This window comes from Solanum lycopersicum, chromosome 9, assembly GCF_036512215.1.
Source record: "Solanum lycopersicum chromosome 9, SLM_r2.1".
Taxonomy (NCBI): Eukaryota; Viridiplantae; Streptophyta; class Magnoliopsida; order Solanales; family Solanaceae; genus Solanum; species Solanum lycopersicum.
In genome coordinates this window covers 31,557,777-31,629,865 of record NC_090808.1, presented here as the reverse complement: position 1 = coordinate 31,629,865, position 72,089 = coordinate 31,557,777, and the positions used below count along the sequence as shown (strand labels likewise).

Here is a 72,089-nt window from a genome sequence, read left to right as displayed (position 1 = left end):
CACAAAGTGTAGGTTATGGATGCTCAAAGGATGTCTATGTGGTGAAGAGCTTGATATGTGATTTTCAAGCTCAAAGAAAGGAATCCTTATGTTCAAAAAATTTCCTATGTCAAGTTTATATTCAATGTATTGTAATAGCTTGAATATTACGTTATGATGTTAAATTTTCCCTAATCTATTCTATGATGTTGAGTCTAAGATGGCAAAAGAGACTTGGAGTCTATGAAGTAATATTTCTGCCATATGATGTGCTACGAAAAGTTTTAAATTTTCCACTAAATTTACTAAGACAATGCAATGAATGATAACTATGAGATTGTATAAGACCTCCGAGAGGTCAAGTACGCCATGTTACTTCTAGGGGGTGCTCCCCGGTCGAGACATAAATTTAGTGGAAAATTAAAAACTTTCATAGCACGTCATATGCTAGAACATCACTTCCAACATATATATAAAATATCATAATACATAGTTAAAGACTTTAAGTCTCTTTGCTATCTTAGACTCAATATCATTAGAGTAGAATAGAATAGTATAGTATAGGGACGCGACCCTTTAACCTAATAACATAATATCTAAGCTATTACATATACTTTGAATATAAGTTTGACATAGGAAATCCTTGGAAAATAAGTATCCCTTTTCTTGATCTTGGGAAATACATATGAAGCCCTTCACCTTAGAGATATCCTTAAAACATCCATAACCTACACTTTGGGTAAAAGGATGGAGAAGAATGGTTTTAGTATAAGAATGCACTAAGTATGACAACCATGCAAAAACATGCATTTAAAGAGGACATTTTTCATAGAAAACCATGCATCATGCCTTTTAGTATAACTTTGTACATTAAGCACAACATAGCTCATATACTTCACATAGGCATGAACACTGTTCATAACACCACATAAGGCCATATAATTCATTTAAGGCACATTTATCATATTCATAGTATTACCTTTATTTTACCCTACTTCACTTACCCCCAAGTAACCCTCTAGTAATACTCGGTGCAATGAATAAATAGTATCTCATTCTGCTATCCGCACTCAAACATCACCTTAAGGTCACCAAGGTGAACATTCATACAACCTTCATTAAGTCAACATAAACATTCATATAAGCATAGCGTATCCTTAGACACATACTCCACATGTAACCCAACATATATCATGCACCACATATAAGAGTCATTCCAAGACAACATACAAGTCAACATTACCAATAACATCATAACAAGGCAATGGTCAACTAATGTATACTTGGACCTCATTTCATAAAGACATCATAAGACCTTACTCATAATCCCAATACAAGCCTACTAGTTCAATGTACATGTGAAGAACCATAACCTCACAAATACTACATAAACTCACAAGGAGACCACAAGCATCATTTACATCCTACATCAACATGAAAAGTATATTCAACTACATACATGCCAATTAAGACCTTCTTCATATATTCAATAAGACCAAAATTATACATATAAGATGATACCACATCAAATAGACACCATAGGACTCATACTATGCATATTATTATAACAAGTAGGTTAATACCATAATGTCATGCATAAGAGACATATACATATACATATACATATACATATACATATACATATGCATATACATATACATATGCATATACATATACATATACATATACATATACATATACATATACATATAGAACACCTTCCTAGAACTCCCCTTAAGAGCTACTTGTTCAATGCATAGGTAAAGTCTCATACCTTCACCTATACTAAGCAACTTCCCTTAGGTCATCCTAGTAAGGGTTCATTATTTTACTTCCATTGTCCATTTTAATTTACGGAAACCCTGGCCTTAACCAACAATAAGACCATGTGAGATAAACATGGTATCCGGTGTTGTAGAACCTCACAACATAAGGAGGTGCTCTACTTGCCAAGGTAGAATACTAACATCATTCTAGCATATTCGGTGGATCCACTAGCTAGGTTCTATGGGGCAACATAGTTATGGAACTAAGAGATATGTTTGAACCTCTCCATTCCCATTAGCATTGGAGTCCTCATCTCATGATACACCATGGGTGAATTTCCCTTAAAGGGGAGTCAACACATCATGTGGAACCATAGGTGAATGTTCCCCCAAGGGAAGTCAACACGCTATGTGAAACCAATAATGAATCTTCCTCCAAGGGAATCCAACACCTCTCTTTGTCAAGTTCACTCGGTGCTAAGCTAAATTGCCTTTATTGAAAAGGCCTCATTAACTTAAGTTCATAAAAATAGGCTCTAGGAGGTTAACTCCTCATTTGCTTAGCTTATAGGTCATAGATGAGAGTGTCCTTTCATCAATCTAAATCATGTGATAAAAACCTTTCACATGGACATAACATATTCAACCAATATCTAGTTTAGAGTACCATTGAAAATACCTTTCAAGAGACCCTATTTTGCTAGATTATCATACATGCTTCATTATATGCATTAATGTGTGTGTACATGTTCATATATGAGGAAGACTTTCATATACCACATTAAAAACTACACATATGCATACTTTATCATATCATATACCTTCATATTTATATCTTAATCATACATTCATATTTATGTACATAGAGTAATCATCCTAGGAGTTGTTCTATCAAGGTAGACATATGCAATATATAGGAAAAGTCTCATAACCTTGCCTACACTAGTACACCTATCAAGTCATCCTAGTTAAGATACATATCATGTTTCATAGACATACACTTTACATGCATATTAGTAGATGATAGTGCATATGAGAATTATTATTTGATTAGACACCATGAACCTATACTACTTATAAGCATGCATGAGGTGTGAGTGTGTGTACATCGGGCAACATGATCACAATATGGATATCAACACAATATTTAGGTAACCACCCTCTTAAGACCACAGTGCACATTCAAGCATGTAGCACACACCACATTATAGCATAAGAGACAACAAGACATCTTCAACTTTGAATCTAAGAATCCTAACATTGGCTAAAATCACACATTCATGTAGGGGACATAGGTAGGGGTCATTCATCAATAGCACTTCATCATTGATAATTATACAAACCAATTCTAACCCTAACATAGTCGTTCGCATATAGGAAGTATCACAAACACACCTAGAACATGATACTATCATTGGAAACCTAGGCATATAACTTCACATTGTGTGATCATCATAACCACACTTCACAAAATCAATTTGCCTTAAAGTCCATCATCATAACATATAGATAAATAAACATGAAGGTAAACACGGCCACCATAAGTGGACCATACCAATCAATGTCATTCAAGGCCAATTCTACTTCCATAGGCTAGCAATTAGGAACTCACCAATTATCCAAGCTTTGATCACAACTGATCAATTCCCAACAATTCATCATCAATTAAAATAAAAGAATATAGAACTAAGTAAATCTTTAAAATCCAAGTTTGATTCAATCATCATCTAATCAAGATCAAAACACCCACATTATATCATAATTTTAGAATTTGGGAGGATCATGGTTTCATCATGAAATTGGATTGAAATTCATGTTTAAAAAATAGTAGATAATCATAAATTTATCATTATCATGCTTTTGAAATCAATATGAGAAAGAACCCATGGCTAGGATGAAAGATAGCAATTTTGATCATAAAATTATCTTTAAAAACATTTGAAGGAACTCCTTAGATGATGGATAACTAAGGATAAAGGATAACCATACCTTATTGATTGAAGACCCATGAAAATTGGAAAAGAAACCATGAAAATCCAGTCCCTAACTTGAACCTTCAGTTTTCCCTCCAATGAAGGTTTGAGAGGATTTGGAAGAGAAGATAGATTTGGGATTTTGATTTCTCAATGGGTGTTGGGGTTTTGGATTGTAAAAGGGGTTCAATAGATCATAAAAATAGTTTATAACCGTCTCCCCAAGTTAAAAATACACGCCCATACTTATAGGGACTTTTTAGACATTTCAAACATGACTTTAAACGACGCAACCGAATTCAGAAAGTGACTGAGCATCATGGAGGAAGATCCTAATGATGCCTCACATAATTTTTGAGGCAGTGGACCTCGTGTAGGGCGCGCGACGCGTGATAGGTTCCAAATATTGATGTTGCATGTTGCCTTGGGCATCTTCCTTGTCCAATGTTTGGGTCCTCCTGGGGCCCTTAGGGTGGTCCTCGGAGACTTGTACCCAAAAATTTTGACCCTAATCATGTCTATAACTATTATATGGTAACCCCCACTATTTTTAGACATCCAAAAACACAAAAAAAACAAGGAAAACATACAAGGACACACTAGCACGTCTAAAGACTAATTTTCGACAACTTGGTCGTTCTTGGACGTTTGACCTCCAAACTCCTTTAAATAAATTATACAAGCTATAAAAAACTTTATTGAAAAGTTATTAAACTTTTTAAACACATGTGAGGCTCTAGATACCCTATTTCATTTTGAAGGTCTTTACAGAAAGAATTGTATTACTAGGAATATCGCGTTATGAACTTATCAGGAACACACATACCCCAGTTATTTTCTCATCTTGCTCACTTTATACTCTCACAATTGAAGGAATTTTATTTCACAACTCCCCCCTTTACTTTATTGCTTCAGAAATGTCTTGACTAAAAAGAGATAATCGTAGGCTAAAGTTAAGTCTAAACCATTTTTCTCGTGGGATCGACCCCAACATACTAATTGGGTTCTTTACTTAATTACAATCACCTATGCTTCTTTAGGATGTGTAATTTGAGCATGTCAAATTTTGGCACCGGTATCAGGGACATTGACTTTTAAATTAATTTTAACAACATTATTGAACTTTAATCAACTAATTTTCTAATTTTACTTTTTCTTTAAGTTTTTGTCTCTATTAGGTCTATCTCTAGTGTATGTCAAGTACATTGAGCTGAGGGTAAACATGCACTCCTTACGATCCTGTATTGAATCGACCTTGCGAAGGATGGAAAATCAAGGGGTCCCAGGTAACCCAAACAGAGGGAATGTAGGTGATGGAGCAGGCTTGCAGCCTCCAATATTGGTCGGTGCAAACAACCAGGCATCCATTGATAATCAACTAGGAGATTCCTTTAGAGTGAAACCTCCAGTAGCCCCACGACCTTAGGATCATTACAGAGACAATGTGAACATTGCAGACTCAGATAGACCTCTTGTCCTACCCCTGACCTCGGGGCACACATTTGTGATAATGAGTAGCCTGATATAGATGCTCACTACGAGGGGTTTATTTTCGGGACTGCCATCAGAAGATCCATAGGCTGATATAACCAAGCTAAGGGCGGTATGCAAAAGTTACATGGGTTGACCAAACTTGGACATAGATATCATCGGGTTGCGAGTGTTCTCTCTATCACTTACACAAGAGGCTTCTATATGGTTCATTGAGCTGCCCTACAACTCAATATATACTTGGATCAATTGAGAGATCCATTCTTAGCAAGGTACTATCCAATGTCCAAGAAGCTCAATCACAAGGATACGGTGAACAACTTTGTGACACTACTTGGAGAGTCAGTGAGTAGCTCTTACGACAGAATCACTGTGTTTGTGAGAGGTGTCCCAGATCATTGCATTGATTATAAGTAACTAAAGGAGTATTTCTATAGAGATCAAGATGACAATAATAAAGTGGTTCTTGATTCTATTGTAAGGGGCTCCTATGGGGAATGCACATATGGTGAGATTGTAGAGAAGTTGGTGAAGATATCTCGCAACAACAAAGCTTGGAGCACTATAAAGTTGAATACTGGGGGAAACACCTTCATTGTTGAAGATACAAACAACCGAACCACGAATGAGATTCATGAAGATATGGCGCAGATGAGAATCCAGTTGGGGTTGTTCTTGAATCATGTTAGTGGAGGCGCAAAGAAGGTGAATGCGGTAAACTATTTACTAGACCCCTACCACTGGTAGAAGAGTATTACTATGAATAGGATGCATATGCAGTTAATGATCAGAGGGGAAGTTTCCAACCAAACGCCCAAGGTCCCAATCAGGATAACTGGTGCCAAGGTCAAGGAAATCAAGGTCGGAACGAAGGAAACTACAACCGAGAGGGTAAATATGTATAATATATGAATTATAATCACAAAAACAACTTCAACCAGAACAACTATTGTAACAGGAATGATTAGGTTGGGCCATATGTGCTTTCTCAAAATCGAGAAGCTTTCCCTAAGGAAGGCGGAGGTAGTATCCCATAGATTAAGAATATGGTGCAGAAGATGAGGAGGAGGTTTGAGGAAAAATATGATAATTTCAAGGATATGAGAAGTGACCTATCTAGTATTGGACAAAAGATGGATGCACACACAGTCTCAATAAAGCAACTTGAACTACAAATGACTCAATTGTCTACTATAATGAACCTACGCCAACCTGGCACTCTTCCAAGCAACATTATCCAGAACCCAAAGAATGATGTACATTGCATGGAATTCATTACTCGAGGAGGTAAGCAGATCATTGATACACCTATGTCATCTGTAGTGAAAGAGGATATGAGAAACAAAGATGAAAAAGCAGAATCTAGTGGAGAGTTGGGTAATTCAACAATTAAATAAGCAAAGTTATTGCAAAAACTGGTCCCCATCGATAGACCTCCACCACTATTTCCAAAGAGATTGATGAAAAAATGGTAAATGGAAAATATCATTGATTTATCACTATGTTGAAGTAGATTTCCTTACATGTTTCGTTGATAGAAGCTTTAGAGAAAATGCTTGAATATGCTAAGTTTATGAATGATATGGTTACAAAGAAGTGGTCAGTGCATTTTGAAGATGATGACACAATGCAGCATTGTAGTGCTATTGCCACAAGGTATCTTATGCAGAAGAAGAAGGATCCGGATGCCTTCACTATTACATGATACTATAGGGTTGCTACACTTTGCGAAGGTGTTGTGTGATCTTGGTGTGATCATAAATCTCATGCCACTGTCCATTTATAAGAAGTTAGGCTTGGGGATCCAAAGCTTACCACGATGCGGTTATTGATGGTCGATCAAACTGTGAAGAGGCCCATATGTATACTCCATGATGTGTTTGTGAAAGTGGAGCCATTCATCTTCCCGAATGACTTTATAATTCTTGTCTGTGAGGTTGATTTTGAGGTTCTTAATATATTAGGGAGACTATTCCTTACCAGTGGGTGTGCACTAGTCGATATGGAAAAAGGGCAGATGAAGTTTAGGTTAAACAATGAAGAAGCAACTTTCAATATTTGTAGGTCTATGTATCATAGTGGTGAGCTCCAAATGCTATATATTATAACCTACAGAGTTGAAAGTGTATACGGAGTGCAAATTGAAGAGAGAATTGGTGTTGAGGCACTAACATCGGTCATTATGAATTTTGACAATAATGGTATTGAATAGTATGATTCGTTTGTGGCCGCACTTAAAAGAAACGAATATTTGTCAAAGCCGAAGAAGTTGGAGTTAGACGTGAAGCATCGTAAGACTCCACCTGTAAGACCATCTATTGTGGAAGCACCAAAATTCGAGCTTAAGTCTCTACCACCGCATTTGAGGTATGTATTCCTTGGCGGAGATGGCACATTATCGGTGATTATTGCAGCTGATTTAAAAGGGGCAACAAGTAGAGTGTTGAGTGACAATGTTGAAGAGGTTCAAGCGAGCTATTGGATGAACTAGTGCAGATTTATTGGGATTTCTCCCGGTATTTGTTCCCACAAAATCTAACTCATACCAAATTACAAACCTAGTATTGAGCACCAAAGATGTAACGACCTGTTTAGTCATTTTGAGTAGCAAATTTTATTTCTAGAAAAAAAGGCTGAGACGACGGAACCCACGACGGACCGTCATGGGCATGACAGACTGTCGCAGGGTCTCGTTTCAAAACACTTAGAAAATCTGAAATTTGGGTACTGAAAATCGACTCTCTGAACTTCGTAACGAAATGGCAGGACGGACCGTCACAGAGCCTTTAGTGGAAATCCACTCTCTGGACCTTGCGACGACCTGCAGGATGGACCGTCGCAGGCACAACGGGCCATCGCAGGTTGCGCAATCCCAGTCTGGGTTGGATTTCTTTATACATTTTAAGGGACGTTTTTGACTATTCCTGCTTTAATTATAAAGTTAGTGGGTTAATGTTAAAAAGTCTAATTACTTGGGGGTTAAAAGAGGTAACCTTAAGTTAATTAGTGGGTTATTATTGCCATCTTTTATTCTTAATTATATACTAATTAGGGTAAAAGAAAGAGGGTTTGAATAAATAAAATAGAAAGAACAAAGAGAAGGAAAGAGAAACGATAGAGAGAGGATCGAACGAGAGGAAAAACACAAAGCTTAGGAAATCGCTTGCTTGATCACGAATCTTCGATGGAGGTAGGTTATGGTTTCTCTTATGATATTCGTAGTAAACTCTTAATAGCGAATGATATGTATTGATAATATTGTAAACCTTGCTATGTGCTTAATTGTATGCTTGCATGAATGTAATTATATAATTGTGATTATATAAGCATGATGAAGTTATTGAATCTCAAATCTTGCAAGACCTTAATCTCTTTGTTAATGATGAGGTCTTGGTATAAAAAAGGCGTGATGAACTAAAATAACGAGATTGATGATGCCTTGGTAAGAAAGAAGGCTTGATGAATGGATAGAAGGAGATTTAGGGGATCGGGTGTCACGAACCGACACGTAGATTTAGGGGATCGGAGTGTCACGTTCCTACACATAGTAGTAGGGGATCGGAGTGTCACGTACCGACACAAGAGGATTAATGAATATGAGGGAGCGGAGTGTCATGTTCCGACACAAGAGAAATAAAGATAATGAATCTTGAAAGATGTTAATATACTCAATCTAATGAACATAATTCCTAAATGAGTATGGTATTGAGGCGTGAGTCCTCATGTATGAACTTGACGGTAATTGTTAATGATATAGTACTTGTTGTTGCTACATGTTGAGTATCATAGTTGATTTTATGATATTACTTGGTATATATTGATTTCTATTTTGAGTTGGCCGATGATATCTACTCAGTACCTGTGTTTTGTATTGACCCCTACTTTTATGTTTTCTTCTTGTTTATTTGTGGAGTGCAGCAAACGTGCCGTCATCTTCAACTCAACAGTAACTCTAGCCAGTCTTCATTACTCCGGATATCAGGGTGAGCTAATGCTTCTAGCTTGGACTGGATCTTCCTCTTCATGTCTTGATGCCTTGAAGTTCCGGCATGGACTAGCTTTTATGTATTTTTAGCTTCTTAGAAACTCTTAGATTCAGTAATTTGAAGTAGATGTTCTTGTGATGATTACTTCCAGATTTTGGGGAAATAATAGTTATTGAATTGGTTTTTATTAATGAGTTTAAGTCTTCCGTATTATTTTATGTTTGATATTACCTTGAAATATTAAGGTTTAGATTGGTTGGTTCGCTCACATAGGAGGGTAAGTGTGGGTGCCAGTCGCGGCTCGGTTTTGGGTCGTGACAAAAGAAGGTTGAATCCACCTATACAAGAAGTATTTAAAAAGGAGATAATCAAGCGGTTAGATGATGGGGTTATCTATCCTATTGTGAACAGCAGTTGGGGGTGTCATGTGCACTACATACCTAAAAAAGGTGGGATGAATGTGGTGCCTAATGAAAGGAATGATCTTGTTCCGATGCGTCGTGTGATCGAATGGAGAGTTTGGATGGACTACAGGAAGTTGAATGCATGGACAGAGAAGGACCATTTTCCCATGCCCTTCATGGACCAGATGTTATACTAATTTGCAGGCAAGGGTTGATACTGCTTTCTTGATGGCTATTCGGGCTATAACCAGATCTCAATCGCTCCGAAAGACCAAGAAAGTACCACTTTTACTTGCCCTTATGGGAGTTTTGCATTCAAACAGATGCCATTTGGTTTGTATGTACACCAGCGAGACGTTGTATGATGTCCATATTTTTTGATATGGTGGAGGACACTCTTGAGGTTCTCATGGATGATTTTTCTATTATTGGCGACTCCTTTGATCGGTGTTTGAATAATTTGGCCGAGGTGCTCAAGATATGTGAAATTGCAATTCGGTACTAAATTGGGAGAAGTGCCACTTTATGGTGGAAATAAGGGATAATGTTTGGCCATCTTATATTAGATAAAGGATAGAGGTTGATTGGGCCAAAGTTAAGGTGATAAAGAAGCTTCCACCACCCATCTTAGTCAAAGGTGTAAGAAGTTTTCTTGGGCATGCTGACGTTTATCATAGGTCTATTATTTTTCAAAAATTGCACACCCATTGTGGAAGCTGCTCGAGAAAGGCTGTAAGATCTATTGCAACGAATCCTGTTTGAAAGCATTAGGTGAGTTGAAGGAAAGTTGGTATCTGCGCACATAATTTTTCATCAAATTGGATACATTTGAGGTGATGTGTGATGCGAGCGGAATTGCACTTGGTGTGGTATTGGGACAGAGAAGATATAAAATCCTTCACCATATATATTAAGCGAGTAAATCCCTGAATGAGCCCAAAAGAACTACACTGTGACTGAATAAGAACTTCTTGCAATGGTGTTTGCATAGTAGAAATTTCACTCATATTTACTTGGCACGAGGGTCATAGTGCATACCAACCATTCTACTTTGAGGTATTTGATGGCATAGAAGGACGCAAAGCCAAGGTTGATTAGATGGGAATTATTTCTCCAAGAGTTTTATTTTGAGGTGAAGGATAGAAAAGAGATCGAGAATCAAGCGGCCGACCACTTGTCTAGATTGGAGGATGAAACTATGCCTGTCTAGATTGCAGACTCTGCGAACTATTTGGCAAGTGATTTGGTCTCGTTGGACTTTCCACCAAAGGAAGAAGTTCATGTATGATATGAAGAAATTCTTTTGGGATGACCCTTACTTATATCGGAACTTAGCCAATAAGATTATTCACCGTTGTGTATCTAAGGTTTAAATGTTGAGTGTTTTGAAGGAGTGTCATTCGTTGCTTTTTGGTGGGCACCATAGTGGTATTTGAATTGCGCATAAGATCTTACAGTGTGGGGACTATTGGCCCACTATCCACCAACATGCTCATGATTTTTCCAAATCATGTGATCGGTGCCAATGAGACAGAGGGATTTCAAGGAGGCAAGAGCTTCCCATAAATCCCATTCTTGTGATTGAGTTATTTTTTATATGGAGCATTAACTTCATGGGTCCGTTTGTGAGTTCTCATGGGATGAAGTATATTATTGTGGCGGTTTACTATGTGTTGAAATAGTTGGAAGCAATTGCGCTCCCCAACAATGAAGGGAAAAGTGTCACTGTATTCCTAAAGAAGAATATCTTCTCCAAATTTTGCACACCTAGGGACATTATTAGCGACGATTGTTTTGACTTTTGCAATAAATTGTTCAAAGAGCTGCTTGAGAAATATGGTGTTCGCCACAATGTGGTTACCCCTTACCACCCACAGACTAATGAGCAAGTTGAAGTGTCCAATTGTGATATCAAGTGTCACAATCGGAGAGCACCCCCCAGACGTAACCGGCGCTGTCGTCCTCGAAGAGGACTCAGAAAATCCCTTAGCATTCATCATAACGTATCATAGGTTAAAATGCGGAAAAATTAAAAATTTGTGCATATACTAAGTGAAGTATACTTAGACTTCTCGATTATCATATATTGAGGTATACATAGACCTCTCACGTAGGAGCTTACTTAGGCTTCACTTAAGCAATATAATTCACATACGATAGTCTAAGAACTATCTTATATAAAAACCATCTAAACAATACGAGTCTTGGATATAGCCAATGCAATATCAATATGTCATATAAGCCTTACTAAAATAGAATCCAACTGATAAAAAGGAATAAATAGTACCTCTTAAACTACTATAATCTTCATGACTAGAATAATGAAAAGATAGTATCCCCGAACATGAGGGCCTACCAACACTTGGAGAAAGAGTTTCATGCTTCTTCAATCAACCTTCTTAATCTTTAATTGTGAAACCCTACATTTGTAGTTATATAAGTAAATGGGTTAGTACTCCACATGTACTAAGTACGGGGTATGCACATAAAACATTTAAAGACATGCATGAAAAAGACCATTTCTTCAGAAATCATGCTAAGTCATTTGAAAACTTTTAGTGCATATACAATAGACCATATACACGATAAGGATCACAACAACATCAAGCATGATTATAACCAAAGACATATTATCATAAAGTCATATTAACATTTCATGTTCAATAGTTCATATCAATATAACATAGAAAATACTAACTAATGATCCCATCCCAAGCCTACAAATGCAATGATCCTATGAAACCACATAACCCCCACATAATCAAGTAAACAAGATAGGACACCATAAGAAATGCTTTGCTTCATACAACTTATATCCTAAGTAGTCATCGCCACATATAACAATATAGACCAATAACATTTTCATCAACATAGCCAATATCATCTAAGAACAACATCATATATCATAGGAATTATACATTTAGTGTTATCATATTACTTAAGAACAATCTCTTAGGACTTCCCTTACAGTCAACTTGTGCAATGTCTAGGTAGAGTCCCATATCCCTACCTATACTAAGTAGAATCCTCAAGTCACCCTATTCAATATTCATTTACTTTAGTATTTAATTTTACTTTAGGGAACAATCACCTTAACTGACATTAGACCATGTGAACTAAACATAGAATCCGGTGTCATTAAACCCCACGCCGAAAGAAAGTGGTGTACTTGCCAAAGTAGAACCAAAACATGAACATAGCATTCTAGGTAGATCCACTAGCTAGTATTCCTATGGTGGCAACATAGTTCAATAACTATAAGATATATTAGCGACCCATAGTTCCACATTACATGGCATCCTCTATCTCATGAGAGTCATTGCAAACCTACCTTTCAACTAGGGAAGGGACACCTCTCATATCTAGTTCACTCGGTGAAGCTAAAATCCCTTTTTGAATTTCCTTTAAGTTATCATTAGTCATCAATATTATCAAAGGCCATAGGATATTAACTCCTTGTATAAACATGATCATTATCTCTTTAGGTTTAGGATGATAATTTTCTTTCATCACAACCCTTCATTAGTGAGATTAACATATAATAGCCATATTGTGTAAGACATACAATAGAACATCATCAACCTTGCATTATCATATCCTTACCATGATCCCACATTTAAAATATTTATAGCCCAACATATATGCATAGAAATATTATACATATTTCAATTTCATAACAACATCAATTATAGGCCAACATCAACACAAAAGAGTAATCATGATTTTAGAAGACTTACCTAATTTCTTCCAAGAATCGTCATTAAGAACTTACTCTTAATTCTCCACAATCATCCAATAATATAGTGAAATACATAATAACATAACCAATCCCAACCATTCTAGTCATATAAAAAACCAATTTATAGTTAGGGTTAAAGGAAAGGGTTCATTTATGAGTTCATTCTAGCTATAGTTCCAACCCCAACATCTACATGGCATAAGTGACAGATATAATGTAATCTAATAAATGAATTAGGGAGAGAACATGATTCACATGAAAACCAAAAATACCATATGAATTATTCAACAATACTTTCTTAATTATCCATAGAAAATCATAATTCATCATCATTAGTCATAAACTTCATGTTTGGAAGAAACCAGTTTATTGAGTAAAAACCCTAGGAGTTGAATTGTTAGAAATCACCTTTAAAAGGACCTCTTGGGGAAAGAATCTCAAGTGTGTAGAACCCATGCCTTAATTAAGCTAAATCCACGAATTTTCAATGAAAACATTGGTGTTCTTTAATAGTGACTGAATAGAGAAAAGGCTTTGAGAGATATGAGTGTGATTTGGTAAATCTTACTTTGAGTGTGTGAATGTGGTTTTAATCTGACCTAAAACAAATGTAAACTCGTCCACTAAATTACCCAAAAGACCCCTCACTTAAATTGACCTTTTAATGAAGTCAAAACTTAAATTCCAAATTTCAGATTTTCATCGGGGAACAAGTCCGGGATGTTGAACTGCTCCCGCAAGATTTTCTTAAAATAGTTTTTGAATTAGACGAGTCTGTGACCGTACGCAATGCAGACTTAATTTTTTACCAAGGTCCTACCAAGTCAGTAACGCGGACACATTCTCGCTATGTGTATTTTGGCAGCTTGCCAGGACAAGTTTGGGGTCTCTTCGTGTACCGGAATATGCCGACCCAACTCTGGCCTATACTTTGCATGCAGCCAGCAGGGCCACAAGCTCGTCCAGATCCATACCACAAGTTGCAGCAGTGATCCCTTTAGCTAGAGTCCAGAAGGTAGAGGTGTTGATGGCCACCTTGCTCCATCATATTCAGTTGTGGAGGCAGAGGGCTGATAGAGAAGCAGGTGTCCGAGCAAACAGAGCAGCAAATTTAGGTTGTTCACAAATACCTTGATGCATTTGAGTTATGTGGTCTAGAACGACCAACCCTCGCCACTTGTCTCATTGCCATTTAGACTAAGTTGTCCAGTCTGCGAGCCGATGTTGAATCCATCTTAGAGATGTGAGGGATTGAGCCGGAGCATGCCCCCCCAAGCTAGTCAAAGATACTATTTTGAAGGCATTATTCAAGGTGCCTGCTAATATACAGCTCGAACCCCATGTTTGTGGCAAGAGGCACAATCCTAGCCGCATCGTTGAGGGAGATGATGAGGCCCGTTCAAAAACAAAAGGAGAGAGCTGAGCTGGAACACGCTTGGAGGGCCTTATTAGTGGATGAGGAGATGCACTAGAGAAGGGTGCAAGAATTAGAAATGGGGATATCTAGTTGCACGCTTGTGAGGAGAGCATGTAACAGTACTGATGGTTCGGATATAGAGGTTAATGTCACTACTGATGGTATTATCCTTAGAGATGTGGTCACTACTGATGGTGACCCAAATGTTGATCATGCGGGCTCTGGGAAAACGTATCTACCCGCTTGTTGAGAGGTCTTCGCCGCTATGTGCCACAGTTTTGCTTCACCTACCATCGTGTTGCTTATGATTTATTGTGAATTGGGAAAATTGCAAAAAGAATTTTGGGGTGGGGTAAATGCAGTGAGTGATATGGGGAAGTCTGAGTATCCCAACTCATGATCCTCTCTTGGGCTTTTTGCCTGTATTTCTTTTCCCCAAGAGACTGCTTAAATTTTTGTTGAATCGGCATATATTAGTGAGTATGTGTGTAGAAGCATGAAAGACAGAAGCATGATGGCTAACGAAAAGTGATACTCCGTCCATTGTAGTGTTTGCATGTATAGATTCAGAAAAGTTGAATGTGTTAGCTCTGAACATGACATGAAAGGCACCAACTGCATGGCTTTCAACCAAAACTTAAACTAGGAATTCGGATAATCTAATAGTGCAATGATGGGCCAAGTAAGTGTGAGGATATTTGAGTGTTCAACAGTTGGTGCCTAACTAGAGCTTGCCGGGTTAGTCCTGCTAAGATAATCTACTCTAGAATTTAGGAAGTGATCATAGGCCCTTGTTTTAAATACCCACATCTAGCCTAAAAGAAGTTGACCAAATGAAATAAATATTCCCTTTTGATCCAAATGTGTTGATCCTGTAATAGAGCATTTCTTTTCACCAACTCACCTTCCCAGGGTATAATGTTTTGGCCCTAGTCCCTCCTTGGACATGTGCACCTCGACTAAGTCCAAAAGCGTAAGTTGGGGGTTCCTAACACAAAAAGTGACCTCGTCTTGACCTTGACTCTATATCGGGTATTGTGCAAAGAAAAGAGTTGGATATTGAAAACAAAAGCATAAATAAGAGAAGGTTGTGACTTAGAAAAAAGGAAAGAACTGTTGAATAAGAAAACAAATAAAAGGGAAGAAAAGAAAGAGTTTTATAAGAAAAAGATACAAAAAGTGAAAGTCACATCTAAAAGGGAAATAAGCCAAAAGAAATAAGAGAAAATAAATAGGGGCTCAAAAATAATAAAATGAGGTGGAAAGCTTAGCGATAATGTCAAGGAGGGAAGATAGTAACTAAATGTATCCAAATGTACCACAACTGACCTTGAGCCTGCATTATAAGCCAATAAAGTCCTACCATGATTCTAAAGTCTAGTGTCTTGAACCTTAGAAGTGAATAGAACGGTAAGCCTATGGAGTGGAGCACTCACTATATGTGAAGTTCTTTCTTAGCGCGAGTGTTGAAATAGATCCTTGTACCCAAATTCATAATCATTGTGTGAAACTGAGGATTTTGTTTGAAGTGAGGGAGCTAGTTGCATTATGAGAGAATTGGTACCTTGGTGAGAGAAAAAACAATAAAATTGTTTCTTGCATGGTGAATTCACGTCATGATGTGATCCGCATAAGTTAGCTTGTCGATATTGAGGTGTAGGCATACGCTAAATCAAGAAAGAGTCGGGATAGATAGCCATGTCATTACTGGATCTTAAAATGCATGCTTATATGGAAGTGTCGTTTAGGGTCATACTATCGCTTGAGGAAAAACAACGAATTTAAGTTGAGAGTGTTGATGTACCATGATTTCACAGTATTTCTAATGCATTTCACTTAAGAGTTGTGTGTGTTTAAAGCCATTTTATATAGGTTTTAACAATTTATGTGTCCTGTTTTAAAGAAAGATGTCCAGGTAGAAAAAGGATAAGACAACTTTAAAAAAATGCAAAAATAGGCCTACAGAGGCAATCGATGGACCGTCATTCAATCGATGCTCCGTAGGTGAGTGTCACAATCGAAGAGAACCCCCTAGATGTAACCGGTGTCTTCATCCTCATAGAGGACTTAGACTAGCGCTTAGCATAAATCATGGCATATCATCTGTAGAGAAAATGCAGAAAATTTAAAACTTTTACAGATGAAGTATACTTTGACTTCTCACTTATCATATATGGAGTTTACATAGACTCCTTGTTTATGAACATAGCCAATGCAATTACGTAGTCTAATATTTTGTCTCACATATAAACCATCTATCATAGGATCACAAGGTTTAGGCATAGCCCTTACACTAGTACAATATGCCACATATAGGCTTACAACAAAGTCTCAAATATAAGGAAAGAACAAGTGTCTTTAGACATAGGCAATATTAATGAGGATAGAAAATGACATCATCCTCGAACTTGAGGACTCACCAACAACTTAGGAAAATATCCAAGTCTTCCTTGAAAATGGCCTTAAACTCTTCAATGCCCCGAACCTACATATTAGTAGAAATATAAAGAATATGGGTTAGTACAAAGAACATACACTGAGTATGGAACATATGCAATTAAAACCATTGAAATTAGACAAAGGGACATTTTGTTCAAAACCATTCTAAGTCACTTTGAAAGCCATTTATGCACACTTAAGAGCATATACAAGTCAATTATCACAACATCACCAACACATGTACATATATACAAGAATAACATCATCATAAGGCCATAACAACAAATCGGGTTTTAGAGTTCATATCATCAAAAAATACAAGACCCTTACTCACAAATCCCAAGCCTACAAGTTCAATGCTCATGTGAAGCCCCATAACCCCCCATAATCAAGTAAACAAGAAAAGAGACTATAAGCAATATCTATACTTCATATAACATCATATCATGTTTAATCATCATTTACATAGCAATTTAGACCAATATCATGTTCATCAAATGAATTCAACATCATATAACAGCAATATTATATAGAACAAACATTAAGAATTTTATTCAAAACATTAGTTCATAAGAACATCCTCCTAGGACTCCCATCAAGGTCAACTTGTGCAATGCATAGGTAAATTCCCATACACTTACTTAAACTAAGTAGAACCCCTCAAGTTAACCTAATTGGTGTCCATCTTATTACTTTCATTCATTCCTTTTACTTTCGGGAACAATGTCTTAACGACAATAAACCAGAGCTAAACATGGAATCAGGTGTCATGAAACCCTACACCGAAAGAAGGTGCTCTAATTTCCAAGGTATAACCAAACATGAACATAGCATTCTAGGTGGATCCACTAGCTAGTTTTCCTATGGGGAAAACATAGTTAAGGAACTAGGATATTTACTAGAAACACATGTATGCACATTGCATGGTAGTCTCCAACTTATGAGAATCATTGTGAACCTACCTTCCCATATTTGTAAGGGAGACCTGTCATTTATAGTTCGCTCGGTGCTAAGCTAAAGTATCTTTTTGAAATGTCTTTAAGTCTTTCTTAATCATTAAATCTTAATATAGTTCATAAGAGACTAACCCCTTGTATAATCATGTCATTATCTCTTTAGGTTTATAATGAGAACTTCCATTTCATCACAACCCATCATTAGTGAGATCAACACATCATGGTCATTATAATAATCACACAAGAGTATCACCTTCAGCCTTGCATCATCATACCCTTATAATGATATCACATTCAACATTCATAACATGCCATCATATTCATCGTATCATCATCTTCCTATTCTACTCACATAATCATACTTCAATTGAACAACATCATCAAGAATAAACCATTATTATTGAAGTAGAGAACTCATAATCACAAAAGTCTTACGAATAGCTTCCAAAACCTCCTTTAAGATTTCACAATCACAATATTTATCCATCCATTCAACCATCATCACCATATAATAATAAATTATATAAGAACTCAATTGCTCATGTCATCCCTAATAACCAATTAACCTAATTCATAACCTAAGGTTAGGGAAAAGGGACATTCATGGATCTTTTAGAAAAACTAGGTCAAAGTCTAAGGAATTACAACAATTAGCCAATAAACAATCATAATCTATTAATATTAATCAATATAATATAACATTAAATAAATTTGAAAAGTAACCCACGAAATTGGATGAAAACCCACGTTTTCGACTTCTTTGGAAACCAATTTTGAAGAGTCTCTTGGGGAAAGAGATCCTAACAGTAAATAGCTCCCATACCTTAACAAATCCTTTAAGAATGATGGACAAAAACCTTTATCTTTTAGACCTAATTAATCTTTAACCTTGATCTTCAATGGGGGTCTTTGGGTAGTGAGAGAAAGTATATAGAAGTGGGAGTGAATTGGGTTTGGGAAATAATGAGGTGTTAGGTTAGTTTAATGAAGTCTAACTCTTTTATAGTCTGAAACTAAATTAATTAACAACACCTTAATCAATAATTAATTCATTAACTAATTAACTAATTATCCATCACTTAACTGAAACTTGGTAGTGAGCCAAGACCCACATGATGATTCCCTGTTGACAGGGCGTCGATCCAACCACGGACTGTCCTGGTCATCCGTGGTTTTGATTAGAGACCTGATTTCTAGACCATCTTGTGATTTGTCTAACTGTCCACTCATGATCACCATCGATGGGCCGTTGTCTCTTCGATGATTCATAATTTGGTTCGTCGATGGCACACTGCCATTTGATAGTTTTGGGGTAAAAATGTAGGGTCCTCTTCAAGGCCCTTGGAGAGTCGTACCCAGACGTTTCGATCCTAAACACAGTCTAATACGTATTTCAAACCTTTTTACCAAATGAGACTTAATTCTGACTCTTAAAATCCCTTGAAACACATGAAGGCACACTAGTTCAACTTTCACAAACCTTCAAATGTCATGATCGTTTCTTAACGTTTTGACTCTAACACTTCTAAATTGATTTAATTACTTTCGTTTAGGATTATAAACATTATTTTGAGGCCTATATCATAAATTTAGGCTCTAGACTAAGTCATGTTCATCCGGAGTGTTACAATGAAGGTCGTAAATGAGCTGCCCAGGCTTTGGAGGAAATCAGGGAAGTCTGACCAAGTGTGGAACCACGATTGGCATTGAAGAGTCCGTCGATCGATCCACAAAATGTCCTAGTGAACCGTAGTTTGTACATGATATTTGAAAAATCTAAGTATGGAGTGACAGAGGGGCATCGACGAACCGTGTTGTTGGTCCATCAATTGATTCAGAGAGGGTGCCATCCGGAGAGAAAAAATATTTTCTAAGTCCTAGCTGACAAAAGAAAACCATGGACCATGGACCATCGATCAAGCGACGGCTCGTCAGTTGTCTCGTCGATTGATGAAGCGTGCGTGAACAAAATTTTCCTTTTTTGAATTCCTTTTTCATTAAGACTTTGTTATCCATAAATAGGGATAAAAACTCGTTTTGGGGGTTGACTATTATTACTTTTGTTCTAGTTTTTTCTTTTTGGAATTGTTCTTTACAACTTTAGCAAATTATTGAATTTCGAATTCTATTTGAAGATTTTTGTTTGAAATCCAGGTGCAAATTTTGGGATTATTTGTCTTGCTAAGTAAGTTCATGATTTCTTCATATAAAAACACTAATTGTGATCTTGCTAACATGGGTAACTAAATCCACAACTAGGATTGTGGGAACCATAGGATATTAACAATGTAACTAGTAATCAAGCAATTCTTGAGTAGTGTTTTTGCATTCATTGATAATTCTTTAGTTTAGAAGTCTTTTTAATGAGTGCACGCGTTAGAAATTGTCTTATAGCTACTTGCCGGACCAAAGAGGTAGTTCAAAAGAAAAGAAATATCAACATAGATTTAGTGTGGTACTATATAATAGTCTAGTGTCGATTGGTGCGAAGTAGTACCTAAGCCAAACATCGATGATGATGCTAATATGAGGTAATGGTGAGGGTTAGTAAATTATACACACGTAGTCGAACCAAGGTGCAGGGTGAAATTCTCTATATGCCGGACCAAGAATTTAGAGTTACCTAACTTATCACTTTTATGTAATATACTAGGAAAGGATTGTTATTACTAGGAATTCCATGTTATGAACTTATGGGGAACACACATACCCTAGTTATTTTATCATCTTGATATCAACCAAAGTTTTATTTTGTTCACTTGATAATCTCACAATTTAAGGAATTTTGTTTCACAACCCCCCCCCCCCCCCCCCCCGTTTTACTTTATTGCTTCAGAAATATCTTTACTAAAAAGAGATAATAGTAGGTTAAAGTTAAGTCTAAACCATTTTCCTCGTGGGATCGACCCCAACCTACTAGTTGGGTTATTTACTTGATAACAATCGCTTATTCTTATTCAGAGAGGTGTAATCTGAGCGTATCAGATATAGCAATAAAATATTTTACAACTACAAATCTTAAAAAGAAAAGGTATTTTCTAGCCCCAACAGTTTATACTATGCTTATGTAACCTGTAATTAGACTAGGTTAATTATAATAACAAGTATCATTCTAATTACAATGATGCGGGATGCAACTATCAGAATCACTCAATAGTATCACCAATTCTTGCTATTTCTTCAACTTTATAGTGAATTTATAAAATTATGATTGATTGTTCTTAGTCACACCTTTTATTAACTGAAAATACGTGGCAATGTCTTACTTGGATAAGTGATAAGTTATGCTTTCCATTTCAATTTTCTACATATATATTTTTTTTTTTAAAAATGGTATTATGAATATCGATTTGGTTACATATGTCATTAATCATAAGAACTTTGAAAAGATGGTTCCAAGAAATATTATGACAATTACTGTACTCAGAAATGTCTTTGGTCACTTTGGCCTATTACGTCATTGATCAAAAGATTTAAGTCTCATTGTCCAAGAGGTTAAGTCAGCAGGTTAAAGTTTTGGTGCACCGTGATAATAAAGTATTGAGTTTGACTCTCATTAAATTATGGCCTAATACACCTTCTCATGGGTAAGACATTGAATGTAATACCAACGCAATATAATGCATGGTTATCAAATAATTGAGCAAATTAATATGTTCTTCTTGATAAAAATTATGAATTCTGTCTCACTAAAGTTTCTCCATTCTCTTAAGTGAATGTGGTAGTAGTACATGATAAGTCTAAATGATGACAATAATTATTGTGGTTGCACAAATGAACATAGACATGACAAATGACAAAATAATAATAGTAATTATTGTGTTAAAAATTAAGAACACTGTGATTTCTCCAACTAGCCCTTAAAAATGTGAAGGTAATTCTTGTCCTCAAAATTACATTAAAGGTCATTGGACAAGTGGTTATCGTGTTGACCAATTTGATAAGTTTTACAAATCCTTCATCAATATAAAATAATACAAAATAAAAGCACAATTGAACTTTTAAGGTGATACTGAGGATAGATCATTATTGTGAATAATATTAAAAATTATTTTAAACAATTAGTTAAGTTTTTGAATGAATAGTTGCTTTTTTTAATCAAGTACCATCTAAAAACTCTACTATCTTGAGCTAATGAATATTTGACTTGGAAATCAATTAATTAATTTACCATCAAATAAATTATCAAAGTCACATAAAATGGAAATAAACTAATTTCAGAGTTAAACGAGAATTGTGGAATAATTATTTCCAAAATAAACCCATCAAAAGGTCCTAAACAGTACCCTAAAAATGTGTTTCGTAATGGAACACAATTTGGGTATCAGAGCAATGAACAATAACAACAAGTAATTAATGATCACACAACCCAAACACAAAGGACACCACAGTAACTTCACGATAATTCTCCTCAAACAGGGAAAGCCCACCAAACTCTGATCACTCCATAGTGTAGCCACAATCTCCACAATCACCTACGACTTCGAATCACTAAAATTAGATCTCAAACGAAGGATAAATCATTAAATTAATTTTGAATGAGGGCTGAAATTTCCGCCCAAGACTTTACTAAAAGAGTGTTTGATAACCGCTTAAGTGGTCACTAACGCTGCTTAAGTATCATGCCTCAAATAGGGGGCCTAATTTATAATCCCTTGGCTGTGAAGGTGAAGCTTGCTAAAGTGGACCCTAGCATCAAAAGCGAGGCTATCTTAAGAGATGCAAGAGCCGCTTAAGCGGCTACCGCCTAGCTAGGCTAGCCTCACTAAAGTAGAGCCCTGGTCGTAAAAGTGATTTTTTCTTAAGCGAACCTAGGGGAATTAAAGCGTCTGCACCAGCACTTAAGCACAAAAAAAAATATCAGCAAAGTCCCTCAAGCATTTCGGGATTTGTTTGGATCCCCGTGCACACAAACGAGATATGTAACCCAATCAAATTCGACATTCTAAACTCAAAGAAGTAGTCAAAACTTCTATAAAAGGTTTTTTTGACATAAAATGGGTCCCACACCCTACTACATTTAAGTCAAAATGCACGAAGAGGCTTGATACTAGTATGGAAAACTTATGATCCGCACGAAGGGTCGTTCTAGACCAAACTCAAATTTTTGGAGATAACCACGTAAAAATTCTCATATTATTTACCCAAAATGTTGAATAAAGTCAAACTTAGACATTAACTCGAACATTAAAATGTCTAATTGATGCAATTCAGAATACCTCAAGACCATTCACTCATAGACTATTTTGGTAACTTCAAAGTATTGAAGGATTGTTCACAAGGGTAGAGGTTATTGAGCTAGATGATGAGAAAGAGGGGATTCCATGCCTTGCATAGTAACATATGTGCATGGAAAGGTTCCCAATTGATCAATACTTTGTTTGGATGGTATCTTGGAGTGTGGGAGGTCTAAATAACCAAGGAAGGACAAGCGATGAAGGTGTCTCAATCGGCGAGCTGGAGGTCAATCAGTGACTCACAAAACTGCTTCGGCGAGATCCCAAGATTGCCTAAAGTTCAAGGGAGCTACAAGGAAGTTGCTACCTTCGACAAGCTGAATTTCAATAGGTGACTCGCCGAGTCCATTAAGTGAGCATCACCCAGATCACCCTTTTCCCTATTTTGGGCCATTTTTGGATCTCTTTTGTAATAATTTACCTAAAACTACAAATAGTTAGTTTGGGGTTCATTTAAGGTAGAATTTTTTGAATATGAATTATTGATTAATTGGATATCCTTTGAGAGACTTGAGATATTAGTGAAACTTCTATTGAGCTTTCTTTAGAAAGGAGGCTGCTTGGAGATTCAATTTCCATGAGGTCTTCGTAAGTGATTCGGCTCTTGATTCAGATTAATCGATTGAGGTCCTTAGGTTTAATATACCTTTAGTTTGATTTTGATATCCTTTTCTTGTATAAAACTATTTATCTTTATTAGGTTTTTTTTTGTAGGGATTATAATTGTAGGTTTTAGGATTTAATATATCCTTTAGTTGTCAATTGTTCTTTCTCTTGTATCTCTTCTTGTATCCTTCTATCTTGTCTTTAATTTGTTCATTTCCATCTGTTATTTGTGGTGAGAATGACATCATTTAATATGAGATCTTGGATTATATTTGCTCTTATGATTCTAGTCTTGCATTTTTACTAGAAAAAAAGTCAAAAACATTTTTTAAGAAAACCATAAAAACATTTTATTGATTTGAGTCTTGTTTGAAATTTCTAAGGCTATATTAGTGTTTCCTAGCCTTACTTGAGCATATATCTGAGATTTGGTATTAATTAGGGTAGGATTGAAGCATTTGTCATTATTGATTGAAGAAGCTTGAAGAACATCAAGTGAGTTTTTTCAGATCTAGGTGAAATTGGAGACTCTTTAGTGTTGAGGTTTGATCTCTTTAATTAGGAGTTCATATATGAAATTGAGTGAAAATGGCGTAGAAATCTATTGGGTTTGAAAATGGGGCGTTCTTCATGTTCATGGTGTTCTTCATGACTAGAAGAAACGAGGAAATTGGTTTAAATCTGAAGGTTTTGGCAAGGATTTGAAAATAAAGTATTGTGGTTTGTTTCCTACATCAATGGTAACCTAGATCTCAAATTTCATAAAATTCTGAGCTAATTATTGAGGGTTTAATTTTTGGTCTTCACCTTGTTCTTAGTGTTCTTGGGGATCTTCAAATCTTCGAGGAGGATAATCATAAAAAGGAGGTGTTTGATCCAAAAGAGAGGGGAGGAAAGAGTAGTTGTGTTGGTTTAGAAGGGAATTTACCAAAGGAGAAAGTACTAGGTCAAGTACAAGGGGAAAACAAGAAGTGCAAAGTCATAGGCCACAGGTGTGCTATAAAGTCAATTGGGTGAGCTAAGTCATGCTTAAAAAACCGATTCAGCGCCTCGATAAATGAAATTGAGTCTCTGAAAAATTGGGCGGGTTGAGGGTACTTCGGTGGCTCACCAAACTAATTTGAATAGATACAGGGAGTAAGTTGGTGATGTGAATTTTATTACTAACCTTGTTATGAGGTAATTAAGAGTGATAAAATGTGAGTGTTGGTGATGAGCTTTTACTACTAACCTTGTTAATTTGGTCATTTTGTAGGTACAACAAATTTATAAGGAAATATGTCATCAATGTCCTTAGACCCATGTGACTATGATATGAGAGACTATAATTGTAGTTATTGAGGCTATGAATGTGAGGATGATGGTGATTATGGAGGTTATGATGACAACCATGATCAAGAGTCGAATGGGAATGCGAGCTACTATTCTGGAGGAGAATATGAGGAAGATGGTGATAATAGCTCTTATAGTGTATATGGAGAAGATGATGAACCTACTGATGACTCCTATGATGATGATGATGGAGCATGTGAGAGATCTTTCTCCCACTCTAAAAGTAAAGTTGGCTCCTATGATGGTGATGAAACATATTACACTTCTCATCCAAAGGATGAAGGTTAGGTGACATATAATACTCTCTTATATAAGAATTATGATAGCATGCCCCTAAGGCTTGTGAAGATTCATATTATTTGTCTTGTGGTAATCGTTGCCTTGGTTGAAACGGTGTGTGTGGTTATACTATTTCAAGTTGAAGTCATCCTATGGGAAGAAGAGAGTGTGTATCTCTAACGGGTAAGTATGCTACATCCTACCCTTCTCATTTTAATTCACATTTGTCATGATATAGGAACCAAGGCAAATATGGGGGATGTGTAAGGGGTCACAATACCAAAAGGGTTAGTTTCCTTTCTTAAAGTAAAGTATGATCCTGGGGCATATCTCGATTGGGAGAGGCAGTGTGAATGGAAGTTTTGAAACCATGAATTGCAAGACATTGAGCAATCCATATATGCCCTAGAACACTTTAAAGATTTTCATTGAGTTGGTGGAAACATGTGGGATGGCTTCGAAAACTCAATGAAAATGACAACCCTTTGACATAGGAACAACTGAAAGGGCTTATGAGGTTCAAGTATGTGTCAAAGGGGTACACAAATCTTTATAATGTTGACCCTACAAGACAAGTTCTTAGGATAATGGTTGAGGTTGACATTTGTAGAGATTTGGGTTTGATCTTGTCCTCGATAACTGTTGCAATCCAAACTCCATCTACAGTAGGCTACTTAATACCACCCCAAATATCAAGACGTTATTTATACACCATGGAGGGGTGTTAGGCTACCAAAGTTGTAAAGTACTCTTTCACACACAGTGAATAGTATGAGGAAGTATGGCGTGATGTAATACCCATGGACTTCTGCCACTTGTATTTTGGACCCAATTGGTTCAACAAACATTGGGTTCCAAACAAGCAAAAATTGTCCAAGTATGTTATGTATTAATGGAGAAAACATCTATTTACTCCTCTACTAAGGTACACAATGAGAGAAAAAATATTGAGAGCGGTAATGGAGAGCAAGGTGGCAACCTTAGAGTGGAAAAAAGAGAGTTTGAGTTGAATGAAGTAACGGGGTTGCTACAATCTTAATCGAACACTTTTGTTTATCCTTCACTTTTTAAGGGTTCTTATGTAGGTACAAGCATCATTAATGGAGGAACACGAGTTCCCAACAAAGAGCCTACCATCTAAGGTGTGATCGATGTACTTTGGGGTGTAGGAACATTTCTAAGAGAGTGTCATTCCAAGGTAAAGAAGATCTTTCTTGTGAGCGTCAATGTACAATAGCTAAATGTAATAGTTTTACAATTACAAATGAACAAAAGCGTGAAGGATAGATTGTGTTTATGTGAGCTTAATGTTTATTTACCATGTGTTGATAATGTACATATTGAGAGTGTGGATACACTAGTTGACCCTGTTGATGATCGAATAGATTCTTCTAGTAAGATTGATATGTGTCCACCTAATGTTGACACCGTGATTTGAGGAATAGTTCATTATCATATGAAAATTGTGTTGAGTAACCAGCATTTGAGTGTAGTTCACTAATTGACGAATCTTGTGATGTGATTAAGGAACCTCAATTTGGTGATGCTGATAATAATATTAATCATTTGAGTAGAAGTGATTCTTTGAGCACATCTTTTGTGGAAGATCCTATTACTTGTTTTGCTCACAGAGATCATGTGCTCAAAAATGCTTCAAAAAATTATGTGTCTTTTTTAGGGTGAACATAAATGTTTTAAGTCTCCCCTGGTGGTTGATCATTCCCTCTTTAAGTACAATATCTTGTTTGAAGATGAAGAAATCACTCCTAGTGGGGTGTCTAGTCGGGTGAATCATGAGAGTAGTGTAGTTCTTGATAGTTATACTTTTCATAATAATCCACTATGGTATGAAGATCCCCCCCCCCCCAAATATTGAAATCTCTTTTTGGAAGATGAGAGTACTCTTTGGGGAAGGATTATGATGAAAAGAAAGGTGGTATTTCTTTTTCACTTACTTCTTCTTGGTGTGTTCCAATTCTTAATGGTATGACGAATGATTTTACGACTACTAGTAGTCATACCTATGAAAACATCTTAGATGAAATTGATTTGCGAGACACCTTTCTTTGTTACCAGTTTAAATAGGATGACGCTCACGTTTTTAATAAATTATGATTTTAGAAGATAAGAGTGTCAGTCGTACAAAAGGGGGTATACTTGATACAAATTCATGGATTTCTTTTCCATTTCACCCCAGTAATGAGTTGAATTATGGCACTTGTGTTGTGATACTTGGTAAAGATAATAGGCATAATTTGGATGAGTCTATTGACACTTTTACCTATGATGGAAATTTCTTCTTAAGGGTTTACAATCTACTTGAGGGGCCTACATTGTGTATGGGGAAGGTTAGTTTCCTAAACTCTTTTCTTTACTCTTGCTTCGAATATGATTTTGTTGATTATGCATCTTATGGGGGTAGGAGTTATTTGTCAAGAGAAGGTGAAGTTTATCTTAAATTCGTCATGATCTTGTTAATTGTGCATCTTATGGGGGTAGAATTGCATTGGGTGGAGTCATAACTTGGGTTAACACTATTTATGACTTTTCACCTAGGTACGAGGGTGTTCATGTTCTACTTGAATTAAAAGAGAATTTTGCTTGTTGAAATATGGAACCAATGAGGGTTTACATGTGTGGTTGCCTAAGTACTGTAATGGTTCCTTCGTTGTACCCCTTTGTCACAGTTCCTTAAGTAACCAAGTATCACTACAAAAAAAAAAAAAAACCTATATAGCGGGGGTTTATTTTACATACTGGGGGTAAGCAACCCCCACAATTTGTTGTACCAGAGGTTTCACCAATCCCCACTGTTAGGTCTGCCACAATTAATTTCTGGGGGCTTTTCACTAACCCCTGTAACAAGATTCAGGGTTTATTTTTATAACAGTTTAAACCCCCACAGATTCATTCTTAGAGAAGTACAATTCAAATTCTAGCGGTTCTCACAACCTCTGGTATATAATTAACAAAGTAGCGGGGTTGAAACTCCACAATTCTTGAATTATCTTCCTATGTTCTTGCAAACAGTGGAACAATGCTCTTTTATTGAAGCATAAAGTTAATTAAGCCAATAATAATTTACACAAACATAAATTTACAAGTAATCATACTGCTGCCAACAATTAAGAAAAAAGATCAATGGAGAACCTTTACAGTGCTAAGAAAAAATGTTTGCATATCATTTGGTTGGAAAAGCTTAGTTATGCCATACAAATGTACTTAACTCCACCATGAGTACATTGATTTTATCCTTACTACTCCGGTCAATCGCTAAACACATAATTCACTCTAATCATTATGACCCAATCCAATCATGCAACTACATTATCAAAACTAATTATCTAATACCAATCAATGGCTTAGTGAATCTCTATGTTGCACGTAATAACTTTTCAAGAGGTTCTCCAATCAAATCTACTGGGATCTCAAAGCAGTCAACCTTCCTTCCCCTATATCATCCACAGAAATCAGTATGAACTTAGGGATCCCTGCAAATAACAAAAGATAAAATGTAACACTTGGCATGAGTAGTTATAGAGAAACAAAGGAACAATGATAACATGGTGTGCAGAATGACTAGTTTAAACCTGCCTTAAGGGTTGTTCTTAAACACATCAAAGCAGTACTTTTAATTGGTTGTAAAATTGAACTACGTATCGACCTCATACAGTATTTCATTGGCTGTGAAATCAAACTACGTACAGATCTCATACAATCCAATATTTAAGGGCAGCCAGATCATAAGCTCTACCTGCTCTCTTCTTTATCATAATAAGAAGTATAAAAGTGGCCGAAAATAAGAACTAAAGAGATCCTAAACGTCTGCACATGTACATATATATTCATTGCAAAAAGAATCTTCAACTATATAGTAATTCTAAAAAAATGATTTTGGATAATCAATACTCACCTAAGAAAGCTGAAATTCCGCAATGGTGATTTAATTCATCCAGGGCCACAATCATTTGGTGGTACATTCACATAGAAACAAACAAAATTAGCCCATAACCCTTATTATTATGCATTTTATATTATATTAGTTTATCATATGTCTATTTGTTTTAACATCCTATTCAGAAATTATGTAAATCAAACAACGTACAGATCTCATAAAATAATATATATCAATAAAAAACTAAAAACATCTACAATCATAAAAGGACAAAAACTAGAAACGGAGCAGTAGTAATATTCTAAACTAACATTCCACAATTGTTTACCTCTGTTGACTCAAACTAATAAGACCACATGCTCCGACTGTCACTCCACTGTAACTCTATGGACATTGCTATGTTTACCTGTGCCATAGAGTCAGTTGAGTAGGGAAGGCTACACTTTAAAAAATACACTTTCTTAAAAGTACATTCTTGTTCGATATGTTAAAAACCACAGTTCTCATTTCATCCGTAAAAAATCTTCTGAGGAACCTAAAACAGTAGCACTATGTTTATGCAAATTAGTATTACTTAAGAAAGGATGCTCAAGTAGCATAAAAAATGTAGGCCTATCTGCAGGTTTTCTCTGAAAGTAGCACCGAAGAAAATTCTTTCCTTCCGGAGATGACGTTTCTAGTACAGGTGGTGATTTGCTTTCACCTACAAAATGAAATACATGATTGTTTATACATCAAATTTGGAATCAAAAAAATATTGTCCATGATTTTTCTTGCTTGTTCCTTCTTAGCTATGCTTCTCGGACTCTTCAAAAACAGTGTGGGGGTGTATGTTGGATCCTTCAAAAATAGTGCATTAGCATTTTTGGAGAGTCCGAGAAACATAGCGTCTTTGGCTATGATACTACCATGTGACAAACTAATAGGCTCAAAGTTTGTTAACGCGGCTTACCCCGTCTAATCCGTTCCAAGAGGACTGTCCACTAAACATTTCAATTACAGTACAACCTAGACTCCATGTATCAATAGCACAGGCAAGCTCTGGATTGGCATCTTTACGTAATGTAGCCTGCATTATCTGCACGAGACAAAAAAAGAAAAGAAAACAATAACAACAAGCGAAAGAAAACAACTTGAAAGCATTTGAAAGTAGCTTCTGAAAGGCTGCTGATACTAAAATGTCACAGTCACAGAGGAATTCAAAATTTTAGCAGCAGAATGGAGGCTAACTATATTAATCTTGGCCTCCAATACAAATTTTATATTAGCTCAGAAATCTAGCAGGTTGTAGAATCTATGAACTTCACCAAACCACAAAATAAAACTCCTCTGGTAACACATAAAATTTATCCCTGCATTGTAATTATTGGTTAAAGCATGTCACTTACTTGATTATGTACTTATCTATCACTTCTCCGCATAGAACAACTACAGAGAATGTAAAAATTGGGAGTAATAAAACTTTGTTAATATGAACTTAAATGAAGAAATGAGGATTCACATAGCGTATTATATCTTGTTTGGGATTGAAATGAGATGTAATTAACATGATAACGACTAAAACAGTTAATGTTCTCATAACATGACATGTTTTGCATACTTTAGTGATTTACACAAACCAAAAAATAGTCCTAAATGCAGCGTTTCTTGTAACCTACCTTTCTGCAAGAAAGTAGAGCACTAGTTAAACTCTTTCGAATAGGTAGGAGGCGTAAGAATTTACATGAACATAAAAGGGAAAAGAAAATTGAACAATGTGCTCACTTTTATATGCTATTTAATACACAAATGACAGCAACATTTACATAATCGACGAGATTGTCGAACACATGAGGAAGCAATACGAATCAACCTGTCAACAACACACTGTTTTAGCTGTTGCCACTTTTGGCTAATAATGGCATGGAGAAATTCTTTGATTCCAATAGCCACCGATTGTATTCTGCTCCTGGGGTCTCAGGTTGCTTTTATCAACGTCTATTCCCAGCGAGATCCGTTGATGTTTTCTACTCGGATTTTTCTTTGCACAGGCAAAAAATACAAGGAGGTCGTACATTTTTAACAATCAGATGTCTCACCATCTTTTCTTGACCAGTATAGTTTTGACAAGAGTTGAGATAATACATTATCAAAATAATCACTTGGAAGCAAACAAAATCTCTAAATTACTAAATCAAAACAATTATAAATGATACATTAACTTAATAATCACTTGGAAACAAGACAATAAGAACCCTGTGATTATAAAACTTTAGGGCTTTATTCTTTATTTTTTTCCATACATGTTATACTTCACAATGAAACCTATCAATTGCAAACACAACAGTTATAACCATAGATAGATATATTATTTGAAAAATAATGTCATCAACGGTAATTGACAGTAATACATATTAATGGCCAACACAAAGTACACTTAAAAGATAAACTTCAAATCTTTGATAAACGAAGGGCTCAAATGTTTCCCTGAAGGAGGAAAGAGAAGCTGCGGTGGTGGAAGGAAGAAGGAATCTTAATTTCAGTAGTACCGGTAACGTAAAAATACAAATCTAACTACGTAACACAATTTTTCAATCAACATGCAAGATGAATGTTTAGTTACAATTGAAAAGCAAATCAAAAAACGAGAGAGACTATAACCTGTGAGAAATATAATCCTACCTTAAACCAGAAAATTGTAACTCAGAGAAATCAAAATCGTCTGATTCTGGCCTGAGTTAATACCTCATATGGTCAACTATGCACTGTTCTTTCAGATAGTGATTCAACTTTCAATTTTCACTCAAAAGCACTCAACCATGCACTTCTTTTTCAAAAAGTCACTCAACTTTGAATTTTAATTCAAAAGCGCTCAACTATCTACTCTTTCCTCATAAAGTGACTCAATCTATTAAATTATTTTTTAACTAAAATTTGTTGATATTAATTATTTATATAACAAATCAAAAAAAATAAAAATAAAAATACCATTTAAACCATTTAGTGATCCACCCATGTAACCCGGTCCATTAAAAAACATGATATGACCCATTTTATTTTGTCTTTAATCATAATTCAAGGTTTAAAGAGAGGGATTAATTTAGGATTAAAGATAAAATAAAATGGGTCATATCAATTTTTTTAATGGGTCGGGTTAGGTGGGTGGATCACTATATGATTTAATTTATTTTTTAAAATTTTTGGTTTGTTATATAAATAATTAATATCAATAAATTTTAATTAAAAAATAATTTAATAGATTGAGTGACTTTCTGAGGAAAGAGTGGATAGTTGAGTGACTTTTGAGTTAAAATTCAAAGTTGAGTGACTTTCTAAGAAAGAAGTGCATAGTTGAGTGACTTTTTAGTGAAAAAATTGAAAGTTGAGTGACTTTCTGAGAGAAGAGTTTATAGTTGAGTGACCATCTGAGGTATTAACTCATTCCGGCCTCTTCTCCATCTCCACTTCAACAATTAAGCAAACTATTGAAGTTTTTTTACATGAAAACAAGTCTTTTACAATGAGTTCCGCCACCAATAATAGCGCCACATTTTTCAACACCGCCGGATCTTACCGCGAAATTGAAACCACAGCATCGGACCGGCAGTGCTGCTTTGTTAGAGAAGGAAAAGACTGAGGAAGATATTTGGGGAAAAATGAGGGAAATAACTAAAAAGCCGAGGCAAATGACATATAGAATAAGTTAGTAAGTTATTTTAGGGAATTTTAATTTTGACGATTGCGGCAGTTACGACTCCTTAAATTGACAAAATAAATTGGAGGGGTTAATCAAACCTCCACAATTTAATGTAAATTATTAGGGTTATATTACCCTCCACAGTAAAAAAAAAAAAACCCAGTATTTGGGGCTTTTTTTTAGTGCATCTCTTGTTTTGATAGGTTACAAAACCCGTGTTAAACATTTTGATGCTTGGTTATATGTTAAATTTATGCATCCTTGGCATGGTAATAGAATAGTTAGTGCTAACACTAACCCTCATGCCATGAGGATCTTGTTATTATTTGCTTTCCCCATGGTTTAGCATGTTTTGTATTTGAGGACGAATCATTTTCAGTAAGGAGAGAATAATTCAATTCAGATTACCTCAAGACCATTCACTCACGGCCAAGTTTGGGAACTTCAAAGTATTGGGTTTTTGAGCTTGAGTTGATTACAAAAAGGGGATATTATGTCGTGCATAGTAACATATGTGCATGGAAGGAGCTCCCAATTAAGCCATATCATGTTTGGATCATAGCTTGGAGTGTGGGAGGTTTAACGAAGCAAGCAATGTGAAGCTAAGAATGTGTCTTAGTCGGCGAGCTAAAGATCAACAGGTGACTCGCCAAGCTTATTCGGTGAGGGTTCTAAGATCTCCTAAAGTTCTAGGGAGCTAAAAGGAAGTTAGCACCTTTGGTGCGCTGGAGATCAATCGGTGACTCACCAAGTCCATCAGGCTAGCACGATCCAGCTCGCCCTTTCCTCCATTTTGTTTGCGCCTCTTTTGTAATAATTACCTACAACCATAAATAGGTATTTTGAGGTTCATTTTAGGTAGATATTTTTGAATATAAATGATTGATGAATAGGATCTCCATTGAGATACTTGAGAGCTTAATGAAGCTTCTTTTGAACTTTGTTTAGAAACGCGGGTTGCTTGGAGATTCTATTTCCTTGAGAGACTCAATTTCCTTGAGGTCTTCGTAAAAGATTCGATGCTTGATTCGGATTAATCGATTGAGATCTTTAGGTTTATATACCTTTAGGTAGCTTTTGATTTCCCTTTCTTCTGTCAATCAATTTAGCTTGATTATGTGTTTGTTTAGGGATTGTATTTGGAGTTTTTAGGATTTAATACGTCCTTTAGTTGTCAATTGTTCCTTCTTTTGTATCTCATCTTCTATCTTTCTTTCTTGTCTTTGATTTCCGCATTTCTATTCGTAATTCATGGCGAGAATTACATCACCAATCGCACGTTCTCATACTAAAAGTCTTGACCATGTTACTAGCCTAAAATGATGATTCTGGAGCTGGTGGAATTGTCATAATTGAATTCTTGAGTTCATCTTCGTGAGTTTTCGATAAAAATGATCAATTCAAGGTTCAAAAGCTCCAAAAAAAAAAAACAGGAATTCACATATCTCGACGACGGACAAAAGACATGAACTCATAAATGACTTTGGGTCACTTATAGGAACACTTCAAACGGCGAACAAAACGAAATAAATACATTAATGACCTGGAGGGTCATTATACCCATCCCCCTAGGCCAAAACTAAACTTTCTTCCAAATTTGAAATACTCATAGCTACATAGGTCTTAAACATCAATGTACATCAAAATTGAAATACAAATCGAGAATCAAATATCAAATTCCCATATTCCTAGTTTTGGGATTCAAATTCCCGATTTTCAACCCAAGACATGAATTAAATAACAATAAGGAGATAAGATTGGTACACCCACGACAAATCTCAAAAATAACTCCAAAATCATGTCTATTGTAGAACTCAAAATATGTTATGAAATGCTTAATCCCGATTTAGGAAAAAAACTAATATTTTTCGCATACCCCTTTCGTCATGATTGTGAAACCCACCTTGCGATCGCGGCTCCTAACCTGGTGGCAATTAATACTAGATCCCCTAATCTCTACACGGCTACGATCAAATCAATAATTTGTGAGTGCGATGAGTCCCCTCTCCAACTTATGTAACCTACACGACAGTTAGGCCTCCTCCCAATCGTGATGCACTATTACTAGCACTAGACATGATGAATTCCATTTGAGTGTTTGAAATTCATCCAATCCCCTTGGTATGCAAATAACACACTATAAACTTGTTGAGTGGGTTGTTGATGCATCTAAATAGTAGAGAACTTTAGATTCGAGTAAAATTTATTTTAAATTAAGGGTGTGTCTGGTATGACGTAATATGTTTTCATGAAAAATGAATGTGTTTTGTGGTTATTTGGAAAGGAAAAGAAAAAAAAACAAGTCCCATGGTTGGAGATATAAGCAGTCAATATCTTCTACTTTCCGCCATTTGGCCTAACTTTTTGTAGAGTTGAAGCAACTTTCCACTATTATCTCCCGTTGACCTCTATTAACTATATACTATACTATTGGAAAATGAATTGGATCACCCTTTCTCCTCTTTTTTTTTTTTAAAGTTCCCATGGCTGATACTAAGAAAAAGAAATTGATAGGTTGGAATTGCCTAATTGCCTGTGCAATTCTGCTTTTCGCTGCTTTGTTTATAGGAAGCGCCTTCGTCATCACTGAATGTAAAGAGGTAATGTCACAAAAAGAATTACCTATTTTTCTTTTAATCTGTTTCAAAATGAGTTATTCTTTTCCTTTTTGGTAATACTTTAATTTCCAACTTTTCACCTAACATGTTTTTTTTATACATTTAACATAACTTTAATTTAGAACCACAATACTTTGACACAAGTCGTGTTCCACAGTCTAGTTATAATTGATATTTTTCTTAATTGGTACAGAAAGTAATAGGATGGGAAATGGTTGAAGCATTCAGAATGATGAAACATAGATCGATGTGTGAGGTTGGGACCATCTAAATTTTGTGAATAAATAGTTGTGTAGTTAATGTGAAATTAATGTGCAATTTATTATAGGATGAGTGCAAGCCTGAAGGAAGTGAGACATTACCCAGAGGTATTGTGGCTAAGACCTCTGATTTAGAGATGCATCCGCTCTGGGGCGCCCCCAATAAAAGGGTATATCACTCACTATACATTTGCTCGTCTTGTAAACTATTTTTAATTTTTTAAAAACTTTTTAAGAGGTTTCCTTATAGAAATCAAAATCACCAATGAGCTTACTAGCTATGGCAGTTGGAATTAAGCAGAAAAAGAAAGTAAATGAAATTGTAAACAAGGTGAGACCCAATACATATTCATCATCTTTCATCCTAGCCCTAGCCATCTAACTAACTAGTATATATAATACTATCAATCTCATTTGCAGTTTCCACATACTGATTTTGTCATTATGCTTTTTCACTATGACGGCCTCCTCAATGAATGGAATGATCTTGAATGGAGTAGCACTGCTATTCACATTTCTGCTATTAATCAAACTAAATGGTATGAGCCTTTAATCCAAAGTCAGACCTGCTATCCAAAATTTACGACATTGTGGGTTCCGAGCTGAGAGTCAGTATCCTCAACTCCATCCCATACTTGTTTTCCCCACACACACCATGTGTTATTCTATAATGGTAAAACCATTAACTGTCTCTTGTTATTTTAGGTGGTTTGCGAAGAGGTTCTTACACCCAGATATTGTTGCACAGTATGCTTACATATTCCTCTGGGATGAAGATCTTGGAGTCGAAAATTTCAATGCTGGGCGGTAATAAAAAGATATATCTTCATACTAAGATCCATGAAATGTCAACCAGAAAATTAATCTCCACCTGCATACAGATATTTATCAATAATAAAAGAAGAAGGTCTTCATATATCACAGCCAGCAATCGATGCAGATATTTCAGAAATTCACCACAAACTTACAGCGCGACAAGAAGGGTCAAGAGTGCACAGGTAGTATTATTACTTTCATGATCAGTGACTGGTTTTATCAGTTATAAGTTGGATCTTCTTGAAAGGATGTACTCTTATGGTTGAAACAGGAGGACAATAAACATAAAGGGTCCTGGAAGGAGGTGCTACGGAGACAGTACTGAACCTCCATGCACTGGGTAATATTATATTATTGGCCAGAAAGAATTGTGTTTCATTTCACATCTTTCCTATCCATCTTTGAATTCTGAATTCACATGTAGGTGGGTGGAAATGATGGCTCCTGTTTTTTCAAGAGCATCGTGGCGCTGTGCATGGTACATAATTCAGGTATGCTTTCAGATCTTAACACACTAGTCGTACACCAAATTCCTTATTCAATTGGCAAGTTTGATATTACAGAATGACTTTGTTCATGCATGGGGGGTGGACTTTCAGCTTGGATATTGTGCGCAGGTATCAGCTCCTGCACCAGTAGTTACTTTTTTCAGAAATAATCATCAATTCAAAAAAAAAAAACGTCTGCTCTCCTGTTTGATCTGTAACTATTTTTGATAGGGGAACCGAACCACTAATGTTGGGGTTGTTGACTCAGAATATTTGGTTCACTATGGTCTTCCAACACTAGGTGGTGGAGAAAATGAGGTATGTCAAGCAAAACCAAAGGGGATAAATTTACAGTAGACAATTGAACATCTCCTATTTTTTCAGTAAATCCTAACGATTGTCTTTCTATGTAGAAGAGTAGTTTAGAACAAGGAACAACTCCTAAACAGGATACCTTACCAAACAAAATGGTATGTACCAAACGTAACTAGCTTTCAACAATCAACTTCTTGAATAAGATGAATTACCTGAAACATCATTGCAGGGACTGCCAGAGTCTCATCCATCTGATGCAAGAAATGCTGTAAGTTCCATTTAGTTTTTTTAGAAGAACCTTAGTAGCTTATCCTTCCAGTTGCCACTGTCTTTCTAACATGCTTGTTCACCACTGACACAATGCAATTAGACAATCTTCTATTGTTGAATTGCTTATTAAGCGACTAAGCACATGACTAATTAGAATGCCCAAGTTTAGTTCCATGTTATGATAGACCCAGTCATTTGCAGGTGCGGAAACAATCTCTTGTAGAATTGGAAAGATTCAAGAATAGATGGAAAAAAGCTGCCAAAGAAGACCAATGTTGGGTTGATCCCTTTCAGCGGACTATGAAACAAAAATAGTGACTGAAGGGGCTGCATCTTAACCCTTAAAACTGATACACACAAGTTACAGTTATTCCTCTGTCTTCAAGCTCTGGAAACCTAAAATAATTCTTATGGGCTTCATGAGGCCATGATAACAGAGGGACATTGTCAATTTCCATAAGTCCTAATTATGTATAAAAACAAATAGAATAGTTCAGACAGCCAGAGTAATTTATGATTTCACAGTGTAGTTCATTCTCTATCTGAAACAATTGGTGAAAACACAAAACTGTCAAGCAGCTGAAAAATGAAATTAAACCATTTTCTGGTGTTATCTCATGCAGCATTACAATATTAATTATGCATCATGTTGTACAATTAGCAAACACACTAATGTGTATACATAAATATATATATATATATATATATATATATATATATATCAACAGAAGGACTACCCATTTAACCCATAGATTAGATCTTATGACAATCACAAACTGCTTCTCTTTCCAACAATTCCAGCAATGAGTTGACCTAATTCTTCACCACTATCCTCCTGAACGTGATGTCCTGACTGCATAATTCAGAAAATAAATACACTTTTCTCTAAAAACCAGTAACACATTGAAACACAAGAAAGATATAAAGAATATTGAACTTGTTAATACGAATCAACTTCTAATAAGCGGTGCTCACATGACGGATGACCAGAAGTCCCGGTTTTAATTTACTGACGGTTCAGAAGGCATATTCAAGAATATGATATTCATCACGAAAGCAATGCTCTGCATTTGTAATACTGTCCCAAGAAAAAGAGCAACAGAATGGTGTCATTACCATAGGAAGTTCAACTAGTCGATGCTTTGATTCCTTGCAGAAATCTTCTACACCATCAAAGCTTAACCAGCGGTCTCTTTGTCCCCAGCAAACTGTTGTCTGGACTGACCAGTTATTATCCATAAGTATTGCTCTTGTGTCCTCAACATAGCCCTGAAAATTAGGGAAGTTTTAGACTAATATATCCTTAAATGAAGAGGAAGATAGAACAAAGTAACTGAAATCCAGTATTTTCTGTTCTTCTTTACAAGACTAAGGGCATCTCCAACCCTGCACTCTATTTTACACTCCAAATATAGAGTTCTCTATTTTTTTAGACAATCAGCTCCAACCCAATTCTCCATTTTACTCTTTAAAAAAGAATCTTATTCTCTCCTCAATATTATATAATTATTTCTATTTCAATTTCATTTTCTTATTTCATTATATAAATCCATTCTTTCTTTTTTCAAAATAATCATCCTATATTAATTTTTGTATAATATAAATTATTATTTTTTAAAAAGTCTTTATTTAGTATAAAATTATATTTTATCCTAAATTCTAAAGAACAACTACGAATAATTGAAAAAAGTAATCAACAAGCACAAGCGCAATCACAAACACAACAATTCTCTCGATCATACACTGTTTTTTTCGAATATTGCTAAATCTGAAAAATGGCCTACCGGATTACAAAGTTATTATTGTGTTTTTAAAAATCATTATGTTATGTATTATACTGTTATCTTGTATTTAAATTATTATGTCATGTATTATATTTTAAACTAAAATTTTCATTTTATCATTTAAATTTTGTGCATTCTTCATAGTGAAATCAATAATGATAATAAATATCAAATTATCTCGTAAAGTGACAAAAATTGAAAAAAAATATACTTAAAATATTGTTAATTCGGGATGAAAGTAGTATCTACTTAATAATATATTTTTTAAAATGTTATATTATACTTAAAAAGAATTACGAACATAAGAAATTTAATTAATAGCCTTATATGAAAGATAAAATGTTAGTTACAAATAGTAGAAATAATATTAAAATAATGAAAAAGTGAAATAGAGAAGTGAATAGTAGTTCTCCAAATAGAGAATGGAGAGCTTTTTAGAGAGTGGTTGGAGACCCAATTCTCTATTTTACTCTCCAAATATAGAGAATGGAGAGTAAATAGAGTGGAATTGGAGATGGTCTAATAGGTAGAAGAGAATTGATTGATTATCGCATAATCAACTTATGGGATTTCTGTTGACAAATATAGCTCTCTGAAGCACATTCCTATTCTCATTTGGATGGAGAAATTTGGATTGTAAAGTAGATTTTGTTTGTACAAAAGTCAATATTCTGTGAATTTTAGATGACATCTTAAAGTTTTCATTTGAAATGAACAGAAACAAGGATTAAAATAAGTCTGATAAAATTTGTGTTCCAAGCTCTGCATAACTAAAACCTACTTAGTCTTGATTGTGATCCCCCAATCAGTGAGAAAAGTTGTAATCTGTTTCGATATCCCACTCCATGCTTCCTTTTATCAACACTTCTTGGTCTGTGCTTACATTTCGTGGAGGTTAATGTTGTTTTACATTGTATGATCCAAAAACATTGTTAACTGAAATTTGTAATCTTCGAGATATATGGGAAGTTAGATGTGATTGTGTCAAATGCTTCTGTCAATTCTTTCAGTTGATGCAATACTAGAAAGCTGTGGGATATCAATATCAAAGCCTCTATATCTTATACTATTACTACAAGTAAGTCGATGAGAATAAATCAAGAAATGTAAATCTTCATCTTCCTTTCCATTAATGCATATCTAAGTTTGCAGCCAATCAAATGAATAATTGATATAAAATACAGTCCGTATGACGACCCGGTTATCCCAGGAAATTCGTCAGCAGGATGATGAATGTTCTTCTGATAGACAGAAGAGAGACCCTCACACCAATTATTTCTGTTTGTTATTGTTATACAATTATTCTAGACCTTCCCAAAAAACATAGTTTTAGTTTTCTAACAGTTAGATGCATCTTGTTACAAACTCATCTAATCGCCACCTCTACTGAAAGTTTCTTTACCCAACTCCATTGAAACAGTTTCAGCTAGAAATCCTCCATAAAATCAGGTCCTAGAATTCCTTGTTTCTGTTATCCCGCGTGAGCTCCATGGTGCTCACTAGAAGAAAAAGATCCCCACCCTCTCAGGTGCCTTCAACAATGGTATAAGGAGGGAAAAAAGAAGAAAAGCAAAGGACACCTGCTTCCTTCCTTTGAGGCAGGTCAGAAAAGAAAAGAAAGGACCTATATAATTCTAGCCATCTGTCACTGAGAAGAGATACTTTTGGATAGATATTACTTTTCTGGTAACCATTGAAAATTAAACTTGAGTTGGATTAGCCTGAAACTACTAATTAGAAAATTAAGACATGGATAAAAAAAAAGTGCACCTTAAGTTGTTTTTTCATTGCCTTGCTTATCGCATTTAATGCAAACCCTGCAGAACCAGATGTGAGATAAGGTCTTCTGTAAACCATTGCCACATCTTCTTTTATTTGGTAAGGACCACAACTCTGCAATGTTTTATCACTGGCTCTAAGAGGGTCCTGATAGCAACAGATTTAAAACCAAGGATGAGTCCAGAGAAACATGCATGTCAGCAAGCAGAAAAAACTTGAAAATATTTCCATCCTCCCTACCTGACAAAAAATTTCCCCCAACAAGAAGTTGCTCAGAACAGATAAGCTTGACGGCAGTTTGGCATGATTTATAGTAAGCTTCAGTAAACCAAGAAAAAAAGGATTAGTGAATCCGAACATGTCTTCACTCAACTAATTTGAAGGAGAAAAGGAAGTTGAAGAAACAAGACTAACGTCAACCTTAAGACAGTTCTATCTTTCTTATGTCTGAAAAGAATGTAAAATAATATGGTTCAAGGTCCTAGAGTTAGGAAAGGCCTCCAGCCAAGGAAACGAGAAAACCATCATATGTTTGTTTGCTGGCAATTTCATAATATACAGAATAATTAAGTTATCTGCAGAATATGACAAAAAATGTTCAGCAAATAAATGCATGTACTGATTGCAGTAAGTGTTGATTAATTCTTACTGGAGGATTTAGAAGTATCAGGCCGTTCAGCTTTTCCTGGTGATTGCTAGCATATTTGATTGCAATTGCTGAGAAATACCCCTGTAAAAGTGGCAAAAGCAGAGATTAGATCTCACAAGAAAAGCAACACACTGCAAGTTAGATGCTGACAGTCAAATAAAATAGAGCAAAATGAGTAAGTAGGCATGCTGGCGGGGGCACTGCCTCCCCATTATTGATGGGAATGGGTGGAGGGGCTCAGGTTTGTTTTGAATATAAGTTTAAACAGCATGGGGGTCTTATAGAAGAAATTTTCTTTTTCATATAAACATACCTGCACTACAAGAGTAACCTTTTTGTCAGTAAGAGCATTGATCACAGATTCCAAGGATGCCACATATTCTGTTGGAAATAAAAAGTTGAATGTTAAAAAGGAGGAGAAATTCTTCATTCTTTTGAAAAAAGATTCCAACATCGTAATAATATGATGATATTATTATATTACTAGGTTGGGTTGGGTTGCTCGGTCAAAAAAACTTTTTGGGCACATGTACATAGCTTTGGGAGGATCTCTCACACACCGGGAGATATTTTTGAAGAGTCCAATCAACATAGTTACTAGGTGTAGAAACTATAACTTACCATCCAATGTATAGTCAAATCCATATTTTGGTTGGGGCTTATCTGAGAATCCAAATCCTGTAAGGAGAAGGGAAAACTATTCAAATAGTCTCACAGGATCATGGATAGATGTGATTCACACTACCATTTAAGAACAGTAGAAAAAACTAGAATGGAAGATAACACGGAGACGCTGTTAAAACTGTTAAGTATCATAAGAAATAGAAACACATTCAAAGACATGTGGTTAGAGCTGCACTAAGAAATGATCAAATGGGATCGTGAAGTATTAGTATACAGCCAAGGACCATTTTACAACTAAAGATTTCATTATTTGGGTTGCATAGGTTAATGCTAACCATGTACAATATTATCTTGACTCGGTTCTTTCAAATTGTTTCTTGTTATTGAGAAAAGGTAACAAAGATTAAAAAAAAAATGAGCTTGTTTTATAGTAAGAGTAATTAATCATTGTTGTTTCAAGGTCAATCTATTCACACATCTTGATAATATTTTTTCTTGTTCACTAATAAATCGACTAATTAAACTTATGTATCTATGATCAATTCGGTCCCCGGAAATTGCGTTTCTGAAAGCTACAAACATAAAGAAGTCTTACCCATCTCTTTTGTAAACATTCTCTCAACATTATTCTATGTTGTAACACATTTAGGGGTAAGACATGGTCCCTCTCTAATATGGTTTTCCCTTTGACCCAATTTATGTGACGTGCTTTACCTTTTAATTTGTCCCAAAAGAATGATACAGTACCTTTTTGCATATAAAAAAATATTAGCTTTAGAATTCTCATTTTAGCTGCCACACAAATACTTAAGGCTTATTTTAACCACAAGTTTCAACATATTCTTTCTTAAATTTCATACCCGCCAGATAATATGGGATGGAGGGAGATGTTCTTTTGGATTTGAAATTCACACTGAAGATTTCGAGACTGGAACTCTATGGATTCTTTAAGAAAAAAAAACAGTCGCTTGATCTAACTGTAGAGGTATGAATGCATAGTTAAGGTAGCGTTAGGAATGGAAAACAATTAGGAAGATAATGCAAGAAAGGAAGTAGTGAAATACTAACCAAGCCAATCAAGTGCTATAGCATGATAGTTGTTCTCAAGCATGGGAAGAACTTTGCGATAAGAGTATGCCTGTAAAATGTAGGAGTTGATGCATGGTTAGCGAACTATGAACCAAGACAAGGGTTACAACTTACATGGCAAAAGACAGACCCTAATTTGAATGGTTAAAGGAAATAAGGTAACCTGTGATGGTAAGCCGTGGATTAATAGAATGGGAGAATTGTTAGAGCTTCCACTTTCTACACAAAACCATCTATTGCACAAAATCACATTCAATGGGTAACCCTGCAAACAACCCATCCTCAATTTCTACATATAAGACTACTTACTCCCTCAAACAAACTAATAAATCATCCAGATTCACCTGAAAAGATCAGATGATGCCTGCGAACTCTCACCCATTGTAAGTCCAAAAATGGGATCCTTTGCTTTCTCCCCAGTCCCAGAAACTGGATAAGCTTTCACCTAAATTAATATCACTGAATTTCAGAATTTTAACAAATAAATGCAGCGTAATTTTGACAAGGATGTAAAAACGCACAAATTTTCCTCTGTCGAACCATTCATCGGCCGGACTTGGCTCGTCTGAATACTTCCCTAAACAAAAGAAAAATCAAAATTGATATTCTGAATATAGTGTTGATCCATAATCAAAATTGAAAGCAAACCTCCACTAAAAGAAAAGCCGTCCCCAACTGAAACAGGAGCATCCAGCAAATAATCCTGAATAATTAATTGTCAGCAATTTTACTAAACAGAGAAAAAAATACACAATTTACTAAAACATATGAGACCTCCTTATCATCACTACTGGATCGGCAATTGAATCGCAAAATCCTTGGCTGAGTTCGAGAGTACTTTAACGTTACAGAGGGAAAGCTGTGAAGTGAAGAAAAGGAACAGGAGTGAAGAGTAGCCATGGATTTTTCTCATCTTACAGTTATGATCGTTTTGTTTACAAATTTAAAATACTAGCGTTGGGGATAGATAGGGTGTCTCTGGTTCTCCACATTCACTATTTTGGTTCACAAAAAATAGTCGAGTTTGAGGTGCACTTCTTTCTCCAAAATGAATCCAAGTATATTGTTGGGGGCAGTAATATATTTTGTGTTGTAACATAGATGTATTATTAAGCATCGATAGACATAATACATAAATATGATTCTTAATTTGATTTTAATGGATAATAATGTTATTCAATTTGAGTGTATACAATTAGACACTTAAACTTACATATAATTGAATAAGTAAACACATGTGTTTTACATGACATAATACATGTTGGATACACAATTGTCATGTAGGATAAATATGTTTATCTGTTAAATTTTATACAAGTTTAAGTGTTTACTTGTGCACACTCAAAGTTAAATGTCATAGTTGCTAATTAAAATCAAGTTAAGAGTTATATTTATGTATTATGCCTAATATATATTGTGTAAGATGGATATAAACACAATATACTATGTCTTGTAAACTAGTTACTCGTACAATCTACTTGTGCCCAAGTATATACACGAAAAATAGATATTCATTTAATATATGTGGTGTTCAATTATGTACATGTTTATTGTAGCGACACTCCTAGTCATTTTGTGAATGTTACATATTTTTCCTATTTTATCCTCTCATCCGTAAGTTTTTTGAATTGGTTTATAACTTGTAACTTGTAAGAATGGATGTACGATTTTTGAAGTGATCAAATAGGTTCGGAGAAGATAATTCATTTAAAAAGTATAAGTGGAACATGCATGAAAAATATTCATATTGTGATATTTCGACGAAGATCTTGAAAACATTTGACGACGAATGCTATTTTAAGTGGGAAAGAAAAGAAACAATGGAATAAAATTTATTTTGTATATTTTTTCTTCTCAATTTATATATATGATCGAACAATGGAATGTTAGGTAGTTTATATATTCATGTATAATTAAATGGATTAATATGCTCTATATAAAGTGAATTGAACAACTATATGATTTGAATATGAAACGTTTTATATATATATATATATATATGACAATCGTAATGGGCATGTCAATTGTTATGTATACATAGACAACTGCAGGAAATGAAGATCTCAGATGAAAGTTCATGAAATAACTTCAAAATTTTTCAAAAAATAGAAAGAAAAATATAAAAATAAATTGATTTGAACACGTTTAGGCGGTTAGCTAAAATTCTTGGTGCCGCAATTGAGAAGGATTTGAAATTCAAACTGATTTTGGGAGGAAAAAAAGGAAAAATAAAACCAAATTGATTTAACACATTTAGGCAATTTTGATACCACAATCGGGGGATTTGAAATTCAAACTAATTTAGAGAAAGACTTATAGAAGAAATTGAAGGAAGCGGACTAATAAAAAAGGGGAAGTGAATTATACAGAATCATAACATCCTTTTTTATTTATATTATATACAATAGTGTGGGTCCCATCTAATGGCACAAATTGTGAAACATAGGCTGCCGTGTATAATTAAATATAACTGTTACTATAACATTTATTTTAAAAGTTTGTGATTATGCACAATTTCCCAATTTAAGTAGTCGGCTTGATCTAGATAAATATACTAGATTGAGTCCAATTAGGTAAATAATTTACTTATTAAATTCCATTTGTTAGTTTTCCAAAAATAAGTATGAAAAGATTATGCAGAATAGCAAACATTTAGTCTATATAAGGTATTATAGCTATAATATAAGATAATTGTAATTTAATTGTAATTACAATTAGAATTTTTCTAATTCATGTTATTCGTTTGATTTGTATAATTCACGTGAGCTGTATAAATTTAAAATTTGTATAATTTAGTTCATGATTGTATAAATTCAGATTTTTGTATATGCTACCCTAACTATTTGTATATTGGTAAGTGAAATTCACAAACGGAGTTCTGAAAATTTCTAAATAAAAAAATTGTATATACGTACCTTATTTTTGTATTCGCAAGCGAAATATACAAACTGCAACATTCATAACAAACGAAACTAAAACTATGAAAAACAATTATCAAAACTATAGATATATGGGCTTATTATATCTTTTAAAAGGGTTAGAATTGCCCCCCCCCCCACCCCACCCCCCCCAAAAAAAAAAAAAACTATGCAGAGTAGATGACTATACCCTTTGTTACATTTTGAGCTCAAAAGTACTCTCATTGTTATCTCTACAGACTACAAATACCCTTCAAAAGTTAACAATCCAAATTTTTAATGACATGACAAGTTATGTATGATTGATCCCAGCTAACCTGTCAACTAGGATTACCACTAATTTTAAGAAAAATCTAAATCTGCTAAATTTGTATTAGTCCAACATAAAATAAAAATGAAGTTAAAATCAGTGAGTCGTATATTCCCCTCATACACACAGAAGATAATGTATGTTATACAAAAAATCATCCTACCAAGTCTAACCCTAAATCAAGTAATCAACGAAATCTATTTGATCATAGCAGTCCAAAAAGCTCGATGAAACCAAGTACCACGAGCCAAACAATGTGAATCAACAATAACACTTAACTCGTAATTGGAGTTGAACTTCTGTATCCATCTCGCAGATCCCTGATTTCACATCATGGAAACCAACACGATGTCCTTAATTACCACTAACTCATTCTTGTTAACCAATCAATTCATTCTCCAAAATCAAATTTTGAGGCTAATGTTTTTTAAAAAATATGTTATAACAAGAAAAATGTTGATGCCATGGATAATAGCCCATATTCTTAACAAATGTGGCCTTTTTTTAATTGATATTTAAGACTCAGTAGCATCGGCTAGAAAAATTGAAAGAAAAGTTTTGAACCTCTAAAAATTTAGATTGCTTTAATTCGTCCAATAATTAAACAAACATTGGTGAGCTAAAAATTGGGTTAGAAAATATTGAAGCGTTAAAAACTTGGTTAGCAAATATTGGAGATAGGGTTTCCATAATGTAAAGAAAATTTCATATCTCAAATACTACTAATTTGGGAGGATGAATTGATAGTTAGCAAGAATTGTTTAGTGAAAATCCTAGTTGACAACTTAGGTGGTCCCACATGGCCAGCCATATGTTAACAATTTGGATTTTAATTTTAGAGGGGTATTTATGATTTCTAGAGATAACAGTGAGGATATATTTGAGCTCAAAATATAACGGAGAGCATAGTTCAAAAGCAATTTTTATCCATTTTTCATTAATTTTCTATTATGTTTATTATCTCTAAAATTTTCAGTTTACATCCCAAGAGTTATTTCTGCACTATTATTGGACTTGTGCTATTCAGTGAGACGAATTTTTTTACAAAAAGGTGACAATAAGGTTTCAAAATAAATGGACGGTGACATAAGTCTTAGTGGGTGTAAGTCACAATTATGTGATTAATGATTAAGGATTGTGGAGCTGCCCTCAAGTTTATAAGTTGACAGTTTGGTCCACTGAATTAAATGAAGGATAAATTCACAAAACCTAATTTAACCAACTTTTCTGAAAATTAAATGAGGGGTAAAAAGGTAAATTGACTAAATCAAACCTGATTTAACCAATTTTTGTAAGAAATGGAAGCCTCATCGAGACAAAAGAGGAAATAAAAGATGTTCCCCCCGCCCCCAGTCGTCGTATTCGTCCTCTTCTTCTTCTTCTTCTTTTTTTGCGCTTGTCTTTGCTTGCTTGCTTGCCTTTCTTCTCGCTCTCTTCATCATATTCTTCTTCTTTTCGTACATTGTGGGTCTTGGATGCTAGTGCTTCATCTCTCTTCTTCTTGAATCAGATTTCATTAATCTGTAATCAGTGGACCAAATTTCGTTCTGTTTCAATTGAAATTACTTTATAAGCGATTGGGTTACACACCATTGTTTCTGGTAAGTAAAATTAATAGTTATTTGAAATAAATTCATCATCATCTGATCTGGGTACCTGTAATTTTTTCAATAATTTGCATTCTCGTTTCCAACATATGACTATATATATTGCAACAGTTGACTATTATAACATATTATAACCATATGTAGCAACAGAAATATTATTTCAATCACAACAGAATAGGTATATATTGCTACATATGACTGTGTTGATGTGACAAATAAATCACTTGTCGCAACATGTTTATGTTATGTCATATGTAGCAACATCATGTTATTTCAATCGAAACATTATATGTAGCGACATATGACTTACATTTTATAACAGAAAGTACATGTGGCAACCTATAACATAAACATGTTGTTACATGTGATTTATTGTCACAACAGAACAGTCATATGTAGCAACATATGACTTACATTTCACAACAGAAAAGTCATATGTGGAAACATATAATATAACATAAACATGTAGCCACATGTGATTTTCTTGTCACAACAACACAATTATATGTAACAACATATGACTTACATCTCGCCACAAAATAGTCATATGTTACAACACATACTTATTCTTCATAATTACTAATTATTTTTTTGATTAATTTTTTTAGGTACAATGTCATTATTTGTATAGATTAATTGTCGTGGTAAATGGATCGAGAAGAAAAATCGATTCATATGACATTGGGAGGATAGTAAAAAATGAGGAGCCGGTTCAATATGGATGTATCAAAATAAACATTTTATATGAGTCAATTTAATCGTGCAAAAGTCTGGATACAATTGTAAATCGCAAGATCTTGTCATAAGTTACATTCCTCATTTTTCCATAATGAAAAGGTTTTACCTTTTAAAATAGCTTATCAACTTAGTTTACTTGTTTATTTGGGAGGAGCAGAGAAACTGCTCATATTAAGAGCTACATGGAAGAAAATCCTATCGAGGAGGATTATAATGTAGCCAAAGGCCAAAAAGATATGTTAAATGATGAATTTGATAATGTGGACATGGATAATCCCGATGATGAAATTGGAATAGATGAAGGTGAAGGTGTAGGTGAAGGTGAAGGTGAAGGGCCGGACCTTGAGAGCAACTTTCCTCCTACACCAATGGTTGGCAGCAACAATCCATGTGCTTCTCAATCTTCACGTATGAATGATGTTCGAGATTATTAAACATTTGTAAGGGACGAACATTGAAGAACAAGCACGACTGACAAATTAATTGAAAATTTCTTCCTTGAAAAAAAATTTTAGACTGAAAAAGGTGATCAATTCTCGTAATGTGTTTTCCTTTAAATGTTCATATTCAGACTGCAATTGGTGGCTGAGGGCTGTGAAATTTACAAGTAACAACTGATTTTCCATTAGGTACCATCTCATTTGAGTTTATTTTTATTTTATGTGTTTTTTTATTTTTATTTGTTGTTGTGTAGATATAACATTATGACGTCAAACATCGCAGAATCGGTGAATGCTATGTATGGTGTCAAAAGAGAATTTTCCATATCGCTCTATTTGATGAAATAAACAGGATATTTGCATTGTTATTTCACCATAGGCATATGGAGTTGGTGCAATCTGCAAATATATTTGTTCTCTCAATTAAAAAAGACATATCGAAGTATGTCAACGCGGGCAACAAGTTGTTGTCTCATCAAATCGCTAACTACAAGTTCAGTATCACTGGTTATGGTAATGTTGCTACTGTGGATCTACAAAGAAGAACTTTTACTTGTAGAGTTTTTCACTTGGACAAAATACCTTATACACATGAAATGATAGCGCTTCAATACCAACATGGTATTGATTTTGGAAATTAAATTTTCATATTATTCGGTGGAAAAATACATAATGACATACTGTTAGAAAATTCACCCGGTGGCACATGAAGATTCTTGTATTGTCCTTTCGGATATCATACAGAGAGAAATACCTCCCCATATGTTGATCCAAGTAAATCCGAAAGAAGGAAATATAAGAGACTACGTGGAGTTGGTGAATCATTTCCAATAAGAAAAATAAGTGTTCCGTATGTAGGGACTTTGGCCACAAAAAAACTACCTGCCTAAATCGAATTGCTCCATAAGAAGTGTTGTTGAATTTTAATGAAAGTTCTTTCTTATTTGAGGATGATCCCTATCTTTTTACGTTATTTAGAATCAACTTATATGATTTTATTAACATATAATATGTGATTTATTTAATTGTGTGTTGCTACTTACAATAGAATATTTCATTTGTGGCGACATATGTCAATTATGTGTTGCTACTTATAGCAAAATATTTCATATGTTGCAACATATGACAATTATGTGTTACCACTTGACACAGAATATTGCATTTGTGGTAAATATGCCAATTATGTGTTGCCACTTAACATAGAATGCAACATGTGTCACTTATATGTGTTAGATCTTACAACATAAAATTGTATCTGTCCCAACATATGTCAATTATGTCTTACAAGTACCACAAAAAAACGAATCTGTACCAACATATTCTTAAAAATACTTACATATAATGTGATGATATTATTACTTTCATTGGAACAACTTTCAAGAAAAAAACTTTAATGACGTGACTCTTCAAATTTTACCTTTTTTCCAAAAAAAAAAGTACATACATTTGAAAACTCTTCTCTTCTCTTCTCTTCTCTTCTCTTCCAACTTTTCAAATTTCACTGAATATTCAATATGAATAAGAAATTTTCAAAAATGACTATGACTAAGAAAAACTTTAATGAATCCTTTCCGAGAAAACTACTAATTGATATCATTAAATGGATTGATTCCTACACACTACAAGATTTATTGAGGGCTAAATTTAGGTATGTATGTATTAATCAATTTTCGCTCTTTAATTTCATTTCCTAATCATTTTATTTCATTTCCCAACTCCAGGTTTCTCAATGAAGTAGCTAATGAACCTTCTGTATATCAATTCATTTCTTTCCTGGGAATTCAGAAGCTTATACAGAAAAGATGTGGTAATTTTTAATATTTTTCTATTGTATTCACCTGTTTTTTTTTTCAATTTAAATGTGTTATTTCTTCTATAGTATGATTTTTTCAACCGTAGCAATCCAACTGCATTGGAAATGATTAATCAAGCAGCAGACAGTGGCCACAATGGAGCTGAGTATGTGCTTGTCATGATGTAAATCTTCAATGGCGGTGAAACCATGTGTGAATGATTAATGTTCATTGTCAACATAAAAAAACAGAGTCATTAATAGTGAGAAGATGCCGAAATCATTTGCAAAATATTTATGTGAAATTTGGGTGCCAAGACCTCGTTTGTTGGGAAGAAGACCCATTTGTTGCACTATTCATCAATTTGAGCCAATCGGTCGCATGAATGATTTTCCCTGGAGAAGACACTACAATGAAGATGATATTCAATGTGATTTATGTAGGTGTGATATAGAACTAGACTATCTAGTTAAATTGTTTGCCCCATACGAGAGATTAATTAAATTGTCATATGTGGCAACATATGTAAAGAAATTGCAAATTCACGATGAAAAATGTTGCCCTTCTTTGTTTTGAAATGATTTTTGAATTTAATCGTTATCTCTAAATAAAAAGTATCATTTATTTTGAACAAATTTATCTGTGTCAATTATGTGTTACAGTATACAACAAAATATTGCATATGTCGCAACATATGTTAATTATGTGTTAGATATTACAACATAACATATCTGTACCAACATATATCAATTATGTGTTAAAAAATAAGTACGCATCTGTCCTAATATAATTTAAAAAAATGATTACTTGTAAGTCTTGTCAAGAATCAATCAATCAATAATTACTGTCATTCAAATAGGTTTAATAGATAATGAAATTACGACTCTTCAATTTTTACCCTATTTTAGAAAGTTATCTCTTCTATTGCAACTTTTCAAATTTCTTGGTATTTTATAAGAACACAACAGAAGGGAGGGAGAAGTCAAAAGTTGTCTTCTTTTCTTCTTCATTTAATTTTCTCAAAAATGGTTTCAACTAGAAAAAACTACATTGAATCCCTTCTGACTGAAATTGTAATTCTTATCGTTGAAAGGTTCGCTTACTACACCCTACAAGATTTAATGAGGCTTAAATTAAGGTACTGTATTAATCAATTTTCACTCTTTAATTTCATGCGCATAGCATCAGAGAACTTAGAAGCCTTATACAAAAAATGTGTGGTAATTTTAATGTTTTTCGTATGAATTCACGTTTTCGCCACTATATTTTCTATTTTTAATGTGTTATTTCTTTTATAATTTGATTTTTCAACTGTAATGATCTAACTACATTGAAAATGGTTAAACAAGCAACAGAAGGTGGTCACAGTGGTGCAAAGTATATATTTTCCGTAATTTCAATTTTTGAAGGTTGTGAATCCATGAGAGAAGGCTTGATATTCATTGTCAACATGAAAAAATCGTGTCAGTAATAGTGAGAAGAAGTCGACACCATTTGCGATACATTTTAATCAAATGTGGGTGCCAAAACCTAACTTATTGGGAGAAAGACCCATTTGTTGTGGTGTTCATCAACCCCATCAAATCGCCCGCAAGAATGGTTAGCCTAGGGGAAGTGACGATATTCATTGTGAATTATGTAGTTGTGATTTAGAACTAGATTATCTAGTTAAATTTCTTCCTTATACCACTGTGTGGGATTAATTAAATTTGTGGCAACATATGACACATGTTGAAAATGTTGCCTTTTTGTCTTTTGTACTTATTTTTGAATTATGTGGCAACATATGTACTTATTTTCGAATTAAATATGTGGCAACGTAATTACATCAACCGCCTTCATTAATAACAAGTCTTCAAATTTTATCGTTTTTTTAAAAAAAATTAAGTACTTGCAACTTTTCACATTCTTCAGAATTTCCTCTTCGTTAACATTACATTGGATTCTATCAATTATTATATATATTATCCCCTCCTTGAAGTTTCATATGTGTCAACATATGAAGGTTATGTTGGTAAAATTGCAATAGACCTGACATATGTTGCAACATATGCATATCATAAAATTGATCTTTTGGGGGTTAATTAAATTAAATTGTCAACTAATTCAATATGTAACACTAATACACTACAAGATGTATAGGTAACAAATTATAGTCTTATACCATGCCATTCATTCGATTCTATCAATTATATATAGAAAGACTATCATCCCACTAGTTCATCATACAATGACCAAGTAAATCCATATGATAGTTATATAACACCCTTGTAAATCGTTGTTCCAAGTGTTATACCTTATCTTTATTGATTAATTATGGTCTAAAGTAATAAAACTTAGTCCAACTTGACATTTTCCATTCCTAAATCGCTCAATTCGTCGATTAGTCCCTCCTTGATATTTCATCCGTATGTAGGTTATGTTGGCAAAATCGCAACAGACTTGACATATGTGGCTACGACTTATAAAACGTATGTACTTTATGAAACTGGGCCAATCATATGAAAGACCAATCTATTAAACTAAAACTAAAACTGGCCCAATCGACCAATAATTTCATTTCTAGAAAGGATATATATATAAATTAGGGTTTCATTTTCATTTCAAGAATATGGTTTTCAATTTTTTCTTCCTTTCCCCTTCAGTCTTGGTACATTTTTTCTCTCTTTCTCCGATATTACCTCTCGCTTTGCATGGATCTAGGATTTCTTGAGTGCATGGGATGTAATGATGTTATTTTATTTCATCAATCTTTTATCTGTCAGTCTTTTCTATTTTTTATTTTTAACATGCAACTAATTTGATTAGACTTTAGTTAAACCAAATTTTGAAACTTTTTCGTATCTTTAAATCAATGAAATCATTAATTTTGTAATATACTGGTTAGGTAAGAATGTGTTCTTTGAAATATAGATCTAATGAATGAATTTTGTTTGTTTATGTTACTTTTCATATGATGTCAAATGTAATATTAAATCGAATTTGTAATAATGAAAATGATACCATATTGGGTGTGAAAATCTATTGCAAACACGGAGACTTACTTTCAATGCAAACTTCATGATTGAAGGACAATCCAGGTCGAAGATTTTGGTCTTGTCCACGATATCGTGTATGTACATTTCTACATCTTAGTGTTTGGAGACTTGAGATCTCTTTGTTTTTTTTTAAATTTAAATTTCTTTCTTTGTGGTGTGTATTTTAGGAGAATGCATTCAACTTCTCTAGATGGAGGGATCTCGTGAAGATGTTGTTATACGATCCAAGTTTGTTATTCTCAGATTGACGAACACAATTAAGGAGTTGGAAACTGATGATGAAAGTCATATTAAAAGAAGTAACGAGTTGTAGCATGTGGAAGCTTATCTTGGTGTTGTTTGTTGTTTTTGGGTATTATTAAGTATTACCAAGAAGAACATTGTAGAGGATGGAAATTCTTATGTAGTTGTGTACAACCATTAAAATTATCATAGTTTTGAAAATAAATAAACGTTGTTTTGCATTCCTCGTCCAACATTTACTTTTTCTTATCATAGTTGTTTAAGAAAATAAACGTAGTTTTGCATATGTTGCAACATATGATCCATATGTTGCTATATATGTCTCAAATGTAGCAATGTTTCACCATTCAAGGCATATTTTTCTACATATGATCCATATGTTGCTACATATGCCTCAAATATAGTAATGTTTTACCATTTGAGGCATATGTTGCTACATATGATCCATATGTTGCTACATATGTCACATATGTTGCTACAAATGCCTCAAATGTAGCAAGTTTTGACCATTTGAGGCATATTGTAACATCCCAGAATACTTGAGCCATTAATCGTAGTGAGTGAGATTTCACAAAGAAATTAAAAATTTCTTATGTATTAAGGTTTGTCACTAGATTTATCAACATGAGTTCCAAAAAAAATTAAATTGGAAATATCAAAATCTGAAATTTTGCAAGTTAAGTTAAGTATGAGTTTGGGTCAACTTCAAACGGCCATAACTCCTAGCACAAAATGATTTAGATGTTCTAAAGGATCCCATAGGAAATATTTTTGAATTATATTTCTAACAACACCTAGTTTGCTATGTTTCGAGTTCGGATGAGTGAAATATGGCCTTTTGAAGTTAAGTTGTCTAGCTAAGGAAAGTTAGCTGAAGTTAGTGAGGGGTATTTTAGTCCTTTACTTACACAATCAGATTTAATACATTTTTAGTCATATTTTAGGTTTATAATCATTTTCAGTTCAGATAATCATAATATACACCTAGGGTTTTAGTTCAGAGTTCAAGAAGAGACAAGAAGAGAAAAAAAAGAGAAAAGAGGAAAGGATGAAGGTGTTCATTGACATTCTTAAGTTTAGTTGCGGATTTTCGCCATGGGTTTTATACCTAAGAGGTATATAAGCTTCCATGGTGTTGGTTTAGTTCAACTACACGCCAATCATGTTATTTTTCAGCGAAATTTCATGCTTAAAGTTTAAAAATTAGAGTTCTTGATAGGTGTTCTTGAGGTTCATTCTAAATCTTGTTGTGTTGGATTTTTGATAAATTCTTGAGTTGAAATTGAGTAATTTCAGTGTTGTTTTAAGTATATTGGAGTGTAATTAAGTTAAGTAATCGAATTCAAGTGATTGGAGAAGAAATTATTCGATTTTAGGTGAGTTAGGGTGAGAAAACGAGCAAGGACATTTGGTAGAAATTCTGGGTTGGCGCCTGGCGTGACGCGCCTTCCAAAGCTCCAAAACCCTTCTTTGTACTTCAGGGGTTGGCGCCCCAGGCCACCCATATCCCCAGGGTCACCTGCCTCATCCAGGTTGTCCCCGATTGTTCTGTTTGAGTTCGTTTAAAGTGCACCTCCACTCCTTTTCTATTCTAACTACTCTAAGCTACTTCTAGACACCTAAAATCATTCCTAACATGATCATAACCTTGAATTCATAACTCAAATTCAATATAGAGTTGAGGGTTAAGTTTGAGATTTCTTTCCAACATTCTAAGAAAGCCTTTGAGTCCTTTTGTGGAGTCTTCTACAACTTCTAGTAACTTGTTTCAAGACTCAAGTGAGCATGAGAGTGAGTACATTGTATTCATGAGTCTAAGATATTAGCTATATCCTTCATATCATGAACCATAACTCTTGATTTCACAATTCACATTCAAAAGAGAGTTAATAGTAGAGTTCAAGAAAACCTTTAAGTTCAATTGTGAATTCCTTGAGATCCATCATCGATTTTAACCAAGTTTTGAGGAAGTAAGTAAGAGAATGAGAAGATTTGTATACATAAGTTCCATATAGTTAATTATAACTTCGATTCGAGTTGTTCATGCCATAACTTCTGCATGAACTCCATAAATTTAGTATCATTAAGAGGAGTAGTATCTCCAAATTCCAAAGTCTTGAGTATTGAGTTCCTTATTCCTTTTGTTATTATATTCCTAATCATAGGACTATTGCATGTTACCATTAAGTCCTTGAGTTAATTATTTCATGCCCATAATTCCGCATGAACCCTTTGAGTCTAGCTTGAGTCATTGAGTTAAGTAGTTCATGCCCATAATTCTACATGAACCCTCATAATCGAGCATTCTTGAGATGAGTAGTATCATTGACTCCTTAAGTTCTTGAGATTTTGAGTTCAAATATTGAGTTTTATGCATGGTTATTGAAAACCTTCAATTGAGTCGCTCATGTTCATAATCGACATGAACCTTATTTTAAGAAGTCTTTTTACAAATTTTTTTAAAGACTTGAGCCCTGAATTGAGAAAGAGTAGAGTTGAAGTTCTTTTCTTCAAAGAAGTATATGAGAACTAAGTATTCCCTAAGTGTTTATAACTATTTTCACATTTAAGTTAAGAGGGAACTAAGACTTCCAAAAAGAGTTTTGAACAAGAAAGGGGAACATTGATTCCAAGAGGGCTTTTAAAAGTTAAAAAGGGTTTAGCAAATTATCTCAGCCTAGAGTAAAGAGGTTAATTTAAAAAAACATGAGCTAAAATATATTTTTAAGTAGTATTGAGCACAGATGTTGGGATAAGAGTTAATATTAACTCAAGCCTCCATGTAAACCATGTAGCCGTCATGGGTATTAACGGGTCATACTTTTTAGATGATCATGTGAGGTTAGCCAATGGATACACTAGGTTAGACAAAGTATAGGACAATTCTGGCAGCGTGGGTGAGAAGTTGTATCACCACTTGGGCTCGTAGTGGTGGTTGTCAGTTAGAGAAACTCCCACACTAGAAATTGCAGGATTCCTTAAGGGGATCTGCTTAGTATGAATGGGGGTATGAGATTTTATTCATGCATTGCTCAAGCAGACTTTGAGAGGGATCATGGTGTGTATTTTATGATATTATTATCTTGAGTTAACTTCATTAACCAGCTTTTCATTATATTGCACTTGTTTTAAACTGCTTTATATTGAAATGAGTTCAGTTAAGTATCATGAGTTGAGTATTTCGAGTTGAGCACCTTAAGTTGAGTATCTTGAGTTGGTTTGTTCTTCATTGAGTCAGATATTATATATTTGAAGTTGAGTATCTAATCTTGGAGTTGAATATCTAATCTTTGAGTTGAGTATCTTATTCTTGATTTGAGTTGAGTTGAAAAGAGGCAAGTATGTTTCCTTTTTATTAAGTTCAAGCCTATGTTTTATGCCTTAGTTTTCCCTTACATGATCGTACATTCCACGTATTGGCCAATTGGCCTGCATCTTCTCATGATATAGACACAGGTATTCAAGATCATCAAAATGATCTTCATTGATACATCCTCAGTTAGCTATGGTGAGCCTCCTTACTTCTAGAGGATTTCATTTACTTTTCTGTCTAGTTAGGATGTCGTGGATGTTATCCCGACTTCCATCTTTATTAGTTAGAGGCTTCATAGATAGTCAATATAGTTGAAGAGTTTGTATTAATCACTTATTATTAAATGTTTTTAAGATTAAAGTTGCCTATTTTATGGCTAGTTGAATATATATTATCTTTATTCAAAGTTGTTCATTTGAGTTAAGTCCTGGTAAAGTTGAGTTTATTAATTTTAATCAGTTTTAAGCTTTTGCATGATTAAGTTAGACTTCGCTTGTAGTCAACCAGGATGAGGGTTTGCTTGAGGAACAACAGTGGTCTTCGAGTGCCAACCACGTACAGGGTGTAGGCTCGGGTCATGACACATATGTGTCACATTTAAGGAGCACCCCCTAGACGAAACCGACATCATCATCCTTGAAGAGGATTTAGAGTATCCTCTTAACATTCGTCATAACCTATCATAGGTTAAATTGCGGATAATTTAAACTTTTAATTCTACTTCTACATTGAGGTTTACATACACGCTCACACACAATGTATATATATGGAGTTTACATAGACTCCTCGCAATAGAAAGTACTACAGAGGCTTCTACTTTTACTACACATAACATAACAATATAGGTTCATAAGAAGTCTAATATACGTCAAATATTAAACCATCTAAGTCAAATACAATATTGGGATTAATCCATACTTCTTTAATTCTTTTTATTTTCAGGAACACTTGCCTTAATCTACATAGACCATAGAGCTAAGTGTGGAATCCGGTGTCATGAAACCCTACACCGGAAGAAGGTGGACTACTATCCAAGATAGTACCAAAACATGAACATAGCATCTAGGTGGATCCACTAGCTAGTATTCCTATGGGGGCAACATAGTTCAAGAAGTAGGAGATGTGTTTCGGACCCTCTTTATACATATTGCATTATAGTCTCCAATCTCATAGGTACAATAGTGAACCTACCTTACCTACTTGGGAATGTTCCCTCACTACTAATTCACTCGGTGCTAAGCTAGAGTCCCTTTTGAAATTTCTTTAAGCCTTTATTATTCATCATAACTCAATTTAGGTCATAGGATATTAATCCCTTGTATATCATAATCATTAGCTCAATTAGGAATTGCATGAGAATATCCTTTCAATACAAACCACACATGTAAGATTAGCTTATCGTCATCATCATATCATAATAAAGCACATAGGCAATTCATAACCAACCTTATATCATTTCATCTTAGGCATAATCTCACAATCCCACAATGAAGACATTTCAATTTCATCATTATACCAACCCTATCTATTTCAATCACAAGACATGCTTCAATTGAACTTCATTACAAAGTAAAAACCATCACAATCGAAGTAAAGGTTCAAGATCACAAAGTCTTACCGATTTCTCCTTCAAAATTCATCATCAAAGGTCTTATCCTCAAAGAATCCAATTTCATCCATCAATTATTATAACAAAATCATATAATAGTAATTAACACAATAATTAACTCAATTGCATCAATACTACACAATTCAACATAAGTTCATCACCTAGGATTAGGGAATTTGGATCAATCCATAATCTATTCCACATACTAGGTTAACTCATCAAGAACCAATGTAATTGAATCATAATACATTTTAATCAAATCATAATGATCAAAAGAAAACATAAACAACACCATTTAGAAGATCAAATTCGTATTAGGAAGAAACCCATATGAAATCATCTTTTTGAAAATCAATTTTGGAAGAATCCTTTGAGGGAAGAAATCCAAAAATGAAAGGTTCCCATACCTTGATTTTTCTTAAATTTTGATGGCTGCCCTATGACCTTGACTTAGTTCTCCAATGGAGTTCTTCTTTGGGAGAGAGAAAGTAGAGAGAAGGAAGAGCAATTTGGGTTTGGGAAATTATGAGGTGTTAAGTTGGGTTTAGGCTTAGGGTAGGTTATATACAACCTAATTAACCACACCCTAATCATTAATTAAACCCTTATATAAATTAATTAAATAAATTAACTAAAATAAAATTGGAAAATTGCATGCTGACCTACGGGTCATAGGTCAGTCGACGGGGCTTTGAACTAACCGTCCTTTAGGTCCATCGAATTGGTCAGAGAGTTGTGCTTTTGGCCGAATTCTGAAATTGGATAAGTTTCCATTGACAGAGTCATTAATGCCTCGTCGGTTGTATCACGCCTCGTCGGTTGCAACAGTTGATGGCTACTGCTTGACGACAACTTTTTAGCCACAATGGAAGGGTCCTCCTCAAGGACCCTAAGGATGGTCCTCGGGGAGTCGTACCTAAACGTTTCGACCCTAAACATATTTTAATAAGTTTTTAACACCTTTCTACCAAATTTTATTGAATTCTGACTCTTAAAACCTTGTGAAAAAGGCTAAGGAACACTAGCACTTCTTTCACAATTCTCCAGATGTCATAGACGTTTCTTGACATCTTGACTCTAGAACTTCCAAAATGACTTATAACCATTATTTTTTACCTTAAAACAGTGCTACAAGCCTTAGAAACTCATGTGTAGCTCTAGATTAGTCTTGGACTTTTGAATTGTTACATTGTCCCCCCTTATGAACATTCGTCCATGAATGACACTAAAAATCTTTTCGAAGGAAAGGATAGACTCAATACAAGCAGCCCAACCAACAACATACATAATAAACATCAGTTACAACTTAAAAACAACATAACAACATGAAAATTACACATAGCAACTCAAAACATCATTTTCTACTTATAAGAGCTCAACATCACAACATTAAGAATTTCCTACTCAATGTCAACAAATCTCAACAACACACTAGTAGAGCTGTCAATATGGTCTAGCCCACCCCATTCGGGCTAACCCATACGAGCTTTCACATTTTACGGGTCAGGCGGGGCTAGCCCATTTTTTATGTGGGCCAGAAAATGATCGGCCCAAATCACAAGTACGTGAGTTACAGGCTTGCCAGGCCAACCCACTTTTTAAAATTATATTTTTATATAATCATTAATTTAAATTATAAATTATAATTGAAAAATATTATCATAAATATCGAAAAAATAATATTACACGATGTTAATGTTACTACTTATTAATCAAATTCACAAATAAAATTGTCTTTATAAATTTATTAAGTTAAGTTACCATTTTCAAAAAACAAAAAAAATTATTAAGTTTTTTTTTCAAGTAAAGTATAAATATCTAAATATAAATATTAACATAATTGTTTTGAGTTTGGACTCTCTTTAATTTTAAATTTATATTTTTTAATTAAATTTTATTGGCCCATGGGTTGGCCCTACCGATATTTCTCAAGCCCCTCAAATCGCCAGGTTTGTTCAGGCCAAGCTAAAAATCTCTTTTCTTAAATGGGCTCTAAAAATCGTAGCCTAGCCCTATTAAATTCCGAGTTAGGCCAGGCCGGCCCAACGGGCCTAGCTCATATTGACGGCTCTACACACAAGGAGTCACTTATGCCACAAACTCATTTTAAAACACATAAACATGCTCAATATCACTTTATAAAGGAAAAATCATACCACATATAAAAATAAGTGCAAATGAAGTAAAATGAGCAGTTTTCCAAAAAAAATCATTTTAACATAAACTTTTATCATAAATATGCATATCTTTGCAAAACAAGTCAAATTCAAATTTACTCATAGTTTTCATTATTAGGAGGAATAATTAGCCTTAATTAGAAAAGAGATGAAGATAACGAGACTTCATGTCGGCCTTGGCCTCCAATGTGGCTCCCTCAACTAGGTGGTTTCTCCATAACACCTTTACGGAGGCCACCTCTTTGTTCCTCAACCTCTTCACTTGTCGATCAAGAATTTCCACCGAAACTTCTTTATAGGAGAGGTTCTCATCCACTCCAACCTTCAATAAGAAGAATGGACTTGGGGTTAGATACATGAAAAAATGGGTGAACCGAAGCTAGCTCACTAGGGAATCTCAACTCATATGCAACCTTGCCAACCCTTTGCAAAATCTCATAGGGACCCATAGAACGAGGACTAAACTTCCCCTTTTTTCCAAATCTCACCACTCCTTTCATGGGTAAAACTTTCAAATACACTTTATCACATTTTTCAAATTCCAATTCTCTTTTCTTACTGTCGGCATAAGACTTTTGCCGGCTAATAGACTGTTTGCAATCATTTCCTTATGAAATGAACTTTTTCCAAGGTCTTATAAATCAATTCGGGACCAAGAATTGAAGACTCACCAATTTCAAACCATCCAATCGGAGATATACATATCATACTATACAAGGCTTTAAAAGGAGCCATGGCTATAGATGAATGGTAACTATTGTTATAAGAGAACTCCACCAAAGACAAATGCTCATCCCAACTTCCCTTGAAGTCAATGACACAACTAAGAATATCCTCAAGAGTTTGAATAGTACACACTATTTGGGGATATGCGGTGCTTAACTTTACTCTTTTACCCAACCCCTTTTAAACAATATCCAAAACCTAGATGTGAATTGTGCTCTCCTATCCATTATGATGGATAAAGGAATACGATGGAGACTCACAATCATCTGTATAGATCTTGACATAATCCTCCGCCTAGTATGTGGACTTAACGGGATTAAAATGAGCGGACTCTATCATCCTAACCACCAAGACCCATATAGAGTCATTTTTCTTCTGAGTCCGACGCAAACCCACTATAAAGTTCATATTTCTGTCTTCCCACTTCGAAGTGGGAACTTAGATTTCTTGAATCAAACCATCTGAATTTTGGTGCTCGACTTTCACTGGTTGGCAATTTGGACAATTTGCGACAAATTCCGCTATGTCCCCTTTCAAGCCATCCCACCAAAATACTTCTCTAAGGTCATGACACATCTTAGTAGAACCGAGATAAATCGAATAACGAGAACAATGAGATTTCTCTAAGATCTGATTTCTCAAATCATCCACATTAGGCACACACAACCTCCCTTGGTACCTCAAAGCACCTTCCCCCCCCCCCTCCTAAGGAGAAGGACTCATTAAGCTTACCAAGAACTGATTACTTTAACTCCATCAATGATGAATCAAGGTGTTGTTTAGACTTCACCTCAACCACCAAAGAAAACTTGTAGTTATGATGGACCATAAAACTATCACTAGGATAGTCTTCCAATTGAACACCCAAACGAGCCAATCTATGGATATCTTTTACTAGGAATTTTTTTCCCTCTTTAATATGAGACACACTACCCATGGTTATACGACTTAGAGCATCTGCGACCACGTTGGGCTTGTCGGGGTGGTAGAGAACACTCATTTCATAATCTTTTAACAACTCTAACCATATTTAGTGTTGGAGATTCAACTCTTTTTGAGTAAACACATACTGAAGACTCTTATGGTTGGTATACACATTACATGAAAACCATATAAGTAATGCCTCCATATTTTCAAGGCAAACACTACTGACGCTAACTCAAGATCATGAGTTGGGTAGTTCTTCTCATGAACCTTAAGTTTTCTAGAATCATAGGTTATAACTTTCCCATATTGCATAAGGACACAACCCAATCTTACTCGGGATGCATCACAATATACCATTAAACCCTTAGTACCCTTCGGTAAAGTCAACACCGGAGCGGTGGTAAGCCTATCTTTCAAGATTTGGAAACTTCTTTCACAAGCCTCCAACCACTCAAATTTCACATTCTTTTGGGTCAAAGTAGTCAAAGGAGATGCAATGGAGATGTAATGTACAAAAAATCATCCATAAACCTCCTATAGTACCCGACTAGACCCAAGAAACTTCTAATATCCGTTGCAGCCAAAGATCTAGGCCAATTTCAAACTTCCTCGGTTTTCTTTGGATCAACCTCTACACCTTCACCAGAGAATTACAAGACCAAGAAACTCCACCGACCTTAACCAAAACTCACATTTTCTATACTTGGCAAATAATTGGTGTTCCTTCAAAACTTGAAAAACCACTCTCAAAAGACCCATATGATCACCCTCATTCTTCAAATTCACCAAGATTTCGTCTATGAAGACAATTACAAAGGCATCTAGGTAGTTTCAGAACACCATATTCCTTAGGTCCATAAATGTCGTCGGGGCATTAGTGTAACACTCCAGAAATACCATGACATTTACAAGAGCTTAGTCTATTTAATAATGTTTAAAATGATATTTTCACACCTATATTAATGTAATAAACTCATTTATAAAAGGTTAGAGCCTAAATGATAAAGAAAGACCTTGATGTCCGGAAACTAGCTAATTTGAATCAGTTGACGTCCCTATGTTTGGTGAAGGTTTCGAAGTATCAAATGAAGTCCAAAACTTTTAAAAAGATTTTGGATAGTTAGAGTGTGGTACAAAGGGTCCAAACTTTCGGTAATGACACTCTAAGAACCACCCGAAGGGTCCTTGGCGAGGATCCCAACATGAGTAGGCAGGTTGCTTTAGCAGTCTGCGCGAGCAAGTTTAAATAAGGTGGTGCACGACACACAACCTTCACGAGGCACTCTGCCTCAAGAATGAGGAGGCAGCCTCGGGACGTGAGGCTGACATGAGGATCATTGCCTCAACCCAAAATTTCAGAAAAAGAACGGGAATAGGCCCCGCGACGCACAACCACTTGCTAGATTTGTTAAAGTCGTATTTTTTGTAATTTTACTTCACAAAAAGACCCATTTAAGTGAAGGGTCTTTTGTATGTGTTATAGGATGACTATATATTGTTTCTAGGTCAGTTTTAGATCACTTTTTACACACATAAACCAAATAAAATGAATTTCTCTCATTTCTATCAAGAACACTCTCTTTTCCAAACTCCATTGAAGAACAAGAAGAGCTTAAGGAATAAGATGAAGACTTCAAGATTTTCTTCCAAAATTTGTGGATTATTCATCAATAAGGTATGGATTTTTCACTCTTGGGATTCCTTTCCCTAAGAGGTCCTGATGGTTTTTCAAGAATTCAAACTTCTAGGGTTTTTACTCTACAAAACAGGTTTTCTACCAAACTCTATATTTATGACTATTAATGAAAACTAATGGTTTTCTATGTTTGATTAAGTGTATATTGTCGAATGTTTGACTTGTAATGTTAGATTTTCGTGGGAAGTATTTATGGTTTTGATTGGCTTATATCTACTACTTGATAACATCTGATTATTGGGATTGGACTATGCCTTAAATGAACTCCTAAATGAACCTTTTCTCTTATCTTACATTATTGATTGATCTTGTATATGACTTGAAGAGTTGGCATTGATTATGCTATTAAGTATTTCACTATGTGGTTGTATAATTGTTGTACTTTGAACATAAGTTCTTGAATAAGGTTCTTGGAAGCAAGAGGTAAGTCTTCTAAAGTCGTGATTACTCTATGATGTTTATGTTAGCCTATAAATGATGTTACAATTCTAATGAAGTATGTATGATAATTTTATGTATATAAGTTGGGATATGAATATGATAATTGTGAGATAATGATAAGAATATGATAATGCAAGTTTATGATATTCTCTTGTATGCTTTACACAAGATGATTATGATATGTTAGTCTCACAAATAAAGGGTTGCAGTGAAAGGAAATTCTCATCTAATACTAAAGAGCCCATGATCATGTTTATACAAGGAGTTAATATCCTATGATGTATGAAAAAATTTATGAATAAATGATGAATTAAAGGTTATTCACAAAGGGACTTAAACTAAGCACCGATGAACTAAATGTGAGAGGTGTCCCTTCTCTAGTTGGAAGGTAGGTCACAATAACTCTCATGAGATAGAGGCTGCCATGTAATGTCGAACTATGGGTCTCTAATACATCCTGAACTATGTTTCCACCATAGGAAACTAGCTAGTGGATCCACCTAGAAAGCTATATCATGTTTGGTTCTACTTTGGCCGGTAGACCACCCCTTTCGGTGTGGGGTTTTATGACACCGAATTCCATGTTTAGATCACATAGTCTAATGTCGGTTAAGGCGAATGTTCCCTCAAGTAAAATGAAAGATATGTAAATGGACGTTGACTAGGGTGACTTGAAGAGTATACTTAGTATAGGTAGGGGTATGGTACTCTACCTAGACATTGCACAAGTTGACTCTAAGGGAAGTCCTTGGAGATTGTTCTTATGTAATATGATAACATAAAAGGTATGATTCTTATGATACATGTTGTTACTCTTATATGAAGTTGGTTACGTTAATGAACATGTTATTGGTCTATATTGCTTTATGAGGTGATGACTACTTATGTTACAAGTTATACTAAGCAAAGCTTTACTTATGGTCTCCTATCTTATCAACTTGGTTATGTGGGGTTATGGGGCTTAACATGACCATTGCACTTGTAGGTTGGGGATGGGATCATTGGTAAGTGTTCTGTATGTTACGTGTATATGCTCTATTAAATATCAAATGTTAACATGACTTTATGATAATATGTGTTTGATTATGATCATGTTTTATGTTGTTGGAATCCTTAACTTGTATATATTCTATTATATGTGCATTGAAGATTTTCAAATGACTTAGCATGCTTTCTAAGAAATGATTATTTTTATGGATGTCCTTAAATGTCTATGTGCATATACCCATACTTAGTACATGTGACATAGTAACCTCATTAATTTATATTACTATAAATGTAGAGTCCGACCATTGAAGATTAAGAAGGTCGATTGAGGAAGCTTGGAACTCTTTCTCTAAGTGTTGGTAGGTCCTCATATTTGGGGATGCTATCTTTTCGTACTCTAGCTTATGAAGACTTCAAAAGTTATTAATAATACATTTGATTCCATTTACGTTATTTGAATTCTTTTGTATTAAGGCAAAAATTCCATACTGACTTTATTGGCTAATTCCAGATTCGTATTCTTTAGATAGTTTTTATATGAGACAACTTCTAGACTATCACTACATATGTTTTCATGATTGTTATATATGAAGGCTAAGAACTTCACATAGTATTAAATGTTTTTATTTTTTTTGCAATTTTAACTGATGACATGTTATGACTAATGGTAAGGGCTTGTCTGACTCCTCTGAGGGGCAGCTGCCGCCGCCGGTCGCATCTGGGGATGCTCTCCGGATGTGACAATCAGTCAACCCAAAATACATCACTCTAAACTCATAATGACCATATCTTGTCTGAAAAGCCATTTTGGGAATATCTTCATCTCTCACCCTAAGTTGGTGATATCTCGACCTTAAATCGATTCTAGAAAAGTAGTTTGCCCCTTGGAGTTGATCAAACATGTTTTCAATTTAAGGGAGAGGATACTTATTCTTAATGTTCACTTTGTTAAGTTACTGGTAGTCAATAAACATCCTAAGTGACCCATACTTCTTCTTTACAAATACAATCGGAGCACCCCATGGGGAAATAATATGTTGAATGAAGCCTTTGTCTAGTAAATCCTTGAGTTGAGCCTTCAGATCTTTCAATTTGGCCGAGCCATCCGATAAGGAGGAATTGAAATGATATTTGTATCCGGTAGCAAGTCAATACCAAAATCAATTTCCCATTCAAGAGGAATTTTGGGAAGATCATTAAGAAAGACCTCCTGAGATTCCCTCACTACGAGGATTAACTCAATGGGAGGAACTTCAGAGTCGAAGTCTTTAACTCTTACAATATTGTATAGACACCCTTCAGAGATAATGTTACAAGCTTTTAGACTAGAAATGATACGACCTCTAGGAATAGAACTTCCCACTTTCCACTCTACGACGGGTTCATTAGGAAAATTAAACTTGACAAGTCTTGTCATACAATCAATGGAAGAAAACAAGCACACAACCAATCCATCCCCAAAATAACATCAAAATCGACTGTACCAAGTTCTACCTATTCAACATGGGTAACTCTATTGGGAAATATTATAGGATAATTTTCTATGTACTCTTTTGCAACCACCAACTCACCTACCGGGGTAGTCACCTTAAAAGATTCAATCAAGATATCAGGCAAAATATCAAACTTTCTAGCTACCAAAGGAGTATTAAATGACAAAATAGCGCCCGAATCAAGTGAAACATAAACATTTAAAGAGAAGACTTGTAACATACAGGTCACCAGGCGGGAGAACTCTTTTGTTCACCCCTAGAACGGAAGGCATAAAAGTAATTCTTCTTTGGATCATCAACATTAGAACCACTTGATTGTCCACTCCCCTTGTATTTCCCCTTGACATTAGGGAAATCTTATACCTTGTGACCATTTTTCCCACATTCAAAGCAATTTTCCATCCCAACTAGGCACTTACCCTAATGTTTCTTGCCACACTTTCCACAAGTTGGATTCTTGCTTGGTGAATTAGGGTCAGACACCCTTTCATCACAAGCATTGGGAAATTTAGAAGGAACTTGATTAGAAAAAGTCTTCTTCAATCTAGAGTTATCTTGAATTTCCAACCTTACCTTTGAAGAACTACTTGCAAAAGACTTGGACCTCTTCGCCTCTCTATTATTCTTCCTTAGCATACTCTTTTCCACTTGTTGAGCATGAACCATTAGACCGGAAAGCATATTATCATGAAGCATCACCGAACGACATTCTTTAACCAAGTCATCGGACACTCAGTAAGAAAATAACTCTTCTCATCCCTTGGGTTAGACACCAAGGATGGAGAATACTTAGACAATTTTGTAAATTTTAAAGTATTCAAGTACATTCATACATCCTTGAGGAAGGTTGATGAATTCTTCCACCTTAGCTTCCCTCAACTCTCCAGGAAAGAACCGATCATGGAAAGCCCTCTTGAAAAATCTCCCAAGTCACCGGACCACCTCTTAGTACCCTATTGTCTCTCCATTGGGTGTACCAAGTTTGCTCTACATCTTTGATTTAATGGGTGGCAACTCGGCTTTTTCACCCGTAGTCACACCCATAGCAGATAGGATCTTATAGTCCTTATCTAGTAAATATTTAGGATCTTCATTTGACCTCGACCCATAGAACATAGGTGGGTTCATCCTAGTGAAATCTCTGAAACAAGATGTCACAGTGCTAGCATGATGAGGCACACGGGGTCCCACTTCCCAATTCACTTGGATTGTCATGGATTGGACTTGACAAGTGACGAAATTATCTTGTGAAGTCATGGCTTGGGCCAAATTGAAAAAAAAATCCCCTATATCTCCGTTGATAATCGATGGAGGAGCAATTGGAGCTTGATCACCCATAGCAACTTCTTCAAGTGGAGGGACTTTATTGTCTTGTGGAGGAGCTTGTTGTCATGAGCCCCTGCAGTCGCAATCCCTTCCTCGGCCCTTCGTGTAGCTTCTATTAAAGTATTCATAACTATAACCACCATAAAGGCTTAGGTGAAAGCATACATAAAAGTGGACTCTAGAGGCACGACATAGGATTACAAGAAGATGAGAATTTCCTAAGCATCTTGTAGTCTCTCATTTATAAGTGTGGCGCGCTTCACAATTATGAATAAGAATCTAGAATATACGTGGTTTAATGAGACATTTATCCTAAAGATATTCAACCTCATGCTCTGATACCAAGTTTGTCACATCCGGGGATCACCCCCTAGACATAACCGACGTCGTCATCCTAGAAGAGGATTTAGACTATCCTCTTAGCATTTCGTCATAACATATCATAGGTTATATTGCGGAAAATTTAAAACTTCTCATTCTACTTCTAGATTGAGGTTTACATGATCTCTTGCTTACACACAATATATATATAGGGAGTTTAAATAGACTCCTCGCAATAGGAAGCACTACATAGGCTTCTACTTTTACTTCACATAATATAACAATATAGGTTCATAAAAAGTTTAAGATACATCTCATATTAAATCATCTATGTCGAATACAACATTGGGTCTTAACCCATACTTCATTACAATAAAAGCCTCATATAAGAATATACAAAAGTCGTCAACGAAAGAAAATGAACTAAATTGTCTTTAAAACTAAACAATATCCAATAGCAAGATAGTGGCATCGTCCTTGAAAGTTGAGGATATACCGAACTTAAAGAATGAGAATCCAAGTTAGCTTCAATAGCCCCCTAAAAGCTCAACCGCTGGAACCTACATTTTGTAGAAACGTAGAGAGTGGGTTAGTAAACCACTTTTGTACTAAGTATGAAAACATGCACATAAAACATTTGAAATAATGCATGAGAAAGGGACATTTTATTTAGAAAGCACGCTAAGTCATTTGAATAGCCTTATGCACATCCAAGAACTCATATAAGTCAACAACCAAACATTCACTAATATAAGACCACATCTACCACAAGACCAACACTGTCAAGTATAATCAAGTGAACATGTATAACAGAATTCTTCAGTACATAGTCAAAACAACTCTAGCATCATGCTATAATAATAAAGCACATATAAAAGTTCGTAACATTATAACATATGCAAGACACTCACTCACAATCTCCCATTTAGCCTACAAGTGCAATGACTAAGTAAAGCCCCATAAACTAACCAAGTAAGCCAAACCAATGACCATAAGCAACGTCTATCATCATATAACATAAAATCAAGAGTAATCATCACCACATTTAGACACATAGACCAATGACATTACTCATAAGTGAAACCAACATCACATAAGTAATTTAACATATAAAATCATATCATTACTTTACATAACATAGGAACAATCTCCTAGGACTTCCTCCAAAGTCAACTAGTGCAATTTATAGGTAGAGTCCCATACGCCTACCTAGACTAAGTCAACATCTCAAGTCACCCTAGTTAGAGTTCACTTCTTTAATTCATTTTACTTTTGGGAAAACTTGCCTTAACTGACATAGACCACAAGATCTAAGTGTGGAATCCGGTGTCATGAAACCCTACATCAAAATAAAGTGGACTACCAAGATAGTACCAAAACATGAACATAGCATTTAGGTGGTTCCACCAGCTAGTAATCCTATGGGGGAAACATAGTTCAAGAACTAGGAGATATGTTTGGGACCCTTATGCACATCGAATTATAGTCTCCAATCTCATGAGTAAAATAGTGAACCTACCTTCCCTACTTGGGAAGGGACACTCCTCACTACTAGTTCACTCGTGCTAAGCTAGAGTCCCTTTTAGAAATTCTTTAAGTCTTTAGTATTCATCTTAACTTAGTTTAGGTCATAGGAGACTAAACCCTTGCATATCATCATCATTAGCTCAATAAGGAATTGCATGAGAATATCCATTCAATACAAACCTCATATGTAATATTAGCTCATCGCCATCATCATTTCATAATAAAGCATATAGGCAATTCATAACACCTCTTATATCATTTCATCATAGGCATAATATTACAATCGCCCAATCCCACAATGAAGACATTTCAATTTCATCATCATACCAAACCTATCTAATTCAATCACAAGACATTCTTCAATTGAACTTCATCACCAAGTAAAAACCGTCACAATTGAAGTAAAGGTTCAAGATCACAAAATCTTACCAATTTCTCCTTCAAAAGTCATCATCAATGGTCTTACCCTCAACCAATCCAATTTCATCCATAAATTAGTATAACAACATCATCCAATAGTAATTAACATAATAATTAACTCAATTACATCAATACTACACAATTCAACATAAGTTCATCAGCTAGGGTTAGG

At 34.9% G+C, this 72,089-nt stretch overlaps 2 protein-coding genes and 1 long non-coding RNA gene across 7 annotated transcripts; 1 reads left to right on the top strand and 2 right to left on the bottom strand.

Annotated features, from left to right (window-relative positions):
• Positions 1 to 28,762: 28,762 nt before the first annotated feature.
• Positions 28,763 to 31,494, bottom strand: LOC104649191 (uncharacterized). Its single transcript, XR_743132.3, has 3 exons — positions 30,452 to 31,494; positions 29,518 to 30,202; positions 28,763 to 29,095 (listed from the first exon to the last, which is right to left on the bottom strand). It is a non-coding gene; the product is annotated as an uncharacterized lncRNA (long non-coding RNA).
• Positions 31,495 to 34,697: 3,203 nt separating this feature from the next.
• On the top strand, positions 34,698 to 38,555 carry LOC101263455 (uncharacterized). Of its 4 annotated transcripts, none has more exons than XM_069288733.1 (14): positions 34,698 to 35,775; positions 35,987 to 36,049; positions 36,122 to 36,223; positions 36,304 to 36,384; positions 36,474 to 36,592; positions 36,759 to 36,860; positions 36,935 to 37,051; positions 37,141 to 37,209; positions 37,294 to 37,360; positions 37,469 to 37,486; positions 37,589 to 37,675; positions 37,774 to 37,827; positions 37,902 to 37,940; positions 38,144 to 38,555. In XM_069288733.1, exons 1-14 carry the CDS (start codon positions 35,659 to 35,661, stop codon positions 38,255 to 38,257), a joined length of 1,149 nt encoding a protein of 382 aa, XP_069144834.1. In that variant the 5' UTR covers positions 34,698 to 35,658; the 3' UTR covers positions 38,258 to 38,555. The 4 variants fall into 4 exon arrangements, with proteins under 4 accessions (XP_069144834.1, XP_019071284.2, XP_010326243.2 ...); XM_019215739.3 differs by having other exon boundaries at positions 37,771 to 37,827; XM_010327941.4 differs by having other exon boundaries at positions 37,433 to 37,486.
• On the bottom strand, positions 38,498 to 44,923 carry LOC101263149 (uncharacterized). Of its 2 annotated transcripts, none has more exons than XM_004246948.4 (13): positions 44,642 to 44,923; positions 44,516 to 44,570; positions 44,389 to 44,444; positions 44,212 to 44,312; positions 44,031 to 44,100; positions 43,847 to 43,916; positions 42,776 to 42,832; positions 42,468 to 42,535; positions 42,155 to 42,235; positions 41,746 to 41,823; positions 41,497 to 41,652; positions 39,059 to 39,211; positions 38,498 to 38,795 (listed from the first exon to the last, which is right to left on the bottom strand). In XM_004246948.4, the coding sequence occupies exons 1-13, from the start codon at positions 44,765 to 44,767 to the stop codon at positions 38,712 to 38,714; spliced, it is 1,155 nt and encodes a 384-aa protein (XP_004246996.1). In that variant the 5' UTR covers positions 44,768 to 44,923; the 3' UTR covers positions 38,498 to 38,711. The 2 variants fall into 2 exon arrangements, with proteins under 2 accessions (XP_004246996.1, XP_010326244.1); XM_010327942.3 differs by having other exon boundaries at positions 38,918 to 39,211; positions 44,642 to 44,917.
• Between the last annotated feature and the right edge of the window lie 27,166 nt (positions 44,924 to 72,089).

Bases quoted from the DNA above. Each gene is read 5' to 3' on its own strand.
- LOC101263455 (XM_004246949.5), top strand. From the start codon at position 35,659: ATGGCTGATACTAAGAAAAAGAAATTGATAGGTTGGAATTGCCTAATT. The intron at 36,593-36,758 runs GTATGAGCCTTT...TTGTTATTTTAG, and splicing joins GCTATTAATCAAACTAAATG to GTGGTTTGCGAAGAGGTTCT. The intron at 37,052-37,140 runs GTAGTATTATTA...TGGTTGAAACAG, and splicing joins GAAGGGTCAAGAGTGCACAG to GAGGACAATAAACATAAAGG.
- LOC101263149 (XM_010327942.3), bottom strand. From the start codon at position 44,767: ATGGCTACTCTTCACTCCTGTTCCTTTTCTTCACTTCACAGCTTTCCC. The intron at 44,571-44,641 runs GTCTCATATGTT...TTAATTATTCAG, and splicing joins CCAGTAGTGATGATAAGGAG to GATTATTTGCTGGATGCTCC. The intron at 42,833-43,846 runs GTTAGTATTTCA...TTCTCCTTACAG, and splicing joins TATAGCACTTGATTGGCTTG to GATTTGGATTCTCAGATAAG.